This window comes from Electrona antarctica (assembly GCF_951216825.1).
Source record: "Electrona antarctica genome assembly, chromosome: 12".
NCBI lineage: Eukaryota > Metazoa > Chordata > Actinopteri > Myctophiformes > Myctophidae > Electrona > Electrona antarctica.
In genome coordinates, this window is record NC_136793.1 from 8,827,771 (window position 1) to 8,899,859 (window position 72,089).

The window sequence follows — 72,089 nt, forward strand, 5'->3', positions numbered from 1 at the left end:
CGCACGCACGCACGTACGTATGCACGCACGCACGCACGCACGCACGCACGTACGCACGCACGCACGCACGCACGCACGCACGCGCACACGCACACGCACACACACACACACACCCACCTCCAGGGCGGTCACCTCTCGTCCTCTGCCACATGGTGGCACTGTGCTTCCCTGAAAGGCTTTCTTCTCTCTGACGCTCAGCATGGACAGAAGCTCCAGACACTGCTGATTCAGAGCTGCACGCACGCACGCACACGCACACACACACACACACACACACACACACACATGCACACGCACAAATTAATCTGTGTCAGGGAGGACTCCCAAAAAGAGAAGATTGTTAACAATGCTCATAATTCTATTTCACAATGTTTGTGATGTAATGAAGAACTTACCCGCATTCTCTGCTCTCAGCTCCTGCACCTCCCTCACTCTCCCCCCGAGACTGTCACTCAAAGCCCTGTTCTCCGTGCAAACCCTGCACGCACGCACACGCACACGCACACGCACACACACACTCATTTTACACTTGGTTGCATGCTTAAAATAGCAGATCTACAAGCTGTGTGTAAAATCAGTCATTACGACGGCATCAATGCCCGCCAAAATACATTTTAGTCGACAAAATCAGCCGTAGATTTAGTCGACAAAAATCTTATGATATTTAGTCGACTAAAACTAGACATTCCTAAAATGTGACTAAAACTAAAGTAAAACTATTCAAAAGACTATGACTAAAACTAAAATAAAAAATTGCTGCCAAAAACATCACTGGGGTGTAAACCATGATAAATAAACTCCCACCTGTCATATTTCTGCTGCCAGGACTGCTCAAAGTTCTTCATCTGCACCTGGTTGAAGGTGACCTCCCACTGCAAGCCGTTCACCTCCTAGAAGGACAAGGAGAAGGCGAGTCAAAGGAACGCCACAGATCAGTGCTTTTCAACTAGAGATGTCCCGATACTGTATCGGTATCGGAAAAGTATCGGATGCCAGGATACGTTGATATACGTCCAACCAGGGAAGTGTCCTTCCCTGGTTGGACGTAGCCCGTGGAAGGAACACGTTATTCCAACCAGTTCCTTTCCCCTCCATCAGGCGCCCGGCTGGCCAGGGGGAGGCAGTTTAGAGACCAGGATTACTGCATGTTTTTTGTGAGGGTACCTACCCTAGAGGATACGGGGAGAACATGTGAGGGTACCTACCCTAGGGGACACGGGGAGAACATGTGAGGGTACATACCCTCTAGGGGACACAGGGAGAACATGTGAGGGTGCCTACCCTAGGGGACACGGGGAGAACATGTGAGGGTACCTACCCTAGGGGACACGGGGAGAACATGTGAGGGTACCTACCCTAGGGGACACGGGGAGAACATGTGAGGGTACCTACCCTAGGGGACACGGGGAGAACATGTGAGGGTACCTACCCTAGGGGACACGGGGAGAACATGTGAGGGTACCTACCCTAGGGGACACGGGGAGAACATGTGAGGGTGCCTACCCTAGGGGACACGGGGAGAACATGTGAGGGTACCTACCTACCCTAGGGGACACGGGGAGAACATGTGAGGGTGCCTACCCTAGGGGACACGGGGAGAGCATGTGAGGGTGCCTACCCTAGGGGACACGGGGAGAACATGTGAGGGTGCCTACCCTAGGGGACACGGGGAGAGCATGTGAGGGTACATACCCTCTAGGGGACACGGGGAGAACATGTGAGGGTACCTACCCTAGGGGACACGGGGAGAACATGCAAACTCCACACAGAAAGGCCCTTTCACCAACCCCTGTGAATCCTACTTCTAATGACTGCACACAGTGTCAGCTGTGTCTGGAGGATGCTGTCACTTCAACAGTTAAACGTTAGCCCCAGGGCTGTTAGCCAGAGACTGACGAAGGCATGCTAATGTAAACAACACGCCCAGACCCTAGAGTTTGAACAGCCCTGGAGGTGCATGAGTCTCACCTGCGGTACACTTTTATTAACCCAGGCCTGACATCGAAATTTAAAAAATGTCTTCTAAACCCTGACAGTTTTCTGAAAAACCTGTGTTTCTATGTCAGTAGTGCTCAATATTTCATGTCAAGGACCCCAGAAACTATATGAAATTGGCCGTCGACCCCCCCCATCTGAAGATATGTTGTTCCAGGGACCCAGAAGCAAAGATTTGACAATTTGAGTTCAAATCGTTCGCTCTGAAAGAATATGTATTCAAAGATTTGCACCACATCTTCACGATTTTTCAAAAATAGCAGATCTACACCGAGTGCCGTGCTATGAGCTTGTAGATCTGCTGTTTTTCAATAGCCAATCCAGGGAACTGCTTCGTCTCTATAGTCATGTCATGTGACATGTGTCACATTCGCGAGCATGGAAGCGGTGCCGGCTTTGTGCAAATGGTGACCCCCCCCCCCCCCCCCCCCCTTCATTGTCAATGGAAAATCTTGAGACGTGTGGGGACAAAAGCTGTATATAGGAGGGGCTAGCGCCCCTTAAAAAAATTAAAAATAAAGTATATGGCGCCTCACTGACCTTCTCCAAAGCCTTGGCTCTCTCTTCACTCTTCTGCAGAAGGTTCTTGGTGTGACCGGTGGCTTTGTCAAGGATGGCCTGCAAACAAAGCAAAAAGCAAAAAGCAAAGTTACTATATTTACCCAGGGTATCTGGGCTAAGCTCAAGAACTTGTTTCCAGCCAGGCCCTGCTCATAGAACATTTCATGGTAGTGGTTCAATGCCTTGCTCAAGGGCACTTCAGCGGTGGTAATTTTAACGTGTCGGACAGCTGATTCGAACTGGCGACCTTCCGGTATCAAGACCGTAAACAGGATAGGACAACAGACATGGGACAACAGACATGGGACAACAGACATGAGACAACAGACATGGGACAACAGACATGGGACAACAGACATGGGACAACAGACATGGGACAACAGACATGGGACAACATACATGGGACAACAGACATGGGACAACAGACATGGGACAACAGACATGGGACAACAGACATGGGACAACAGGCATGGGACAACAGACATGGGACAACAGACATGGGACAACAGACATGGGACAACAGACATGGGACAACAGACATGGGACAGCAGGAATGGGACAACAGACATGGGACAACAGGCATGGGACAACAGACATGGGACAACAGACATGGGACAACAGACAACAGACATGGGACAACAGACATGGGACAACAGGCATGGGACAACAGACATGGGACAACAGACATGGGACAACAGACATGGGACAACAGGCATGGGACAACAGGCATGGGACAACAGGCATGGGACAACAGACATGGGACAACAGACATGGGACAACAGACATGGGACAACAGACATGAGACAGCAGGAATGGGACAACAGACATGGGACAACAGACATGGGACAACAGGCATGTGACAACAGACATGGGACAACAGACAACAGACATGGGACAACAGACATGGGACAACAGGCATGGGACAACAGACATGGGACAACAGACATGGGACACAGACACGGGACAACAGACAGGGGACAACAGACAGGGGACAACAGACATGGGACAACAGACATGGGACAACAGGCATGGGACAACAGACATGGGACAACAGACATGGGACAACAGACATGGGACAACAGGCATGGGACAACAGACATGGGACAACAGACATGGGACAACAGACATGGGACAACAGACATGGGACAACAGGCATGGGACAACAGGCATGGGACAACAGACATGGGACAACAGACATGGGACAACAGACATGAGACAACAGACATGAGACAACAGACATGGGACAACAGACATGGGACAACAGACATGGGACAACAGACATGGGACAACAGACATGGGACAACAGACAGACATGGGACAACAGACATGGGACAACAGACATGGGACAACAGACAGACATGGGACAACAGACATGGGACAACAGGCATGGGACAACAGACATGGGACAACAGACATGGGACAACAGACATGGGACAACAGACAGACATGGGACAACAGACATGGGACAACAGACATGGGACAACAGACATGGGACAACAGACAGACATGGGACAACAGACATGGGACAACAGACATGGGACAACAGACATGGGACAACAGACAGACATGGGACAACAGACATGGGACAACAGACATGGGACAACAGACATGGGACAACAGACAGACATGGGACAACAGACATGGGACAACAGACATGGGACAACAGACATGGGACAACAGACATGGGACAACAGACATGGGACAACAGACATGGGACAACAGACATGGGACAACAGGCATGTGACAACAGACATGGGACAACAGACAACAGACATGGGACAACAGACATGGGACAACAGGCATGGGACAACAGACATGGGACAACAGACATGGGACACAGACACGGGACAACAGACAGGGGACAACAGACAGGGGACAACAGACATGGGACAACAGACATGGGACAACAGGCATGGGACAACAGACATGGGACAACAGACATGGGACAACAGACATGGGACAACAGGCATGGGACAACAGACATGGGACAACAGACATGGGACAACAGACATGGGACAACAGACATGGGACAACAGGCATGGGACAACAGGCATGGGACAACAGACATGGGACAACAGACATGGGACAACAGACATGAGACAACAGACATGAGACAACAGACATGGGACAACAGACATGGGACAACAGACATGGGACAACAGACATGGGACAACAGACAGACATGGGACAACAGACATGGGACAACAGACATGGGACAACAGACAGACATGGGACAACAGACATGGGACAACAGGCATGGGACAACAGACATGGGACAACAGACATGGGACAACAGACAGACATGGGACAACAGACAGACATGGGACAACAGACATGGGACAACAGACATGGGACAACAGACATGGGACAACAGACAGACATGGGACAACAGACATGGGACAACAGACATGGGACAACAGACATGGGACAACAGACAGACATGGGACAACAGACATGGGACAACAGACATGGGACAACAGACATGGGACAACAGACAGACATGGGACAACAGACATGGGACAACAGACATGGGACAACAGACATGGGACAACAGACATGGGACAACAGACATGGGACAACAGACATAGAGCTGGATTTACACTGAAGCTTTAGCTCACCACAACTAGGGATAGAGCTTGTTAATGTTTATTGATATCGATCAGGCTTATCGATCAGGCTTATCGATCAGGCTTATCGATCACCTTATCGATCAGGCTTATCGATCAGGCTTATCGATCAGGCTTATCGATCACCTTATCGATCAGGCTTATCGATCAGGCTTATCGATCAGGCTTATCGATCAGGCTTATCGATCAGGCTTATCGATCCAGGTTCTTATCAAGCCCACTATCGAGCATTTTCTATTGTTTTGTGGAAAGGGAGACAATAAATTCTGAACAGAACCAGTATATATTACTAGGTCCTTTTCTAACAAACGGAAGGCAATTGACCTTTTTACCAATAAAATAATATTAAAGGAACTGTTAACCATGATAGGATTCATCAAAAACACCCGTCCTATTTTCTGGTCATTGATATTGTCCTTCTAATACGTGAGGGGGGCGTGTTTTTTTATTTACTGTTTTATTTTATTTTTAATAATTCTGTTTGGAAATGAACCTCCTCCAGGACACGAAGGACACGAAAAAAATCTAGAAGAATTATTAAAAATAAATGAAAACAGTGAATGAAAAACCACGCCCCCTCACGTACTGTATTAGAAGGACAATATCAATCACCAGAAAAAAGGACTCGTGTCTTCAATGATTAAAATGTTTGAAGTTACCCCCGCCACTCGCGATCTAAATCATCCCGTCTAATTTAAAAAAAATATCCTGTGTTGGACGGCCCTCCGCTGTCCAGTCGCTAGTCGCGATAGATTTATTCTTACCTCCCGTTGTTGTCGATCGCATCGAGAGTGTTTTGGCTACTTTTAGCTGCTACAGCCACATCCGGAACAACATCCGGTCCGTCGGTAAAAGTGCTCCGTTGCTATAAATCGACCGGTGCGCTATAATTTAATGGATTAAATAACCCCGGGCAATTAAAGTGTTAACTCACTCAGTGCCACAGGACGCCTTATGACGCCTCCCCCTTTTAAAATGGAGTTTGAAGTTACAATGGGTTTGTATAGGAAGGGGGCGGGGGCGGGGCAGCTAAACTGGACATCAAATATCTAGTAAATACTGAATCAAGAAACTTAAAACACTGTCTAAGGTGTTGAGTAGACGATGAAATGATCAAATGTTCTTTTTTTTTAAGTGAAATATCCCTTACCGGTATTATGCTTTTGGCTCCACTGTGGGACTCTCGTTTGTTTGGATTAGTACAGGTTTCCTCCTTAGAAGGACTGGTAGTCAATAGTCATGTCAATGATTCATTGCTTAGAAACATTTGCACTTCATGACAAGATAATGGCTTGTAGATTTATCTATAAATGGCACGCCCCCAAAAAGACACTGTACAGAGGCCAGGGTGAAAGTGGACAGCAGTCAATCGGGGAGTCTTGCTCAAGGACACTATCTCTGGGGGAGCTCGGGATCGAACCGGGAACCTCGCCCTTTTCCCGTCCGGCCGTTCTACCGTTCAGCTACAGTTCTACCAGCTACCCCTGAGCCGCTGTGTGTGTGTGTGTGTGTGTGTGTGTGTGTGTGTGTGTGTGTGTGTGTGTGTGTGTGTGTGTGTGTGTGTGGTCACCTGTCCCTGGAGTATTTTCAGAGCCTCGTATTTGCCCTCCAGGTAACGCCGCGTCACTTCCAGCTCACAGCGCAGGAGCTCAGACTCCTGCAGTGACGCGCGCGCACACGCACACACACACACACACACACACACACACACACACACACAGGGAAGGCCACCGAGAACAAGTCAAATATTTGCCTAGACAAACGGACCGTTAAACCACTTGACGGCTTTGCCTCGGAGGTCAAACTAGGCCAGGGTTTCTCAAATTGGGGTCCGGGGACCCCCTAGGGGTCCTTGGTGGAGTTCCAGGGGGTCCCCAGCTAAATGATAGTTAGGAAGTTTAATAGGAACTAAATGGACCCTTATGGGTTGGAAACTCAGAGAGTGTACATGGAACCATTTAGGGTCCATTTGGTTCCATGTGTACACTCTCAGAGTTAAATTGATTTTACAATATAAAATTGGGGGTCCCGGAGATAGTAATGCCATAAAATGGGGGTCCGTAGCCTAATGCATGTCAAACTGGGGGTCCTTGAAATTAAACTGGTTGAGAATCACTGCTAGAGCCGTACAAATCTTCTCTTATGGGGGTCCCTGGCATATCTTTTCAAACGGGGGTCCGCGCGCTAATTAGTGTCAATTTGGGGGTCCTTGACATGAAACAGTTTGTGAACCACTGACTTAGATGACCTGAGTTGCACTGTACTTGTGTTTTTATTTTGTTTTGTTTTTTAGCTATTCTGGGGGCTATTTCTGCCTTTATTTTGATAGTGTACAGCAAGCTGAGAGGGAATGGGGGGGGGGGGGGGGTGGGGGCTTTCCGTACCTCGGTCACTTCCTGGAGTCTTGTCCTCAGCTCGTCCTTTGAGAGGTCAGCCGTGGACTCTACATGACGGAGGACACACGTTAACACAACACTGGACAATATCAACATTATATGGATACAGGGTGATGTGAGACCCTTTGGAAACAAGCTATAATATCATCATTATATGGATATATGGTAAATGGTGCATTTATATAGCGCCTTTATCCAAGGCGCTTTACATTCATGAATTACATTCACCCATTCACACACACATTCACACACCGATGGCGGAAGAAACCATGCAAGGCACCAACCAGCACATCAGGAGCAATTAGGGGTTCAGAGACTTGCTCAAGGACACTTCGACACTAACTCTGGGGGAGCCCGGGTTTGAACTGGGAACCTTGTGGTTACCATCCGGCCACTCTACCCCTGAGCCACCGCCGCTGGTGATGTGAGACCCTTTGGGAAACAAGCTATAATATCAACATTATATGGACACATGGTGATGTGAGACCCTTTGGGAAACAAGCTATAATATCAACATTATATGGACACATGGTGATGTGAGACCCTTTGGAAACAAGCTATAATATCAACATTATATGGACACATGGTGATGTGAGACCCTTTGGAAACAAGCTATAATATCAACATTATATGGACACATGGTGATGTGAGACCCTTTGGAAACAAGCTATAATATTAACATTATATGGACACATGGTGATGTGAGACCCTTTGGAAACAAGCTATAATATTAACATTATATGGACACATGGTGATGTGAGACCCTTTGGAAACAAGCTATAATATCAACATTATATGGACACATGGTGATGTGAGACCCTTTGGAAACAAGCTATAATATTAACATTATATAGACACATGGTGATGTGAGACCCTTTGGAAACAAGCTATTATATCAACATTATATGGACACATGGTGATGTGAGACCCTTTGGAAACAAGCTATAATATTAACATTATATGGACACATGGTGATGTGAGACCCTTTGGAAACAAGCTATAATATCAACATTATATGGACACATGGTGATGTGAGACCCTTTGGAAACAAGCTATAATATCAACATTATATGGACACATGGTGATGTGAGACCCTTTGGAAACAAGCCTTGGGCTTTATGTGTCAGCTGTTCTTTAACTGTTTACAACTGGCCGTACTTAATAATAACTAGAAGGGACATGGAAAGGAAGCGTGCGTGGTGTGCGTGCACGCGTACGTGCGTGCGTGCGTGCGCGTCCGTCCGTGTGTGACAGATGTGTGGCCTTTTGTCTGCTGGCCTCTCCTCTCCCACCAAAGTCAACAGTGTGAGTCAACAGAGCACACGGAACACACTGACCACAGCACTGATGCTGTGTTCTCACAGGCACTAACACCACGTACGTAAGTGGCCTGGGCCAGAGCCTGTTGTTTTCACAGGCACTAACACCACGTACGTAGGTGGCCTGGGCCAGAGCCTGTTGTTTTCGTCGACTAAAACTAAGACAAAAAATGTTCGTCGACTACCTTTTTCCACTGGCGAAAACCAAACGGAAACTATATGAAAACTAAGCTATGGTGACTAAAACTAAGACCAAATATACTGACAATTTCGTCAACAAATAAAAACTAGAAAATGTTAAGAAGGGACTAGTGGAGAAGACATCCAGTATAAGTCATTTTACACTTGGTTGCAAGTGTAATAGCCAATCTACAAGCTCACAACACGTCGCGCTGCGACGCGTTGTGTGTAAAAACAGGGCAACGGCATACAACGGCCAAAATACATTTTAGTCGACTAAATCAACTGTAGATTTAGTTTTAGTCACATTTTAGTCACCTGGAATGTTTTAGTGTTTTAGTCGACTAAATATAAGATTTTAGTAGACTAAATCTAAAGTTGATTCAGTCGACTAAAATGTATTTTGTCGGGCCTTGATGCCGTCGTAATGACTGATTTTACACTTGGTGAAAATAGCCGAGCTTGTAGATCGGCTATTTTCATCATACAACCATGAAGTGTAAAAATGACTTATACTGGATCTCTTGTGCACTAGCCCCTTCCTAACATTTTAGTCTAGTTTGTATTTGTTGACAAATTTGTCAACATATTTAGTCTTAGTTTTAGTCATCACCTAGGTTCGTTTTCACGTAGTTTCCGTTTAGTTTTCGTTAGTGGAAAAAAGGTAGTCGACTTTTTTGTCATAGTATTAGTCGACGAAACCAACACTAGTTTGAGGTGTATGTATACTCGTGGTGGGCCGGGTGTGATCTTACGTGTGCGCGTCAGTCTCCTCCAGGGGGCGCCCCCCATCCTCTCCCCCTCCGGCGGGAGTCGACTGTACAGTCCGTTAGAGGAGGAGGAGGAGGAGGGGGCCCTCGAGGGGGGGCTCCCCCCCTGCAGGCTCCCCCGCTTCAGGGGCCCCCCCGCTGGGGGCGGGGCCAGATCCTCTGCCCCACTGGGGGCGTGGCTCCTGCTCTGCGTGACGGCGGCGCTCACTGGCAGCGCTGGAAAGTAACAAGAGTACATATACCTTTATTACTACTCACATCACCCAAGTAGTCTACTACTCTACTGCAATGACCTCTATGCCGGCATCACCCAAGTAGTCTACTACTCTACTGCAATGACCTCTACACCGACATCACCCAAGTAGTCTAGTACTCTACTGCAATGACCTCTACACCGGCATCACCCAAGTAGTCTAGTACTCTACTGCAATGACCTCTACACCGACATCACCCAAGTAGTCTACTACTCTACTGCAATGACCTCTACACCGACATCACCCAAGTAGTCTAGTACTCTACTGCAATGACCTCTACACCGGCATCACCCAAGTAGTCTACTACTCTACTGCAATGACCTCTACACCGACATCACCCAAGTAGTCTACTACTCTACTGCAATGACCTCTACACCGGCATCACCCAAGTAGTCTACTACTCTACTGCAATGACCTCTATGCTGGCATCACCCAAGTAGTCTACTACTCTACTGCAATGACCTCTACACCGGCATCACCCAAGTAGTCTACTGCTCTACTGCAATGACCTCTACGCCGGCATCACCCAAGTAGTCTACTACTCTACTGCAATGACCTCTATGCTGGCATCACCCAAGTAGTCTACTACTCTACTGCAATGACCTCTACACCGGCATCACCCAAGTAGTCTACTACTCTACTGCAATGACCTCTACACCGGCATCACCCAAGTAGTCTACTGCTCTACTGCAATGACCTCTATGCTGGCATCACCCAAGTAGTCTACTGCTCTACTGCAATGACCTCTACGCCGGCATCACCCAAGTAGTCTACTACTCTACTGCAATGACCTCTATGCCGGCATCACCCAAGTAGTCTACTACTCTACTGCAATGACCTCTACACCGGCATCACCCAAGTAGTCTAGTACTCTACTGCAATGACCTCTACGCCGGCATCGCCCAAGTAGTCTACTACTCTACTGCAATGACCTCTACACCGGCATCACCCAAGTAGTCTACTACTCTACTGCAATGACCTCTATGCCAGCATCGCCCAAGTAGTCTACTACTCTACTGCAATGACCTCTACACCGGCATCACCCAAGTAGTCTACTACTCTACTGCAATGACCTCTATGCTGGCATCACCCAAGTAGTCTACTGCAGTGGTTCCCAAACTTTTTCATGTCAAGGACCCCCAAATTGACACTAAATAGCCCGCGGACCCCCCATTTGAGAAGATATGCCAGGGAACCCAATAAAAGAAGATTTTTATGTCTCTAGCAGTGATTTTCAACCCATTTAATTTCAAGGACCCCCAGTTTGACATGCATTAGTCTACGGACCCCCATTTAATGAAATTTCTATCTCTGGGACACCCCCCCCCATTGTAAAATCAATGTTAATTTAACTCTGGGAGTGTACAAATGGAACCAAATGGACCTGTTAGGGTCCATTTGGTTTAATTTGTACACTCTCAGAGTTACATACCGAAAAGGGTCCATTTGGTTCCAAACTGTCTGGGTAGCTGGGTACCCCCTGGAACTCCCTCAGGTACCCCTGGGGGTCCCCGGACCCCACTTTGGGAACCACTGGTCTACTGGAATGTTCATGAACCCAGAAATGTTGGTTAGTATAAACTTGTATGATTCAAATGTCATTTATAGGTTTAGAAGATGAGATTAAGCTTGGTTGCTAAAAGTTGCACGTTGAGCAATTTGAGTTATTAGCATAATATGTAACACAGCGTGAAAAGAGGAGTTAACGGGCAATTATGGGCACTGTATTTTGCCCGTAAACCTCAAGTTTAGCAGCAAATACAGTTAAAGGTATATTCAGTGATTTGACTTAATTCAAATATCACGTTTTTTCTTTTTTTCTGGATAATCCTCCCTACTATAGAGTGTGCTGACCATATAAGGAGTTCCTCCCTGTCCCCAGTGAGCCCCTGGGGTCAAAAAACCCTAGTTTCAGTTTTGGTGGCGGGTGGCAAAGCCTTCATCCAATCAGGATGAGAGGGGCCTTCCTCCAATCATGATCGAGTGTGGGCGGGCCTTGGTGCACATGCTGTTGGCCTGTTGCATTTCCCCCCACTGTAGAGCGTGCATGTGCACATTTTGTTACCGGGGCGGACTGGGTGGTTTTCCAAATCACCCAAATCACTGAATGCTCCTTTAATATACGGTAATATACAGGTGTGATGGTACAATTCGGGAGTTTACCGGAGTTTGTTGGAAAGTTTAACGGGAGTTTCCTGTAATATACACATCCGTATTCCATGCTTTTTGCTCAGTGTAACATCCTAATTATTTCCATAAGGCAAAAACATCAACATTTCATCATGCTTTAAGTAGCATGTGGGGGGTTTTCATGATGCTGAATCCATTCCAAGCATTATTTTTGCAAAAAAAAAAAAAACACTCCTTGGCCTAAAAATGGCCATCGCCGTCTTGACAAATGTGATGAGGTCAGCATATTTGGGCAAGCGGTTATGGCCGTTTTTAGCCCAAGGAGTGTTGGGCTAAAGATTTGCACCATTCAGCAACTTTAGTTACTAGTTACTTTGTAGATTTAGTTTATTATTATAAACCAGGGATGGGCAACTTTGACGATGGCGAGGGCCACTATATTTCCACACTCACTCCAGGAGGGCCACAGTGCATATTACTGTCGTAGCAAAAATAACCGATCTACAAGCTTGAGCTTGTAGATCAGCTATTTTCGCTATATTTTAATTGAAAACCTGATTTTTTTTTGTGCTATTTTTGAATTGGAATCCTGAAAAGTAACCTTTTTATTGAATTTCAAATGCATTTAGTTATAGTGCATTTATGTTAACTTTATGAACTGTTAACATAACTACATTACACAAAAAGACAATAACATTTGAATACTAGTCATGAAGTAATTAAAGCGGGTTTGGAATTGTAACAGCTGAAATCAATACTATATCAGTATTCTGATATTAACATGCGGGCCGCATTAAGTGAAGGTGGGGGCCGCATGTGGCCCCCGGGCCGCCAGTTGCCCACTCCTGTTATAAACTATACATTGTCATTATCGACCACTTCAGCCCAATATACAATTCAGCCATTTCAAAATAGCAGATCTACAAACTCACAATGCGTCACACGATGCATTGTGAGCTTGTATAGATCGGCTATTTTCAAAAAAAGATTTTTGAATTCCAGACTCTTACTTCTAACAGTATTATTTGTAGTATTTCTACACTGCAGTATTATTGACACTTTTACTTAAAGGAGAATTCCGTGCTAGAAGGCTTTCTTACCTTTCTTTGTAGTCGTTACGTCCCCACCAAAGAGGTCCAGGTGTTTTTTTGTGCAAAAACTCTATTTCCCTTACCATAAGCCCTCAATTAATTGCATTGAATTGAATGGGAATTGAATGGGGCTATGGGGTGTTGTGCTAATTCAATTATTCCCATCAAAATAAGTAGTAAAGTGTGCCGCTTGGGATATTATTTACATTATGAAGAGAGGATATATGTGACTAGATTTGATCGAAGGACTGCCATTGGATTTTTTTGAATTTTCGTTTTGTCATGTCATATGAAAGCAGGGAATCATAGCTTCAAATTGACATATTGGTTGTTCAGTTTGACCCACCAGTTTTGGAGATATGGCTTATAGAAAAATGTCTTGCAGGAGTAGTGGAAAAAAGACCAAGCAGAGAAAATGGACTTCTAAGCTTTAGTTCAGTGATCTGTGACTTTAGGGGGCGCTGTTTTCCCTTCATTCCTCCATTAGTCAACCAGCAGTGTTGCCATGTCTGCTAATGCATAGGCCTACTGTACCAATTTTATAATAATTTATAACCTGTTAATAAAAATGTATTTGACAAAAATAAAGTGTAGTTGATTATTTGGGCTTGTTTTTAAAGTGTAGTTGATTATGGACACATAATTAAAAAAACAGTAACCAACAGACAACAGGACAGTTTGCTCTCAAACCCTCCCAGCACAAATTGTGCCCTCTTGGCTCTTCTCTTAATCTGTTTCATTAGCCTGTTATTATTATTATTTGTCTGCAGACCCCCATCTGTAAATAATTTATGCCAGACACAAGATTTGTGTTGTTTGTATGCATGTAGATCGGCTATTTTGGCTTATTTTGGGCTTGTTTTCATATACCGGGTTGCTTATTTCTCTCGCAGAAACTGGCAACCCCGCAATGATAGCTACATTTAGCTAATATATTGATATCAATCGTGTAGCTAAAACAAGTACATTATCGCGCTATATTACATATCGATGCGATCTGCGTTATTATGACCTTAATTTTCATGGCAGGTACATTCCAAAGCAACTAATAATAACCACGTTATGGTGACATAATGTTACAATGTTTACAATACATTCATTCGAGTCTTCTTCTTCTACTATTGGAAATAGGAAGCCATTTCCGCATTTTCCATTGTTGTGGTCAGCAGTGCCCCCAGCTGGAACATTAGCATGAATTAGCTTTAGGCGGACCAAAATAAACACACTTTTTACAAAATATCGTTGTTAATACTTCTTTCTGTGCTATTTCTGTTAGCCAGTTAGTAAAAGACTAGTATTATCTTCCAAAACGATTGTGTACAAAAAGGCGGATTTTAGCGGAATTTGCATACTTTAGCAGGGAAGCCGTATGTCTAGTTAGCATTGGTTAACCCAATGGTTATAACATTAGACATAGTGACATGTTTAAGCATTTATTTCACATTTATATGTCGATATCAGCTCTGACATTTATTTCAGACCTGCTCTAACATGACATGAATAATAATATAGCTTCAGATTATTTTAGACAGAAAAATAAAAAAGGACGAAAAAAAATAGTTTTTCAGCTGTCCTCGACAGTTGCCACCCCCGCGATGGCAGTCTCTATATCGCGTGTGGTCACATATACAAAAAAATAATAATTTTGAGCGATGGAAATAAGCGAATTAGCACAACACCCCATAGCCCCGTTCAATTCAATGCAATTCATTTAGGGCTTATGGTAGGGGAAATAGCCAATAAGGAGCTTTTGCACAAAATAACACCTGGACCTCTTTGGTGGGGACGTAACGACTACAAATAACACCTGGACCTCTTTGGTGGGGACGTAACAACTACAAATAACACCTGGACCTCTTTGGTGGGGACGTAACAACTACAAATAACACCTGGACATCTTTGGTGGGGACGTAACAACTACAAATAACACCTGGACCTCTTTGGTGGGGACGTAACAACTACAAATAACACCTGGACCTCTTTGGTGGGGACGTAACAACTACAAATAACACCTGGACCTCTTTGGTGGGGACGTAACAACTACAAATAACACCTGGACCTCTTTGGTGGGGACGTAACAACTACAAATAACACCTGGACCTCTTTGGTGGGGATGTAACAACTACAAATAACACCTGGACCTCTTTGGTGGGGACGTAACAACTACAAATAACACCTGGACCTCTTTGGTGGGGACGTAACAACTACAAATAACACCTGGACCTCTTTGGTGGGGACGTAACAACTACAAATAACACCTGGACCTCTTTGGTGAGGACGTAACAACTACAAATAACACCTGGACCTCTTTGGTGAGGACGTAACAACTACAAATAACACCTGGACCTCTTTGGTGGGGACGTAACAACTACAAATAACACCTGGACCTCTTTGGTGGGGACGTAACAACTACAAATAACACCTGGACCTCTTTGGTGAGGACGTAACAACTACAAATAACACCTGGACCTCTTTGGTGAGGACGTAACAACTACAAATAACACCTGGACCTCTTTGGTGAGGACATAACAACTACAAATAACACCTGGACCTCTTTGGTGAGGACGTAACAACTACAAATAACACCTGGACCTCTTTGGTGGGGACGTAACAACTACAAATAACACCTGGACCTCTTTGGTGGGGACGTAACAACTACAAATAACACCTGGACCTCTTTGGTGGGGACGTAACAACTACAAATAACACCTGGACCTCTTTGGTGGGGACGTAACAACTACAAATAAAGGTAAGAAAGCCTTTTAGTACGGAATTCTCCTTTAACCCATTTAGGCCCGACGGTCAACATTTTTAAAGAAATCTTCTAAATCATGACAGTTTTCTGAAAAACCTGTGTTTCTATATCAGTGGTGCTCAATATTTCATAGTAACGACCCCATGATGCCTGAAGAAGGTCAGTAGACCGAAAGCTTGCTAAATAAATACATTGATTGTGCAGCAGATCTGAGTGTGCGGAGCTCCCCTTTATTTTTCTCATGTTCCCTTTGTGGCTCCAGCACCTCACTCATTTTGACGTGAGATCAGATTCTAAAAATGTCTTCTACATCCTGACAGTTTTCTGAAAAAGCTATGTTTCTATGTCAGTCGATTTTTCAAAAATAGCAGACCTACAAGCTCGTAGCGCGCCACCGAGCTTGTAGATCTGCTATTTTTCAATAGCTAAAGCATAACATAATGCTAACACCAAAAGGGGTTCCCGCCCAAAGTCTTTTCAGCGGATGAGCGGTGGTTCTTTTTACATTTATATCAACGGCCCCAAAAATATATGTAATTGGCCGCCGACCACCATCTGAAAATATGTTGTTCCAGGGACCCCCCAGAAGCAAAGATTTGAGTTAAGTTATGTTCAGTGTGTTCATTCAGAATACAAAACTCTGATGCTGGCATTCAAAGCAACCAAAGGCATGGCCCCCCCATATCTTGCAGTATATGGGGGGCCCTCCCGCGCACTCAGATCAGACAACGTAGGGAAACTGGAAGTACCTTCACTAAAAACGCCGGGACAACGCTCCACACGTCCCAAACTCTTCTCCCTTCTTGCTCCAAAACTATGGAATGCACTTAATTCCCATTACAATCAGAACTGCAGCCTCACTCCCAATCTTCCGCCGTAGTCTGAAAACCCACCCAGACTCCATCATGGCCCGTAGCACTTGTCCAGCACTTTATGTAGACTTACTGTAGATAGCATTTTATACAGACTTATAGCATATGTTACATAGACAGCACTAGAATAGTATATAGTATAGTATAGTATAGTATAGTATAGTATAGTATAGTATAGTATAGTATAGTATAGTATAGTATAGTTTCATTATATAGATACTCCACTGTTATGTTCTTAGCTTACGCATGTTTCATGATAACTACTTTTCATGTATGTGATGTATTGCCATGCTTTTTGTTCTTGCTTAATTTAAGTCGCTCTGGATTAAGAGCGCCTGCTAAATGCCTAAATTGTAAATTGTAATTGTAATATATGTTAAAAAATGTGCACGTTTTCACAATTTTCCAAAAAAGGCAGATCGAGTGCCGCACTACGAGCTTGTAGATCTGCTATATTTCAACAGCTAAAGTATTATATAACATTATGCTTAAAACACCAAAAGGGGTTCCCGTCCAGAATGGGTTAAGTAAGAAATGTGCGTACTTACCGCTGCAGACTGGCGTCAGCGCCGCCGGCGGCCTGACGGTCCCGTCGCCCAGGTCTCCTCCTCCCGCCATGTCGTCCTCCACCAGGGGGCGCTGCCCGCCTTCCTCCTCCTGGTCCCTGCACCCCTGCATGATCTCTGGAAGAAAAACAATGCGCTCCACGTTAACACATTTGATGCTGAGGTATGATCCCCTCCCTTCAGAAACTGGGCCGCAGGGCAGTATTCCAACATGATAATGACCCGAACACTCCTCCAGTGTTGGAAAGTAATGGTGGTCACACAAAAATATTGACACTAGGGCCCAATTTGGACAAGGGTCTTCTTCTGTCGTATGTCCTTAGAGCTTCAGCTCCGTTGCAGCAAGCCAGTCCAGTGTGTCATTGTCTAGGTCAATTAACCCACGATCACCATTCGGTGGCCGGTATGTGGGGCAGCTGGTCAGCACGTGTTCCACAGTCTGTATTGGGTCCCCACATTCGCAGTGGGCACTGTCTGTGAGACTCCATTTTAAGGGTGTGCTCACATTTGTTGCCAGCAGTTTGGAATTAATGGCTGTGTTTTTTTGTTATTTTGAGGGGGAAATACAAATCTACACTGATATCCAAGCTGTACACTTGTCCATGCAATCTGCTATAGGAACTCAGTCAGTAAAGAGAAGAGACAATAAGTTGAGACAAACAGAGTTTCGAGGAATGAGTGATTATTATTGAGGTACCGCAATGGAGAACACAGACTTACAGTTCAATGTATCAACAGTTGAATTGCATATGGAAACGTCCAACAGCCATGTGTCACACACAGGAGAACACAACTCTCTCTAGTTATAGAGACCTAAGTCCAGCCCCTTGCAGGGGGAAAAAGGACAAGACAATAACGATTTACAACAGGGGGTAATTATCTCAAAATAGCATCACCCTCCCCAGGCTTGTAAACACCTCCCCAGGCTAGCTGGCTTACTATCATCACAGCTGCCGTAGAGATAAGAAACACAGCTGCCCTGGGGCTTCTTAAAGGTTCAATAAGGTTCAACCCAAAAGTCCTTGACACACTGACTACTACTGTATCAAAGTGTCATTTCTTCAGTGTTGTCTCATGAAGAGATATAATGAAATATTTGCAGAAATGCGAGGAGTGTACTCACTTTTGTGAGATACGGTATTATTATTACATGCATTTTGAGAACCCACAAATGTTCTGCGTGTGCGTAAAGTTGAATACCCCTGCCTAAAAACCCTATCGTTTGTGTTTACACATATACTTTTGTCTTCAATGTTTGTGTTTACACAGACCCTCAAAGCTGGACATATGAGTGAGGGGCTAGCGCCCCTCAAAAATAGCCCCTCACTTCACAAAGGTGTGATTTTTATTTTACGTTTAATTTTATTTTTGAGGGGCGCTAGCCCATCCTATACACAGGTTTGTCTTTAGTTCAATGTTTGTTTTAAAAACGCCATTGACAATGAAGAGAAATTAATGTTTGTTTTGTAAAGCATTACACTTGTTTACAATATAGGGCCCACCATTTTCAATTCATAAAAACAATTAGAGACTATGAATATACACAACTATATAGTCAAAACAGGAAATCATCATAGAGGAGGTAAAAAGGGAAAAGAAACATATACAGTGAGGGGGAAAAGGGGTGGGTGGGGGGTTCAGATTTTACGGGGGCCAGTTTCGAATTGCAGCCGTCCGTAGGTGCCCTTTGAGAGCGGTTTTGAAGGAGTCAAGGGATTCGCATGTCTTAATGACTGTTGGTAGGGCGTTCCACATTTTGGTGGCATAGTATAGCTTACTCATGATCCTATAATGACTATGTCTATGTATTACCATGTTTTGTTTCTATGATGGATTCCTGTTCTGTTCTTTGGCTATATAGAAGTGTCTATTTGTACGTCTCTAAATGTTTTGATGATTTGAACATGGGTGGACCCTCTTGTAAACAACTAAGTGTAATGCTTTATTGGGTCGTCCACTCACAGTTAACTAGTCTTTGTATTGAGTTGTGCTTGAAATGTACTGTAATTCTGCAAACTGTTCAATCAATCAATCAATCAATGTTGTTGCTTACTGTAAAAAAGAAAATCGCTCTGGATTAAGAGCGTCTGATAAATGCCTAACATTGTACATTGTAATTCTGACTGTACGTCTGTCTACACACAATATTTTACCTACTAATAAGGAACATTAATTGTAATTATCTATCCTGGCCTACTTATATGCTATTTAAATATTTCTATCTTTTCTTCTTCCCTTTGCAGAAAACTACATAATAATAATTCCACACACCTGTTTATTACTGTTCAACCTGCGCTGAATACATTAAGTTGTGCTGTCCTGTCCTTCTGAATATTCGGCTACTAAATATAGCCTAACTACAACTACAACTACAATAAACAAAAAAAAATACACAAATAAAATTAAACTGTACTAAATTGTTATTAGTTTTACATCACTCGGTTTTGCCTCCATTGCAGTTTGAGGTTCTACTCCAGGGTGTAACATCTGTTCATGTCTCATGACAACATGAAGCGACAGACAAACAAACAGCCGCATCGGCGAGCGAGTTTAAAAGCAGTTTATAATAATAATAATACTAATAATAATATTAGCCCGAATCCTCAAATAAAGTTCTAAATGTGTCTCAGTGTATTCCTAATTTCCTATCCTGTATGTTTAACTTTAAAACAAACTCGAGGCATTTATGATTTGACTGAAACTTTATATGCAGTTCTTACCTTGGTGTGGTTCCAAGTTAACCTGCTGTCACACCCACGGTGGAGACCTATCGAATTCTGTTACTCCCAACAATTCGCAACAATTCGTCCTGGCGATTTTTTAGGTACGAAGTCACTTTATGATTTTATGATACTTTAGCTATTGAAAAATAGCAGATCTACAAGCTCACTCGGTGGCTTGTAGGTCTGCTATTTTTGAAAAATCGTGAAAATGTGGCGGAAATTTGGAATATATATTCTTTCAGAGCGAACGTTTTTAACTCAAATCTTTGCTTCTGGGGGAGGGAGGGAGGGGGGGTCAATTACATCATTCTGGGGGTGGGGGTCCTTGACATGAAACTGTCAGGATTTAGAAGCCATTTGTAGAATCGTCTCTCAGGTCTAAATGGGTTCTCAAACAGCCCAAAAGGCACCACTGAGTCACCGTATTAGTTAGCTCACTAATTCCGTTGTGACGCAGCTGCTGCGTTGCTTTACCTGAGACTTTCACTTTAGAGAGAGAGAGGAAACAAACCGCAATAAATTAATAAATCCCCTTCTGAATCTGAAGAAGACATTAGATTAACTTCCGTGACAAATTGGAGATTTATTGTACTGTACTGTATCATATTCGGTTAATGTATTTATTATTAATTCTAATTTAATTGTACGAATCAACTGTTATCAAAGTCAAAGTGCAGCAGAGCCATTATTAGAAGAGTAACAAACAAGTCCTGGACCGGAAGTTGTCAGAATGCACTGGACTGGACTCTAGGCAACAGCCCAGCTTAAAAGGATCACTTCACTTTTCAACCTATCTTCATATAATTGGTCCTCATAATCATGATAAAATGGCACAATTTTTGTCTCATAATAGGAGGGCTGTGGGCAGCTCAGAAACCCGTCCTAGGCAGAATTGTTTTTTAAACAAGATTTTTGTACAAAAACGTTTAGATTTGTATTATCGTGAGAACGATGGCTTCCATTTTCGCATTGCAACTTTTCAGGACTGGAAAGCCTGCAGTTTCTATTAGCTTGGATTCCCCCTCGATGGACAGGCTTCTAAACTGTCCACAGCCCTCACAGACTGGTTTCTGAACTGCCCACAGCCCTCCTATGAGACACAGACTGGTTTTCTGAACTGCCCACAGCCCTCCTATGAGACACGGACTGGTTTCTGAACTGCCCACAGCCCTCCTATGAGACACAGACTGGTTTCTGAACTGCCCACAGCCCTTTTCTGAACTGCCCACAGGCCTCCTATGAGACAGACTTAGTAGAAACAAATTGTGCCATTTTATCATGATTATTAGTGAGGACCTATTATATGAAGATAGGTTGAAAAGTGGTGAAGTGGTCCTTTAAGAGTGTGTTTTGCACTCCGTCCGTGTCACGTGTGTGTGTGTGTGTGTGTGTGTGTGTGTGTGTGTGTGTGTGTGTGTGTGTGTGCGCGCGCGCGCGCGCGCGTGCGTACAAACAGCACTATACTTACACTCTTGTTAAAAACAATCAAAATAACTAATTCTATGTTTTAATGGTATGACCATGACGTGAGCAGTATTGCATTATAGGGAGCAGGTTATTCATCAATATTACAAACAGTGTGTACTTACGGTGTTGGCTACTGTAATCTTAAACAAATATTAGATTGAAACTGGTGGAAACCACCGCTATTAAACTACCGAGGACAAAACAAACTGGTGGAAACCACCACTATTAAACTACAGAGGACAAAACAAAGCTCAACTTTTAATGAAGCAAAATCCTTTTTTTTAATTCACACACACAAATAAAAACATCCTTCAAGTGAGTATTTAAATGACAAAATAATAATAATAATAATAATAATCACCCACTCAAGTGAAACAGTTAAAGAAGGAATAACAAAATCAAACAAAACACATCAGAAAAGTTGTGTGTGTGTGTGTGTGTGTGTTCTAATGTTCCTTGGTTTAGGAGAGTGACAAACATTCAATGAGGATTTGTTTCGGGGCGGGGGGTGTGTGTTTTAAATATGCACATCAAATAAATACGAACACTATTTAGGATGTTAAGAGCTGATCTGTAAGTGAGTTTGGATAAGTGCCAGAAACAGGCAATCAGAGAGACCATCTCCGCCCACCAATAGGGTTAGGGCTAATAGAGAGACCATCTCTGCCCACCAATAGGGTTAATAGGGGGACCATCTCCACCCACCAATGCTACTGTAAGTCAGGGTTGTGCAGAGTGTTACACCGGGGCTCCACCGGGCGCGTCAGCGTCGCGTCTCCGTCACCGTCAGGGAATGTTCCCTTTTTAATCAATGAAGGGTGGCTCCACTGCCCGCGTTGCGTGACATTAACGCGTGCATTAAAATTTAACCGGTGCGTTTTTTGACGCACGCGACGGAGACGCAACGTGTCCGGTGGAGCCCTGGTGTTAGAGGGGCTTTCAAAAACCGCCAGTGTTTTTTTTTGTTTTTTTTCAGTGAAACCCTTATTTCGAAGGTCCACTGAAACCTGAGACGTGAACCGAATGCGTGTTGTGACAGACGGTCAACTGTTCTTTTCACCAAGAGATTTTGTGTCCGTCGGTTGTGGGGCCAAAAACAAGCTTTATTCGACATAATTAAAGCTCGCTTTGACCTGGGAATGGAATCCGAGATAAATGCACGTTTCTTTTTCCGATAACGTGGAGGCGAACGGCAAAAAAAGCAACATCTGTTGCTTAGCAACCGGTAAATTGAATTCACCAGATGAGCACAATAGACATGCAGGAAAGGGGAGATCTCCCATTAAAGGTCTGGTGACATTTTTACTTTTAAGGTTTTCTGAGCTCAACTGCCCCCTAAAAACATGAACTTTGAACATTCAGTAGATGTTCATGTGGTCTTGGGCTTTCTGAATAATTAGGCTCAAACAAGTGCTCTGATTTGACTGTGGACTGTGATGCAAGAGTCCACAAATCCCATATATGACCTAACAATTTGTCACAACAAATAATGTCACAGTTGAGGGATTTTGGCTGTTTTCATTGCAGCTCAAAAGGCTTCCGAACACACAGAGAAAACCCCAGGCCACAGAAAATTCACAGAATGTTCAATGTTCAGGTTGTTGAGGTGGTCATAAAATCTAAAAGAGAAAACCTTTTTCCGACGACGGTAACTAATATAAACAAAAAGGGTCACAGTGTGTTCCAAATAAAGGGCCTTTCAAATGGGAAGCGAGGAACGCACACGTTGTTGCCTGGACCAGCTACAGGTCTGCTACAGGTCTCCTCCAGGTCTGCTACAGGTCTGCTACAGGTCTGCTCAAGAGGGGCGCGACAACGCAAGTGTAAAAAAAAAGCTAAACCGAACCCAGGTCTGGTGAGTCGCGGGCGTGTGCATGAAACGAGCACACGCGCAACAAATTCACGGGGCCGTGCTCACGTAAAAAAGCAGGTCTCACTGAAAATGAACTATAGGCGCGTTTTATCGCTCCCCGTTTGCAAGGACCTTAAGGCAGTCGAAAGCATCACGGGTGTCTCTTTCTCTCTCCGCTAATCGCTGTCGTACTCCTCTATGAGCAGATCCTCGTCCTCCAGGAGATCCTCCGTGATGGTGGGCTGGGGTTGACTGGCGGGCATGTCAGCCCCTCCCCCCGGACCCTGGCTGTCGCCTCCAGGCACAGCAGGGGTCCCCGGGGCAGGGGTCCCCCCCAGGCTGTGCTCCTCTTCACCGTCGCTGTCCCCTTCCAGCGTGCCGGGGTCTTTGTCCGTCAGGGCCTCGGCTTTGAACCTGGACGCAGTGCACAGACAACACCTAAAGGTTAATGTAGTCAATGTGATAGTTTTACTCTTCATGTGCTCTGACTTTAGGTGCGTTACCCGTTCAAAACATATCCAATAAATAACGGTAATCGGGTCGCAAACACCAAGACTGTAGTTCAAAACATTTATGGACAAACATTTCAGCTTCATCAGTATGAATGTTTTGAACTTCAGTCTTGGTGTGTGCGACCCAAGCAAGTGGATTCATGAATGTATGTATATAGACAATATTTTAGGGCAATAAAAAAAGTCTATATACCAAATTTCCCACTTTAAACAAAAGAAGCCTGTCGGCTGCCGGACTACTACAATATATTATATATTATAAATATTATAGCAGAAATCGGCCAGGATCTGGAGGCCCATTTCAAGGCTGGCTGCCCCATCGCTGCGGACAGGGAAGGCCAGCCGAGGACTCAAGTTGGTTTACATCCATAACGGTGTGTGTTTTGGGGCTTCCACTAATATGCATTAGACCGCGAGCCCTTTATCACGGAAAGCTTAAAACCGGAGACGGGCCCCAAAGTCCTAAAAGCTTTCTACAGAGAGCATCAGACGACCAATGACAAAGCTTCTAGGAACATCTTTGAAAGCAGATTGCGGCCCCTAGATGTGTCACAGAGACGTAATTATTTTTGGGAGCGTTCTACCCATTGCTGGCTGTCTGAATACCAAAAAAAGAAAAGAAAAGGTCATTAGAATCTTGACATATTATTGCTTATAGCAGCTTTACAAGGATTTAATAAAATGTATTTGTGTTGTTCTACGTAGAGTGGAAGAGAGAATGGGGCAGTGAGAAAACAACAGGCTGAAATTAGTGATTATATAATATAAAAAAAATAAAATAAAATATATAATATACAAATAAATAAAATAAAATATTTATTACCTGCCAGGGAAAAGTCGTCTTGGGAGACGTCCCACGTCCTGAATGAAGGTGATCTGAGCTGAGAGACACACGCACACGCACGCGCACGCGCACACACACACACACACACACACACACACACACACGCACACACGCACACACAGTAATAATGTCAACTTATACTTCAGACGGGACGGGAACCCCTTTTGGTGTTTCAAGCATTACGTTATGCTTTAGCTGTTGAAAAATAGCAGATCTACAAGCTCATAGTGCGGCACCGAGTGCCGCGCTACGAGCTTGTAGATCTGTTATTTTTGAAAAATCGTGAAAATGTGGCGCAAATCTTTGAATATACAGTATATATTCTTTCAGAGCGAACGTTTTTTAACTCAAATATTTGCCTCTTGTGGGGTTGGGGGTACTCTTACAGTATGTAGGCCTATCTGTACACAAGATGTATCAATAAAGCACAACCTTGAACCTTGGAACTTACAAATCGTTTGTCACCACCTGCACCACCAGATCTAAACAATAGATGTGAGCTTGTAGAAGTGAGCTCTATTATATCCTTCATGAATGATCATTTCTCGGAAGTGGATCCTCTTTTTAATTAAAGTCTTCAACAATAGATAACGATGGTATAAGTGATCGGAAATGCATAAAGTCCTTGTGAGTGACGCTCACTGAAAAATGTCACTTTTTTGCACATTGTTTTAAAATGTCCTTGTGATGTTTTACTATTATTGTTTCTTTTGTGAAGCACTTTGTAACGCCGTTTTAAAAGGTGCTATATAAATAAAGCTTTTTTATTATTGATACAATAGACGATACATGTTAATGTTGTTCCTAAACATCAGTGTTAAATATGTATTCACTGTTCAGCATTCCAAAGAGCATGTGTGTTCAGCCGCAAAGCTACTTGTGGTCAGGTAGGACACCTACTGGTTAACGAGGGGTACTGTATGACACTCACTCAAACAAGCAGCTCTCTTTCCGAGCATGCGGTCTGTTATTATGGCAAGTAAGCAGTTAAAATGACGAATTAAACATATGAATAGTGCAGGTAGAAGGCACAATCCACTGTTAATTAGGGTGGCCATAAGAGGGTTAAATAAAGCACTACATAACACGTTAATGGCGTCGTTGGTGGTGCGGGATTTAATTAAAAAGGCGTTATCCCTTTATTTTAGATTGTTTTGTAGTATAAACATTACAGAGACTTTAGTCGTTACTGTACAATACTTTAAAACAGTTGTCATGTTGCACACGTGCCTAAAATTGCTCTTATTTGCGCCGCCCTCGTTGAAAACAATGTATTTCCAACTCCAGCTTGTCTCAGTTCAGGCTGCATGAACAGCTCGAGCGCTCGGTTTCTTCCCCCTCTATATCGTAACTCTTCTATTAGATGGCTGTGGTTTACCTGTGTTCCTCAGAGGAGTCTCCAGCTGGGCCAGGTAGGTAGTTAGTAGTAGTTACCTGTGTTTCTCAGAGGGGTGTTGAGCTGGGCCAGGTAGTTATAGTTACCTGTGTTCCTCAGAGGAGTCTCCAGCTGGGCCAGGTAGGTAGTTAGTAGTAGTTACCCGTGTTCCTCAGAGGGGTGTTGAGCTGGGCCAGGTAGGTAGTTAGTAGTAGTTACCTGTGTTCCTCAGAGGGGTGTTGAGCTGGGCCAGGTAGGTAGTTAGTAGTAGTTACCTGTGTTTCTCAGAGGGGTGGTGAGCTGGTAGTTACCTGTGTTTCTCAGAGGGGTGGTGAGCTGGTAGGTACCTGTGTTTCTCAGAGGGGTGGTGAGCTGGTAGGTACCTGTGTTTCTCAGAGGGGTGGTGAGCTGGTAGTTACCTGTGTTTCTCAGAGGGGTGGTGAGCTGGTAGGTACCTGTGTTTCTCAGAGGGGTGGTGAGCTGGTAGGTACCTGTGTTTCTCAGAGGGGTGGTGAGCTGGTAGGTACCTGTGTTTCTCAGAGGGGTGGTGAGCTGGTAGGTACCTGTGTTTCTCAGAGGGGTGGTGAGCTGGTAGGTACCTGTGTTCCTCAGAGGGGTGGTGAGCTGGTAGGTACCTGTGTTCCTCAGAGGGGTGGTGAGCTGGTAGGTACCTGTGTTTCTCAGAGGGGTGGTGAGCTGGTAGGTACCTGTGTTTCTCAGAGGGGTGGTGAGCTGGTAGTTACCTGTGTTTCTCAGAGGGGTGGTGAGCTGGTAGGTACCTGTGTTTCTCAGAGGGGTGGTGAGCTGGTAGGTACCCGTGTTCCTCAGAGGGGTGGTGAGCTGGTAGGTACCTGTGTTTCTCAGAGGGGTGGTGAGCTGGTAGGTACCTGTGTTTCTCGGAGGGGTGGTGAGCTGGTAGTTACCTGTGTTTCTCAGAGGGGTGGTGAGCTGGTAGGTACCTGTGTTTCTCAGAGGGGTGGTGAGCTGGTAGGTACCTGTGTTTCTCAGAGGGGTGGTGAGCTGGTAGGTACCTGTGTTTCTCAGAGGGGTGGTGAGCTGGTAGGTACCTGTGTTTCTCAGAGGGGTGGTGAGCTGGTAGGTACCTGTGTTCCTCAGAGGGGTGGTGAGCTGGTAGGTACCTGTGTTTCTCAGAGGGGTGGTGAGCTGGTAGGTACCTGTGTTCCTCAGAGGGGTGGTGAGCTGGTAGGTACCTGTGTTTCTCAGAGGGGTGGTGAGCTGGTAGGTACCTGTGTTTCTCAGAGGGGTGGTGAGCTGGTAGTTACCCGTGTTCCTCAGAGGGGTGGTGAGCTGGTAGGTACCTGTGTTTCTCAGAGGGGTGGTGAGCTGGTAGTTACCTGTGTTCCTCAGAGGGGTGGTGAGCTGGTAGGTACCTGTGTTTCTCAGAGGGGTGGTGAGCTGGTAGGTACCTGTGTTTCTCAGAGGGGTGGTGAGCTGGTAGGTACCTGTGTTTCTCAGAGGGGTGGTGAGCTGGTAGGTACCTGTGTTTCTCAGAGGGGTGGTGAGCTGGTAGGTACCTGTGTTTCTCAGAGGGGTGGTGAGCTGGTAGTTACCTGTGTTTCTCAGAGGGGTGGTGAGCTGGTAGGTACCTGTGTTTCTCAGAGGGGTGGTGAGCTGGTAGGTACCTGTGTTCCTCAGAGGAGTGGTGAGCTGGTAGTTACCTGTGTTCCTCAGAGGGGTGGTGAGCTGGTAGGTACCTGTGTTTCTCAGAGGGGTGGTGAGCTGGTAGTTACCTGTGTTCCTCAGAGGAGTCTCCAGCTGGGCCAGGTAGGGCAGCAGCTCGGTCTGCAGGCTGACCGGAGTCAGACAGAAGTTTGCGAAGAGAGACTGAGCGGCCAGACAGTTCTCACGGTGCTGAAGACACACACAGAGACACACACAGACATTTATCAACGTTCCGTTACAATTTCAACTTATGCATTTAGCAGTCCCACAACTGTCTGTGGACATGTCCCACAACTGTCTGTGGGACATGTCCCACAGCGTGGGTGTGTGTGTGTGTGTGGGTGTGGGTGTGTGTGTGGGTGTGTGTGTGTGTTCTGGAACGTACCTTCATGTCCGTGTGTGTGTGTGTGTGTGTGTGTGTTCTGGAACGTACCTTCCTGTTGGGTTGTGTGTGCGCACGCGTGTGTGTGTGTGCGCTCTGTAACGTACCTTCCTGCTGACCATCAGCCAGCTGGGTTTGTGCAGCGGTCTGAATCCCACCGAGACGTGTGCGCGGTTGGAGTGCAGGAGCCCCCTGGTGGCCACCGATGAGCCGTACTCCCCCATGGTGCCGCGAGACTGTGTAAAAACACAATGAAACCCTTTAGTACGCTACCGTTTAGCATCGCTATCGAGAGCCGAAAATTGGCCGATCTACAATCGGCAATTGTTCAATAGTTTGATGAAATCAATTAATTACCATCTGCACGGGTTCCGCTATTCGGTATTTTAGTCAGACGTCATTTTGTAGTCCTATGTTACGTCCGGGTCATTTTGTAGTCCTACGTTACGTCCGGGTCAAAGTGACCCACCAGTTTTGGAGATATGGCTTATAGAGTAATGTCTTGCAGAGAAACAGCGAGTTGAGAAAACAGGCTTGAAAGGTTCACTTCTGTGGACTCTAACATTACACCTAGCTACATGTTTGGGCCTTTATTTCAAATTTACATGTCAATTTCAGCTCTGACACTTATTTCAGAAATGCTCAGTATGTGAAGAGTCTGCCTGTGCTATTACAGTAACTCATTTTGGAAGAAAAAAAAAGTTTTTCTCCTCTGTGGAAAAGGTGGAATTTGCGTGATGGCAGGCTCTCAGTCAAATCTGGTCACATATGATGTGGAGACAATAAAGACTATTATTATCATTGGTAATGAAGGTGGTAACAGTCCATTTGCTCAGTACAATATTTCGGGGGCATATTTAGAATGTGTGCAGGGTTGAGTACGTTGAATATATATTGCATTAATATGATCTCTAATGAAATAAAATGGCGATAGTATTCAGTGTGGGGCAGACGGCATGTACATCACAGCCAGATTCAGGAGAGCAGTGGCTTTGTTGTTGCAAGTACAAGTCATTTTATACTTGGTTGCATGCTTGGTTGCATGCTGAAAATAGCCAATCTACAAGCTCACAACGTGTCCCGCTGTCATTACGATGGCATCGAGGCCTGCCAAAATACATTTTAGTCGACTAAATCAACTACAGATTTAGTCGACTAAAACTAGACTAATGTGAAGCGAGGAACGCAGGCGTTGTTGCCTGGATCAACGACAGGTCTCCTCCAGGTCTGTTGAAGAGGGGGCGCAACAACGCAAGCGTAACAAAAAAAGCTAAACAGAATCCAGGTCTGGTGAGTCGCGGGCGTGTGCACGTAACGAGCACGCGCGCAACAAATTCACGGGACCGTGCTCACGTAAATACGCTTGCGTTGTCGCACCGCGACTTCTCAGAGCAGGTCTCATTGAAAATGAACTATAGGCGCGTTTTATCGCTCCCCGTTTGCAAGGCCCTTTAGACAGCCCTAGTTACTCACACTGACAGCCCTAGTTACTCACACTCCATTCTCCAGTGAGGAAGTTTTGACAGCCCTAGTTACTCACGCTGACAGCCCTAGTACAGCCCTAGTTACTCACGCTGACAGCCCTAGTACAGCCCTAGTTACTCACGCTGACAGCCCTAGTTACTCACGCTGACAGCCCTAGTACAGCCCTAGTTACTCACGCTGACAGCCCTAGTTACTCACGCTGACAGCCCTAGTACAGCCCTAGTTACTCACGCTCCATTCCCCGGTGAGGAAGTCTGCGTCGGAGAGGTACTCGCTGGCCCTCGCCACGTCCTCCACCTCCGAGAAGAAGTCCAGGTAGTTCTGGTGCAGGTACAGGTTGAAGAAGTCGGCGGACATGTGGGACCGCTCCACCACCAGCTGACAGCCACAACCACAACCACAACCACAACCACAACCACAACCACACACACACACACACACACACACACACACACACACACACACACACACACACACACACACACACAATAATATCAGAATATTGATATATTATTTCGTGCAGCTGTTACAATTCCAAACATGCAAACATGACCCGCTTTAATTACTTCAGTCTAAATTAGTAGCTTAATGACTAGTATTAAAACGTTATCGCCTTTTTTATGTCCAATGTATTTAGTTCATAAAGTTAACATAACTATGATTAACGGAATTTGAAAGGCATTTGAAATGACATAAGAATGTTAATTTTCAGGATTCCAATTAAAAAATAGCAAAAAAAATAATGCAAGATTGAATTTCAAATATAGCAAAAAATAGCAGATCTACAAGCTCAAGCTGCGACGCGGTATGAGCTTGTAGACGGTATTATGCACTGTGGCCCTCTGGAGTGAGTGTGGAAATATAGTGGCCCTCTGGAGTGAGTGTGGAAATATAGTGGCCCTCTGGAGTGAGTGTGGAACTATAGTGGCCCTCTGGAGTGAGTGTGGAAATATAGTGGCCCTCTGGAGTGAGTGTGGAACTATAGTGGCCCTCTGGAGTGAGTGTGGAAATATAGTGGCCCTCTGGAGTGAGTGTGGAACTATAGTGGCCCTCTGGAGTGAGTGTGGAAATATAGTGGCCCTCTGGAGTGAGTGTGGAAATATAGTGGCCCTCTGGAGTGAGTGTGGAAATATAGTGGCCCTCTGGAGTGAGTGTGGAAATATAGTGGCCCTCTGGAGTGAGTGTGGAACTATAGTGGCCCTCTGGAGTGAGTGTGGAAATATAGTGGCCCTCTGGAGTGAGTGTGGAAATATAGTGGCCCTCTGGAGTGAGTGTGGAAATATAGTGGCCCTCTGGAGTGAGTGTGGAAATATAGTGGCCCTCTGGAGTGAGTGTGGAAATATAGTGGCCCTCTGGAGTGAGTGTGGAAATATAGTGGCCCTCTGGAGTGAGTGTGGAACTACAGTGCCATTTAGACCTGAGGACGATTCTAAACATGTCTAAAAATGTCTTCTAAAGTTTTCTGAGAAACCCTATGTTTCTATGTCAGTCGTTCTCAAACATTTTCATGTCAAGGACCCCCAAAATTATATGTAATTGGACGACGACCCCCCCATCTGAAAATATGTTGTTCCAGGGACCCCCACCCAGAAGCAAAGATTTGACTTAAAAACGTTCGCTCTGAAGAGAAGAGAACAGACACACTAGTTCTGTCCTCTGTATTTCTTTTTAAATTATTTACAGCCACTCTACAAGCTCACAGCGGAATGAAAAGCATTGAGAGGTCATAGGTCAGCTACGGTCTCTGTGTGTGTGCTTACCTCAGGATCTTCCAGCAGTCTGGCTCTGTGCTGTTCTGACAGGTGAGCTGGCAGACCGGGCCCTGTGGGCAGACCGGGGTCTACAGGGGACTCCCCTGTGCACGCACACGCACACGCACACACACACACACACACACACACACACACACACACACACACACACACACACACACACACACACACACACACACACACAGGGGGTCAGATCAACATGGAATTAATTCTGTACTGGCCATTGAGTGTACAGGGTTTGATGAGGTCAGATCAACATAGTATGGAATGCCAGAACAGGTCAGCTCTTGGAAGTAGAGGATATGTGGGAGGGGCTAAGCCCTGTGGGAGGAGCTTACTCTTGCAGTAGAGGATCTGTGGGAGGGGCTAAGCCCTGTGGGAGGAGCTTACTATTGCAGTAGAGGATCTGTGGGAGGGGCTAAGCCCTGTGGGAGAAGCTTACTCTTGCAGTAGAGGATATGTGGGAGGGGCTAAAGCATGTGGGAGGGGCTAAGCCCTGTGGGAGGAGCTTACTCTTGCAGTAGAGGATCTGTCGGAGGGGCTAAGCCCTGTGGGAGGGGCTTACTCTTGCAGTAGATGAAATGTGGGATGGGCCAAGCCCTGTGGGAGGGGCTTACTCTTGCAGTAGATGATCTGTGAGAGGGGCTAAGCCCTGTGGGAGGGGCTTACTCTTGCAGTAGAGGATATGTGGGAGGGGCTAAGCCCTGTGGGAGGAGCTTACTCTTGCAGTAGAGGATCTGTGGGAGGGGCTAAGCCCTGTGGGAGGAGCTTACTCTTGCAGTAGATGATCTGTGGGAGGGGCTAAGCCCTGTGGGAGGAGCTTACTCTTGCAGTAGAGGATCTGTGGGAGGGGCTAAGCCCTGTGGGAGGAGCTTACTCTTGCAGTATAGGATCTGTGGGAGGGGCTAAGCCCTGTGGGAGGGGCTTACTCTTGCAGTAGAGGATCTTGCCCAGGGCTCTGAACAGGAAGAGCGAGGCGTCTTTTCCTCCGATGGCCTGCTCCACTTCCTGCTCCTGGTCTTTGGACTTCCTCTTCCCCCGTGGCGCTCTGCCCGACGACGATGACGACTTCCCCTTCTTGGACGACGCCCGCGGCCCCGCCCCCCGCTCCGCCGAACAGTCTGGAGGATTCACAATGGAGGGTTGTTATCGTCGACTAAAACTATGAGGTCGACTACCGTTTTTTCACTGACGAAAACTAAATGGAAACTAAGCTATGATGACTAAAACTAAGACTAAATATATTTTACAATATTTAAATACAATTTTGTCAACAAATAAAAACTAGACTAGACAAGTCTAGACAAGTCATAAAATGTTAGGAATGGACTACTGGACAAGAGATCCAGTATAAGTAAAAGACAAGACATTTTACACTTGGTTGCATGCTGAAAATAGCAGATCTACATGCACACAGCGCGTCACAGGCTCGTTGTGAGCTTGTAGATCGGCTATTTTCACTTTTTCAGCAAACATAAAATCAGCCATTACGACGGCATCAAGGCCCGCCAAAATACATTTTAGTCGACTAAATCAACTGTAGATTTAGTCGACTAAATCAACTGTAGATTTAGTCGACTAAAACTAGACAGGTGAAACATTCCAGGTGACTAAAATGTGACTAAAGGGCCTTGCAAATGTGAAGCGAGGAACGCAGGCGTTGTTGCCTGGATCAACACAGCTCTCCTCCAGGTCTGTTGAAGAGCGGCGCAACAACGCAAGCGTAAAACAAAAAAGAAAGCGAAACCGAATTCAGGTTGGTGAGTCGCGGCCGGGCGTGTGCACGTAACCAGCACACGCGCAACAAATTCACGGGACCGCGCTCACGTAAATACGCTTGCGTTGTCGCACCGCGACTTCTCAGAGCAAAAACAAGGCCCTTAAAACTAACTTAACCCATTCTGGACGGGAACCCCTTTTGGTGTTTTAACTAAGCATGTTATTCTTTAGCTATTGAAAAATAGCAGATCTACAAGCTCATAGCGCGCCACCGAGTGGCGCGCTACGAGCTTGTAGGTCTGCTATTTTTGAAAAATCGTGAAAATGTGGCACAGATCTTTGAATATAATATATTCTTTCAGAAGACTTTTTATTTATTTCGACGTCAGGCCTACATGGGTTAAAACTATGACTAAAATCTAAATTAGCTGTCAAAATCAACATCCAGAGTGACGTACATACAACTAGGTCTGCTAAGGTTGAAATACCCATAAACGCACTACGGCTTGTTTACAGCAACTAGACTCTAGGCTGTACTCTGTCGTCTACCCTAAGCCATCTGTGTTACTGAACACACTCTATAGCAATAATTACCGTCACAATATAGAGCTATTTAACACTGTTACTGAACACACTCTATAGTAATGATTACCGTCACAATATAGAGCTATTTAACACAGTTACTGAACACACTCTATAGCAATGATTACCGTCACAATATAGAGCTATTTAACACAGTTACTGAACACACTCTATAGCAATGATTACCGTCACAATATAGAGCTATTTAACACAGTTACTGAACACACTCTATAGCAATGATTACTGTCACAATATAGAGCTATTTAACACTGTTACTGAACACACACTCTATAGTAATGATTACCGTCACAATATAGAGCTATTTAACACCGTTACTGAACACACACTATAGCAATGATTACCCTCACAATATAGAGCTATTTAACACTGTTACTGAACACACACTCAATAGCAACGATTACTGTCACAATATCAGGGTTTTGTTTAAACCAAAGAATATGACTTAAGTTAAATCACCCTTCACTTTTGGTTGTCACACTAGTGTAATATCAAGGTGTGCTGTATTGCAGTAGCTTATGTCCTGGCGCCCTCACCTGTAAACGAGGAGAACTGCAGGCTGTTGATGGCAGAGCGGATGTCTCCTGAACTCCCGGAACACAGGAGCTCCAACGCGGCCCTGTCAGGAGCACTCCTATTGGTCCCACTCTGACACACAAAACACACACACACCTTAAAGTCAGGGATCGCCACCCTCCTATTGGTCCCACTCTGAGCCACAAAACACACACACACCTTAAAGTCAGGGATCGCCACCCTCCTATTGGTCCCACTCTGAGCCACAACACACACACACACACACACACACACACACACACACACACACACACACACACACACACACACACACACACACACACACACACACACACACACACACACACACACACACACACACACACACACACACACACACACACACACACACACACACACACACACACACACACACACACACACACACACACACACACACACACACACGTCTTGCCAGTTTAGAGATATAATACTTAAGTTTCTTAATTCTCCTCACCTTGGCAGCCTCCTGGGTGGCGATGCGTGTCAGAACCTTCATCAAGCTGGTAGGCGCCACGGGGTTGAAGCTGGAAGCACACCAGAACAATTACACCAACGAGTCAGAACATTATGTCAACGAGTCAGAACATTATGTCAACGAGTCAGAACATTACGTCAACGAGTCAGAACATTATGTCAACGAGTCAGAACATTATGTCAACGAGTCAGAACATTACGTCAACGAGTCAGAACATTATGTCAACGAGTCAGAACATTATGTCAACGAGTCAGAACATTATGTCAACGAGTCAGAACATTATGTCAACGAGTCAGAACATTATGTCAACGAGTCAGAACATTACGTCAACGAGTCAGAACATTATGTGAACGAGTCAGAACATTATGTCAACGAGTCAGAACATTACGTCAACGAGTCAGAACATTACGTCATCTAGTCAGAACATTACGTCAATGTGTCAGAATGTATATAAGGCAGTCCGCATTTTTGTGGGCCTTGATGGCATCGTAATGGCAGATTTTACCCTTGGTTGCATGCTGAAAATAGGGCTGCAGGCATTATGTTCCGACATGCCAAGAGTCCGACAGTCATTAGTCCGACACCCTACCCCAAACCCTAACCATCGCATGTCGGACCAACGCCAACTTTTGGTGTGTCGGATAAGCGTGTGCACCCTGAAAATAGCCGATCTACAAGTTGTTTGCTTGCTATTTTTAGAGCGCAAAACCTGAGTGCAACCAAGCATAAAATGACCTCTTCTCCACTAACAGTTTAGTCTACTTTTTATATGTTGACTGCCAATATATTTAGTCTTAGATTTAGTCATCATAGCTTAGTTTTTATATGGTTTTCATTTAGTTTCTAGTTAGTTTTCGTCAGTGGAAAAAAGGTAGTCGACGGACATTTTTCGTCATAGTTTTAGTCGACGAATTCAACACTGGTCAGAACACTATATCAATGTCCCGGTCGCGTAGAAACCTTGCATCTCGTCTCCATCCATATTTCACCTTTGTGTTTTTTTGTTCATAAATAACTGTCATCTTTTACACATCGTCCCGTTATCATAGTATTGTGTCAAAAGTGGCCAAAATAGCCAGACTACAATCTGGCGTTGTGAGTGTATAAATCGCCTGCGGTACTTAGTTTAGACAGTTTTTGGTTTAGACTAGTCATTGGTTAGACCAGTCATTAGTCCTACAACTACAACCTATCTCAAACCCTCACCCTAAACCTAACCTCCCACGGGGCAGCACACCTAAACCTAACCTTAGCCCATGTCTAACCAATGATGACTAGTCTAAACTAAGTACTGTGAGAAGCACACCGCATACCTCAAAAGAAAGCTTAATTTGTCCACTCCAATTTAAAAAAATAATGATTTTACCATGTTCCATTCTGGATATATTTACCTTTATGTAACACCTGCTTTTGTAGTAACGTGCTCTTCTTGAACAGAAAGCCTAGTTAGGGACCGTTTTATGTCAGACGTTGACAGGCAGTTATCTAATATCTTCCTGTAGATCTTTGGGGAACAGTGTGTGTGTGTGTGTGTGTGTGTGTGTGCGAATACCTGATGTTACAGATGTTCAGCTCTTCCTGCAGGTCTTTGGGGAACAGCAGTCTAGAGCTGCTGTTTCCACTCAGACTGTCTGACACCACAAACACCAGAGGACACCTGCCTGTCTGGACAAAACGCCTGCGCGCACGCACACACACGCGCACACACACACACACACACGCACGCACGCACGCACGCACGGAGTAGAGAAAAATAATTATGAAGTTACTATTTAGTCATTTAGTCATAGAGCGTCGCAGTCCTGCCCCCTACCAGGGCCCAGGAAATATTTTTTTTGTTGTTTTTCTTCTTTATAATTATTTGTTTGGTCCAAAATATTGTGTTTGTTGTCATGATTTGTCACAACTCGAGTTGGCTTTGTACGACGCTTAAAAGGTCTTAATAATTACTTTTTGAAATGTCCATGGGAAAAATGCATTGGGAATTATTTCCTGGGCCTGGCGTCGTCATGAAAGGGGGCAGGACTACGGCACTCTATATCCATGTCATTCTAGGGACAGTGACAGTTTGGGGTTATTTCGTTTTTTTGCGACCAAAGTTTGCAGTTAGCTATGAAACCTTGCGATTTTGTCACGTCATGTCACACTCAATTTGTCACGTCACGTCATATATTGTGCCTAGGTATCGTGACATCACTACGACATCATAAAATAATAGAAAATGCTCGATAGTGGGCTCGATAAGAACCCGGATCGATAAGCCTGATCGATAAGGTGATCGTTATCAATAATAATTAACGAGCTCCATCCCTACTGGTAATATCCATGTCATTCTAGGGACAGGGACAGTGTCTATCCATGTCCTTCTAGGGACAGGGACAGTGTCTATCCATGTCCTTCTAGGGACAGGGACAGTGTCAATTTATGTCCTTCTAGGGACAAGGACAGTGTCTATCCATGTCCTTCTAGGGACAAGGACAGTGTCTATCCATGTCATTCTAGGGACAGGGACAGTGTCTATCCATGTCATTCTAGGGACAGTGGGGCGGGAACCCCTTTTGGTGTTTTAATATCCATGTCCTTCTAGGGACAAGGACAGTGTCTATCCATGTCCTTCTAGGGACAGGGACAGTGTCTATCCATGTCATTCTAGGGACAGGGACAGTGTCTATCCATGTCATTCTAGGGACAGGGACAGTGTCTATCCATGTCATTCTAGGGACAGTGGGGCGGGAACCCCTTTTGGTGTTTTAATATCCATGTCCTTCTAGGGACAAGGACAGTGTCTATCCATGTCCTTCTAGGGACAGGGACAGTGTCTATCCATGTCATTCTAGGGACAGGGACAGTGTCTATCCATGTCATTCTAGGGACAGGGACAGTGTCTATCCATGTCCTTCTAGGGACAGGGACAGTGTCTATCCATGTCATTCTAGGGACAAGGACAGTGTCTATCCATGTCCTTCTAGGGACAGGGACAGTGTCTATCCATGTCCTTCTAGGGACAAGGACAGTGTCTATCCATGTCATTCTAGGGACAGGGACAGTGTCTATCCATGTCATTCTAGGGACAAGGACAGTGTCTATCCATGTCCTTCTAGGGACAGGGACAGTGTCTATCCATGTCATTCTAGGGACAGGGACAGTGTCTATCCATGTCATTCTAGGGACAAGGACAGTGTCTATCCATGTCCTTCTACTGACAAGGACAGTGTCTATCCATGTCCTTCTAGGGACAGGGACAGTGTCTATCCATGTCATTCTAGGGACAGGGACAGTGTCTATCCATGTCCTTCTAGGGACAGGGACAGTGTCTATCCATGTCCTTCTAGGGACAAGGACAGTGTCTAGCCATGTCATTCTAGGGACAAGGACAGTGTCTATCCATGTCCTTCTAGGGACAAGGACAGTGTCTATCCATGTCCTTCTAGGGACAGGGACAGTGTATATCCATGTCCTTCTAGGGACAAGGACAGTGTCTATCCATGTCCTTCTAGGGACAGGGACAGTGTCTATCCATGTCCTTCTAGGGACAAGGACAGTGTCTATCCATGTCATTCTAGGGACAGGGACAGTGTCTATCCATGTCCTTCTAGGGACAAGGACAGTGTCTATCCATGTCATTCTAGGGACAAGGACAGTGTCTATCCATGTCCTTCTAGGGACAAGGACAGTGTCTATCCATGTCATTCTAGGGACAGGGACAGTGTCTATCCATGTCATTCTAGGGACAAGGACAGTGTCTATCCATGTCATTCTAGGGACAAGGACAGTGTCTATCCATGTCCTTCTAGGGACAGGGACAGTGTCTATCCATGTCCTTCTAGGGACAAGGACAGTGTCTATCCATGTCATTCTAGGGACAAGGACAGTGTCTATCCATGTCATTCTAGGGACAGGGACAGTGTCTATCCATGTCATTCTAGGGACAGTGGGGCGGGAACCCCTTTTGGTGTTTTAATATCCATGTCCTTCTAGGGACAAGGACAGTGTCTATCCATGTCCTTCTAGGGACAGGGACAGTGTCTATCCATGTCATTCTAGGGACAGGGACAGTGTCTATCCATGTCATTCTAGGGACAGGGACAGTGTCTATCCATGTCATTCTAGGGACAGGGACAGTGTCTATCCATGTCCTTCTAGGGACAGTGGGGCGGGAACCCCTTTTGGTGTTTTAACCCATTCTGGGCGGGAACCCCTTTTGGTGTTTTAACCCATTCTGGGCGGGAACCCCTTTTGGTGTTTTACCCCCTCAGGCCGGGAACCCATTTTTGGGTTCTGTACAGTATTCAAAAAAATTGAAATTGTTTTGATGCTGCTATATAAATATTTAAAGTTTTTCAGAAACCTTAGGTCAGGATTTAGAGGCGTTTTTAGAATCGGCCTCAGGCCTAAATTGGTTAAGCATTATGTTATTGAAAAATAGCAGATCTACAAGCTCTTAGCGCGCGCCAAGCTTGTAGGTCTGCTATTTTTTTTAAATTGTGAAAATGTGGCACAAATCTTTGAATATATTCTTTCAGAGTGAACGTTTTTAACTCAAATCTTTGCTTCTGGAGGGGGGGGGGGGTCCCTGGAACAACATATTTTCAGATGGGGGTCAGTGGCCAATTTCATATCATTTTTGGGGTACTTGATATGAAATAGTTTGAGCACCACTGATATACTGTAGAAACATAGGTTCTTCAGAAAACTGTCATGATTTAGAAGACATCTTAATTTCGACGTCAGGCCTAAATGGGGTAATATTCATGTAATTCTAGGGACAGTGTGGTGTTTTAATATCCATGTCCTTCTAGGGACAGGGACAGTGATTATCCATGTCCTTCTAGGGACAGGGACAGTGATTATCCATGTCCTTCTAGGGACAGTGCGGTGTTTTAATATCCATGTCCTTCTAGGGACAGGGACAGTGATTATCCATGTCCTTCTAGGGACAGGGACAGTGATTATCCATGTCCTTCTAGGGACAGGGACAGTGATTATCCATGTCCTTCTAGGGACAGGGACAGTGTCACTCACCTCAGGATGTGGTGGAGGCTGTCCGGCTGTCTGTAGAACTGGTTAGGAAAGTCCTGCAGGAAGGAGAAGGCAGAGGGTCATCAATGTGTCCATTGTCGAGGAAATGTGGAATACCTAAGTTATACATTTAAGGAGATCAAATCACTTCTGTCCCATTATTATCTTTACTGACATTTGACCTGTGACTTGTGAACTAAGGGGATGTTCTTTTCTTTGTCTCAGCTGTTAAGACCCACCTACTCCCTGGGGGGGGGGTAGGACATGTATTTAAACTGAAGTCTATCTGAGCCGAGTGGAGTCAGTATGGCGTTCCATTGCAATGCTTGAACCTGACTCCGTATTCGAATACAAGATTCTAATACTCTGAATTGCGTCTGTCTCATTATTTTGTTTAACTGTTATAAGTGCTCTCTAAAAGATTCCAGAACACCATCCATACGAGAGAAGGCAGAGGGTCATCAATATGTCCACCCATATGAGAGGAGAAGGCAGAGGGTCATCAATATGTTGCAAATTCTACACTTTGTTTTGAACCCATTCTGGGCGGGAACCCCTTTTGGCGTTTTAAGAATTATGTTATTCTTTAGCTATTGAAAAATAGCAGATCATGAAAACGTGTGGAAAATCTTTGAATATAATATATTCAAAGATTTTCAACACGTTTTCATGATTCTTCAAAAATAGCAGACCTACAAGCTCGTAGCGCTATGAGCTTGTAGATCTGCTATTTTTCAATAGCTAAAGAATAACATAATATGTACTGTATGTGTAGGGCGACCCCCATCTGAAAACATGTTGTTCCAGGGACTATGAGTTTAAACGTTTGCTGTGAAAGAATATATTATATTCATTCACAGCAAACGTTTAAACTCATAGTCCCTGGAACAACATGTTTTCAGATGGGGGTCGCCCATGGGCGTAGCTTGAACTTGACCCCAGGGGGTGCGAAACATTGGGAAGGAATCCCGCCTGCACGCGTTTTTTACAATGCCCTAACCCCTAAAAATGAGTTATTTAGGTAGTACAGCAGCACACACACACACACACACACACACACACACACACACACACACACACACACACACACACACACACACACACACACACACACACACACACACACACACACACACACACACACACACACACACACACACACACACACACACACACACACACACACACACACACACACACACACACAACAGCGAGTCATCATTAACAAACTACAGTCAGAAGCCAGAAGTTACAACAACAACCGGCATTGACAGGACACTGCAACCCTGTAAGTTTGTTTATTTACCTGATTGCTGTCAGTGTTTCCTTATAGTGCACTTTAGAAAACTGCGGAAATAAGTAGGCTAGTTCATTGCAGAGCGGCGGGCTGGCGGGGGCATCTTTGTAATATGTCTTGAATGTCGACAAAATTATTATAATCAAAATAGTAAAGTTTACTGAAAAGCTTTGGCAGGATAACAACACAGCAGCATGTACATAAGAGTCACAACAACTCACGTTAGTCACCCAGAGACGACCTGCTTTACAGCAGATTTGTAACCATAGTGATGCCGGTCTCTTAAAGCAGGGGTTCTCATTCTCAACCCGTGGGTCGCGACCCCCCGGGGAGGTCACAAAAAAAAGTTATCTTTTTCTTTTTTTTGCCAGGGGGTGCGGTGCCCCCCCCCTGCACCCCCATTAACTCCGCCCATGGGGTCGCCCTACATAACCTGACTCCGCCAGATGGGGCAGCAGAGAGTACACTGGGTTCCTCCCTCCTGCTCCCATCTGGGAACTCTCAGGCAGACTTGATGTTCCGGCCACAAAACGGCCTGGCCAATCAGCGGCAGCTAGAGGCGGGATCAAGGCATACACAGTGCTGCCTTGATCCCGCCTCTAGCTGCCGCTGATTGGCCTCAACCGCAAAGCGTTGCAGAGGGTGGAGCTGGCAAAGTCTCGCGATAGACGAGACCGCGGCGTTAAGGCTGGAACACGGCAACAGCGTCACTATGGAGTAAAGTGTGCTGCTACATATACTGTTGATGTATCATGAAGAGAGGACTTATACCAAAAAAAATAATAAGTGAATTAGCACTAAAACCCAGCGCCCCATTGAGGGCTTATGGTGTGTAGGGAAAATAGCCAATAATGCGTTTTTGCACAAAATAACACCTGGACCACATTGGTGCGGACCCAACAACGCCAACTAAAGGTAAGAAAGTCTTCTAGCATGAAATTCTCCTTTAGCAACGGTTGCTAAACTATATCGATTTGGCATTGGACAATGGCTTTTGGGGGCGGGGTTTAGCGAAGGGGCTAATTGGCATTGGACAATGGCTTTTGGAGGCGGGGTTTAGCGAAGGGGCTAATAAGGGCCTTTCTCTGCCCCACCCATCTCCCATTGTTTATATTGTGTTTAGGATCCAAGATGGCCGCAGCACCAGGAGGGGGTGGGGTGGAGGCGAGCAGGCGGGGTCGATATATGCCCTTACTGGGCTGCATTCAAGACACTTGCCTTGTGTCTGACACCTGACTTGTGTCTGAACACAGCTTTGATGGATGTGTTCTGCCCCCCTCTCCCCCCCATCAAACAAAATGTTTGGTCAAACCATATGGGCTCCCATTGGAAATGCATTGAGCGCCAATTATACACAGACACAAGACAAACACAAGACAGGTGTCTTGAATGTGTGAATGCAGCCCAGTAAGGGCATATGTCGACCCCGTCCGCTCACCTCCGCCCCACCCCCTCCTGGTGCTGCGGCCATCTTGGATCCTAAACACAATATAAACAAATGGGAGAGGGGTGGGGCCGAGAAAAGCCCTTATTGGAATTGGACAATGGCTTTTGAGGGCGGGGTTTAGCGAAAGGGCTAATTGCACCAGGCTCACCTCCACCAGTATGAGCGTCCTCTTGGCAGCGCTGCTCTCTCCCGCCATCTGCAGGCGGTTGTATTTGTTGGCTCTGAGGAGGAAGTCCTGGAACTGCGCCGTCTGGGACGTCCCACTAAAGCCTCCGAACCGCGAGCCTGACACCAGAACGTGGGAGGATAACGATGATGATGCACATTGTTGATTTCGTCGACTAAAACTAATGTTTGTCGACTACCTTTTTCCACTGACGAAAACTAAATGGAAACTAAATGAAAACTAAGCTATGATGACTAAATCTAAGACTAAATATACCGACAATTTCGTCAACAAATAAAAACTAGACTAAAATGTTAGGAAGGGACTTAGTGGACAAGAGATCCAGTATAAGTCATTTTACAATTAGTTGCATGCTGAAAATAGACGATCTACAAGCTCACAACGCGTCGCAGCACGACGCGTTGTGAGCTTGTAGCTCGTCTAAAAAAAGCAGTTGTTACGACGGCATCAAGGCCCGCCATAATACATTTTAGTCTAAAACTAGACTAACACTAAATCATTCCAGGTGACTAAAATGTAACTAAATGAAAACTATTCAAGGGACTACGATTAAAACTAAAATCAAAATGTGCTGCCAAAATCAACACTTTGATGATGATGCCCATTGTCAGCTTGTTGTTGAATATTCCGTACTTTTATTTGTAGCAGAGTATATTTCTACTTTGCAGCACCACTTTCCAACTTATCTTATGTGACCAGATTTGACTGAGAGCCTGTCATCGCACAGATTTCAGCTTTTCACCAGAGGAGAAAAACTTATTTCTTCCCAAAATGAGTTAACAGCACAGGCAGACTCTTCACATAATAGAGCATGTCTGAAATAAGAGTCAGAGCTAAAATCGACATGTAAATATGAAATAAATGCTTAAACATGTAACTAGGTGTAGTGTTAGACTCCACAGAAGTTAACCTTTCAAGCCTGTTTTCCCAACTCGCTGTTTCTCTATAAGACATATCTCCAAAACTGGTGGGTCAAACTGAACAACCAATATGTCAATTTGAAGCTATGATTCCCTACTTTTATATGACATGAAAAAAACGAAAATTTAAAAAATAAATCCAATGGCAGTCCCTCAGTCAAATTTGGTTCACTAATGTTCATGATAAAATACCACCATTTCAGTCGGTGTCTTATAGGAGGGCTGTGGGCACCCTGGAACAACACATTTTCAGATGGGGGTCGGCGGCTAAAAACGTATAATATCTGGGCTCGTTGACATGATTGAGAACCACTGACATAGAAACATAGGGTTTTTTTCTGAAAACTCGTAGCATTTAGAAGACATTTTGTAGACTCTGGTCTCAGGTCTAAATAATCCATCCATTGTGTGAGGAGCGTAGCGAGCATGGATCCGAGTCATGGTGGTGGATCTCACCGGGGTCAAAGGTGTGCTTGTAGGCGTCGTCAGGCTCCAGGCGGTCGGACCAGGCGGTCGGGCCTGATGAAGGGTTGCTCCACTCCTGCTGCCTGAAGCCCAGCTCTGTGCACAGCACCTGCACCGTGGCACTCTTCCCACAGCCGGACGGGCCGGACATCAGCAGCACCGAGCCACACCCAGAGCTCTGTGGAACGACCAGACCAGACACATGTTAAATCACAGCACCTGCACCGTGGCACTCTTCCCACAGCCGGACGGGCCGGACATCAGCAGCACCGAGCCACACCCAGAGCTCTGTGGAACGACCAGACCAGACACATTTATTGTAGAATGCATCACAGCACCTGCACCGTGGCACTCTTCCCACAGCCGGAGGGGCCTGACAGCAGCAGCACTGAGCCAGACCCTGCAGCACTCTGTGGAAGACCAGACCAGACACATTTATTGTAGAATGCATCACAGCACCGAGCCAGAACCAGTGTTGCTTTTGGCAGCAAATTTAGATTTTAGTTTTAGTCATAGACAGTCTCTTGAATAGTTTTCATTTAGTTTCAGTCACATTTTAGTCACCTGGAATGTTTTAGTGTTTAGTGTTTTAGTCGACTAAAATGTATTTTGGCGGGCCTTGATGACTGATTCTACACTTGCTGAAAATAGCAGATCTACAAGCTCACAACACGACGCGTTGTGTCTATCGTAAAGTCAGTCATTATGACGGCATCAAGGCCTGCCAAAATACATTTTAGTCGACTAAAATCGTATGATATTTAGTCGACCAAAACTAGACCAACACACTTTCCAACAAACATTCCAGGTGACGACAAAAAAATGTATGAAAGCTATTCAAGAGACTATGACTAAAACTAAAATCTAAATTTGCTGTCAAAATCAACACTGCCGAGAACCTCTGTGGATGACCAGAGACAGCTCTACATTTACAATTCATCACGACGTTCTAGTATTCCGCGGATGGTCAAGAATTCCGCGTTAATTTCCACGATCGCGGAATCGCGGATTCCTGTGGGGACTAACTCGGCACACCCGGGGCTCAGCACACTGAATAAACCAACGACAAGCAGGGCACACACACACCGGTGCGCTCGGTGCAAATGTCCGAGCGCACCCATAAGGACCGTGAAGACAAAGAGCTAACCTTGGATGTTTTAACGTCGACATGAGCTCTCATCCAGGTCTCCACCTCCTCTATCTTCTTCTTATGGACGGCCAGGTCAGCCTGCCAACACACACACGCACGAGCACACACGCAAACACACACACACACACACACACACACACACACACACACACACACACACACACACACACACACACACACACACACACACACACACACACACACACACACACACACACACACACACACACACACACACACACACACACACACACACACACACACACACACACACACACACACACACACAGAACTAAATACTCAAACAGACGGTGAAATACACACCTTATGTCAGGGACCCCCAAAAGAGAAGATTTTTATGGCTCTAGCAGAAATTCTCAACCCGTTTAATTTAAAGGGCCCCCAGATTGACATGCATTAGGCTACGGACCCCCATTTAACACCCCGATCGCCCAGGACGAAGTTCACCGTCCTTTCTATTAGTAACACCCAGCGCCCAGGACGAAGATTGATCAAAAAGACGGAGGTTATTGATATCAAAACCGATCGTATCGCTCCACAGCCTAGGAGCGCCTGTTGTGCAACATTCGATGTTGCGCAACAGTGAGACGTCATCGAAAACGTTCCCCCCCTGTTTTGCCGACGAGACCGAAAATCTTAAATACCGGTAACTCTTGATCTAAATCCTAACGTCTAATTCTAAGCAAAGATCATATATTAGACGCCGCCTTTTGGTGTTTTAACCATTATTTTAAACTTTATCTATTGATAAATAGCAGATCTACAAGCTCATATAGCGTGCCACCGAGTGCCGCGCTACGAGCTTGTAGATCTGCTATTTTTGAAAAACCCGTGAAAATGTGGCGCAAATCTTTGAATATATATTCTTTCAGAGCGAACGTTTTAACTCAAATCTTTGCTTCTGGGGGTCCCTGGAACTACATATTTTCAGATGGGGGTCGGCAGCCAAATACATATGTTTTTGGGGCGTCCTTGACATGAAAATGTTTGAGAACCACTGACACAGAAACATGGGGTTTTCAGATAACCCCATGTTTAAATTTAACAGGCCTACCTGTGAGTGGGGAGCGTAAGTGTCCACCCAGGGGACATCGTGTTCTCCCTGAGACGACGCCTGTCCTCCTGCGAGGACGGAAGACTCTGAGCGGCCAGCGTCTCCTCCTCCCCCTCCTCCCCCCCTCGCCGCCGCCTTCCTCTTCCTGGGGCCGCCGCCCACAGTGCCGCCACCACAGGGGCGGGGCTTCCTCCCCTTACTGCCTCCAGAGGAGGAGGAGTCAAACACATCCCCAAACGATGGCTCCACCCAGCGGCTCAGCTACAGCGGACACATGGATTATAAGGGGGAAAATATAATAGCACAATGTTTTGTTTTTTTCAAGCAGTATCACGATAATATTAATAATACAATATTAGAACGATTATTTTACATGTTGGTTTCTAGGGTTGTTTTTCAAGTTCCTTAACCCATATCTGGGCGGGAACCCCTTTTGGTGTTTCAAGCATTATGTTATGCTTTAGCTGTTCAAAAATAGCAGATCTACAAGCTCGTAGAGCGGCACTCGGTGCCAATTCAATCAATTCATCATAACATTTAGAGACATACAAATATACACTACTATATAGCCAAAAACAGGAAATCATCATAGAGGTAAAAATGGGGGGGGGGGGGGGGGGGGGACATATACAGTGAGGGAAAAAGGGGGTGGGTGGGGGATTCAAAATTTACGGGGGCCAGTTTCGAATTGCAGCCGTCCGTAGGTGCCCACATCTTGGTGGCATAGGACCGATACCGGTAAGCTGGGCATAGGAGAGGATAATCGAGTACTTTGTCCACTGCACACAACTCACTTTGCTTGAAGGTTCTTTTCCTCTGAGAGAAAGCTTTGACATTCTCAGCTCGCTGCTTCTATCACGGCCGATCACGTTGATCCATCTGGAGGCGGCTGATCACATGGATCAATGACGGATGTGCAACACTGCAAAAGATAGTTATAAAAATCACACCCGTGTGAACTGAGTGGTGTAAGGTTTTATATAGCATGATCAACTGTGGTCTGACGTAATGTATTATATAAGGTAAGGTATTATATAGCCTGATCAGCTCTGATCTGACGTAATGAAATCACACCCGGATGTGATTTCACAACTGGCTCTTTTTGTGCAGAAAAAATGACCATGGTTGCTACGGTCATCCAGTTCACCCGGGTGTGATTTAATTACGTCAGAAATTATTTTGAACATAGCAACCATGCTCATTTTTTTCTGCACACAAAAGCCAGTTGTAGGAGTGGTTTACACCACTCAAAAATACAAATAAGATAAGACAAGACGGATACAGGGAAAGAAAACTATGAACTACTGCTACTCACTATGTATATAAGCCAGCTGAATTAAAACTGTTGTGTTTAGAAAAGCCGATTTGCTCGTCCACATATGACGTAAATTCTCCTTTCATTGTCAATGGTAAATGTGACACGAGTTAAGGACAAAAAGCTGTATATATAGAGGGTATGCGTGTGACATCATCATCTTCATACCAGGAAGTTATGCGGGAATGCCTACTTAGTGGCAAAAAACGACTTTCTGGCCTTGACAGCCCATACATCCAAACAGAAAAGTCCTATTTGATTGCATTAAATTACTTTAAACATTAAATTCACGTTGTCACTCACTTTGCCACTCGTTCTGCCATTCACTTTATGCATGCGCATTCCCTCTATAGGAGGGGCAAAGAAATCACACCTGTGTGAAGTGAGCGGCGCTCTTATCATCGTACATCAGTATGACGTAAACGTAACAACTAAGACACTAAGGCAATTTGCGCCTCAGACACTACGACGTAAAATTCTCCATTCATCGTCAATGGGAATTTTAAATGTAATGTTTGCGTAGGACGAAAATAGACGATTTGTCACATTCCGTGCTCAGCCAATCAGCTCAGCACATTCTGTGCTCAGACAGACAGACAGACACACACAGCTGTGCATAGCCCTCAATAACATTCAAACATTCCACGAGACATTGACAATACAGAACAAAAACACAGTTATGAGACATTTTTGAGGGGCACTACACTAGCCCCTCCTATGTCCAGCTTTGAGGGTTTGTGCAAACACAAACATTGTCCTAACACAAACATTGAATGCCATTGACAATGAATGGCCAGCTTTGAGTGTTAAAGACAACGGTTGATTTTACACTCTCAAGAGTATAGATTATTGTTAAGCATCTGCATTACTTCATTTACAAGAAGTCTACACAATTGAATACCAGACGACTCGCCCTTTTACCAACTCGCCCCCGCGAAAAAGTGTTAATGTGGTTAACAGTTAATTTAGGATTTCCCTCCCTCTCTGAAATCTGAAATGATCTTGTATACAGATTTATTTGATTGTATAGTAGTCGATCTCTATACTCTGTGAAATCAAGGAAGAATAACATGACACAGAGACGGTGACTGCTTAATTAAATTAATTTAGGACCTTCTAGCAGTTAATTTAGTTTTATTAATTAATTCTTCCATGTAGCCCATGTTTTGTAATAGCATCATGATGCCATTATGCCCCTGGATATACAGAGTGAACTTAACAATTATAAATGAATATGATAATACATTTTATATAATCACCAACATAAATTTATGTTTGTTATTTACAGCTAGGTAGAGTAGTGGGGCGAGATGGAAAAGGGGCGACCGTACCCGTTAGCACACAAAGAATAGAATGTAGAATAATAGAGAGTATGCACATGCATGATTTTCCCATCAGGACACGCCCCCCTCATCTAGACTGAGTGGCAAAACATTGAGCAGCATGGAGTGTTGGAGTTTGGAAGCGCTCGTTGGAAATCACTCAACCGTCCTGCGTAGTGCGTACCACCCGTTTCTAAATGTCACATAATGCAGGAGGCAGCAAAGTTATTGAAAACAAGCACTTCCAAACTTTGACACAGAAAAATAATCAAATGCAGGGCATTTCTTGACAGAAAGTAGCTCATACAGTTTCTATGGTGGATTTTCATGAAACAAAAACTGCAGATATACAGCTGCAATGTTGGTGAGTTTAACATTGTTTAATGCAATCAGACAGGACTTTTCTGTTTGGATGAATGGGCTGTCAAGGCCAGAAAGTAGTTTTTGCCACTCAGTAGGCGTTCCCGCATAACTTCCAGGTACGATGATGTCACGTGCATACCCTGTCCCTCTATAGTTATTTTGATCAACTTATTATCCCTCCTAATGGTACCAACCAACATCAATACAGCATGGAATTGTGGACAACATCAACATAATATTATTTAGTTTAGCAGAATTACAGTACGTTTCAAGCACAACTCAAATACAAAGACTGTTAACTGTGAGTGGACGACCCAATAAAGCATTACACTTGTTTACAAGAGGATCCATGTTCAATTCATCAAAACATTTAGAGACGTACACAACTACAGGAAAGAGTATCAATTATTCTTAAGCATCTGCATTAATTACTTCATTTACAAGAAGACACAATTACAGAATGTAGAATAATTGTTATTTTTGATCCACTTATTAATCTCTCCTAATGGTACCAACATCAATACAGCATGGAATTATGGACACAAATCAACAAAGTATTATTTAGTTGTGGGTCTGAGAGGCTAATCAAATGGTAGTCGATTTGTTTTAATGAATTGAACAAGTGGACCCTCTTGTAAACAAGTGTAATGCTTTATTGGGTCGTCCACTCACAAGTTAACAGTCTTTGTATTGAGTCGTGCTTGAAATGTACTGTAATTCTGCAAAATGTTAATAAATATTTCAATCAAAATCAGTCATATAATATAATGGACATATAATGGACCTTGCTGTGAAAAAGGATTGAGAACCACAGGTCTAGATATTGATCGGCTAGCTGCTAAAGTTAGCACAGAGAAAACATCAACGTCAAAAGGCTTTTTGTTTATTTACCTTTTTGTTGGTTTGACCATCCAAGGCTCACACACACAGTTTCCAATATTTCCCCCAAAAATATATTTATATGTAATGCAGAAAGATTTGATATTAAAAAAACACTAACTAGCTGTTTAATAACACTGTGTTCTGGGCAAGAAGAAGTTTTTTTAAAACTCGGTTCCCTTTAAGATATTATACTTCGTCGCACGACGGCGTCGCGCTGCGGAGGAAAACATCAGATCTAGAAGCTCACAGCGCGTCGAGACGCTACGCGCGGTGAGCTTGTAGATCTGAGGTTTTCCCCATGTTTTCCCCCGCAGCGCGACGGAGAGGTCCTTCTTCGTCTGGGGCGCCTGAAAGTGACGTCACCACGAAAGACCCTGTCAAAGTAAAACCTGTGGATGTGGGATTGTTTGGCCAAAATAAAAGCTTTGACGTTTGTTAAAAGGCTATTTTAAAAGGCTGTAGTGTTTTATAAGTGCACTGCAGTATTCATTACGTCTTTTGATCTTAGTAATAATATTAAAAGGCCCGGCCCCAACAAATAATCATATTAGAATCACACCCCAACCCTGACAAGCACTTGACATTGAATGAGTTTGAGGCAAAACGTGTATACGATGACTCTTTTTTATATATTATTTTACAAATGTTGACCAAAATGTTGTCTTACAATCCATTAAATTGCCCCCTTCACTCTGTCATCTGTAACCCCGGCCCCTGTAGTCCCAACCAGGTCCCGACTATGGTCCCGACCCACAGCTTGAGAACCACTCCGTGGCCGGAACTGCTGTAGTTGTTGCTGGTGTATAACTTTATGTGCATGTGATCCACACAGTTCCACGCACCTTTCCTCCCTGCCAGAAGAAAACACACCGTCCTACACACTTCAACTAACAACTATAACCCGTCGCTATAACGAGCAGAAATGAAGATCATGAAGCGACCCAACATTCTGCTTACAGGTACAAAGTTAACGTTGAATAACAACCGTTGCAATAATCTTCATCTCCTGTAGCTCTGGGTCCATATAGCTCCTCTAATGCGTTGCTAATATGGATCAGAGCTACATCTCCTGTAGCCCCATATGTGCCCTCTCCCTACGCTCATTCTGCAGCTCCGAGATGAGTGAGCGTAGGGAGAGGGCACATAATATGGTGCTACATCTCCTGGTGTTATCAATGCAATCATTGCCATGGTACGTAATTATGCCTGTCGAAATGTGCTCCCATGCAGTGACATCCTCCTACTGCTGTGAGAGTTTGAACCAATTACATGTTCTACCGTATATTCAATAAATATCTGTTCGTACACCCATGGCTCAGAATCACACATGGGTCCATTTAGATGTTTACTGTTTGTTCGGGTCTGCCTGACTCTGCCAAATGTTGTTTCCCCTGACATAATGTACATTATGTGTGACACCGGCATAGACCCAACAACCAACAACTGCTATTTGCCATTGTTTAATTAATCTACGACACTGTAGTAACGGGACTGTTTTTTGGATTCATGAGCAAACTGTAAAACAAGATCTTGTGACTTTTGAGGGCCCTCCTTATATGTTTAATGTTTGTTTTTAGTTCACTGCTCAACCTTTTTCATGTCAAGGACCCCCCTAGAATTATCTGTATTTTGCTGCGGACTCCCATCTGAAAATATGTAGTTCCAGGGACCCCCCCCCCCCCCCCCAGAAGCAAATATTATTTTCAAAAATAGCAGACCTACAAGCTTGTAGGCCTTCTATTTTTCAATAGCTAAAGTATAACATAATGCTTAAAACACCAAAAGGGGTTCCCGCCCCAAAATGGGTTAATGAGTTTTGAGGCCCTGCATCAATCGTAGTGGCCGTGTGTGCGTGCGTGTGTGTTGTCCTCAACTATTTGAGAGGCCCTCTAGTCTTTACTGTCCGTTTGATGATGACGACGATGATGATTTTCCTTTTCTCTTGCAGGTACTCCTGGTGTAGGAAAGACAACTTTGGGCAAAGAACTTGCACAGAGGACCGGGCTGACTTACATCAATGTAGGGGACCTCGCGCAGGAGGGTAAGCTATTACACATACACATAGATTTTCCTTTCAAAACACAAAACAAAGCTAAGGCTATATTTGTGACAGTAACCACTGGTATATATGTTTGTTCAGTAACAAACAGTAAAGTGTTATTTATAGTCTGATTTATCGGTGGTGAGGTGACCACCGCAACTACTATACAACATGACGTCACGGAGCTGCGGTGAAGAGCAAACCACCGTTCTCCCCAGCCCTTCTTCTCTGTTTTTAATCACCACCGCTCCACGTTATTACAGCTCCGGTGGTCACCTCACCACCGGAGTGGTGGTCACCTCTCCACCGAAAATCCAGACTATGAATAGGCCTTAACAGGGGTCTTCCCTTCTCTCCAGCTCTTTAGTAAAGAGAGAAGAATATACACTTTCAGCGTATCCGTTGTTGAGTGACATTGCTGACGAACGTTGACCATGTTGATTTCCTCCCCAGGGAAACTTTTTGACGGCTTCGATGAAGAGTACCAGTGTCCCGTTCTGGACGAGGACAGGGTGAGTCACACGACGTCCCATCAGATATCTAGAGTAGCGCTGTGTCCCGACTCCCAACCTGACCATCACACAACGTCCTGTCAGATATCTAGAGTAGCGCTGTGTCCCGACTCCCAACCTGACCATCACACGACGTCCTGTCAGATATCTAGAGTAGCGCTGTGTCCCGACTCCCAACCTGACCATCACACAACGTCCTGTCAGATATCTAGAGTAGCGCTGTGTCCCGACTCCCAACCTGACCATCACACGACGTCCCGTCAGATATCTAGAGTAGCGCTGTGTCCCGACTCCCAACCTGACCATCACACAACGTCCCGTCAGATATCTAGAGTAGCGCTGTGTCCCGACTCCCAACCTGACCATCACACGACGTCCCGTCAGATATCTAGAGTAGCGCTGTGTCCCGACTCCCAACCTGACCATCACACGACGTCCCGTCAGATATCTAGAGTAGCGCTGTGTCCCGACTCCCAACCTGACCATCACACGACGTCCCGTCAGATATCTAGAGTAGCGCTGTGTCCCGACTCCCAACCTGACCATCACACGACGTCCCATCAGAAATCCAGAGAGCGTTGTGTCCCGACTCCCAACCTGACCATCACATGACGTCCCATCAGATATCTATAGTAGTGCTGTGTCCCGACTCCCAACCTGACCATCACACGACGTCCCGTCATATCTATAGTAGTGCTGTGTCCCGACTCCCAACCTGACCATCACACGACGTCCCGTCATATCTATAGTAGTGCTATGTCCCGACTCCCAACCTGACCATCACACAACGTCCCGTCATATCTATAGTAGTGCTGTGTCCCGACTCCCAACCTGACCATCACACGACGTCCCGTCATATCTATAGTAGTGCTGTGTCCCGACTCCCAACCTGACCATCACACGACGTCCCGTCATATCTAGAGTAGCGCTGTGTCCCGACTCCCAACCTGACCATCACACGACGTCCCGTCAGATATCTAGAGTAGCGCTGTGTCCCAACCTGGGCTCTGCCCTCAACAGTGAGGTCTAGTGCTGTGTCCCAACCTGGGCTCTGCCCTCAACAGTGAGGTCTAGTGCTGTGTCCCAACCTGGGCTCTGCCCTCAACAGTGAGGTCTAGTGCTGTGTCCCAAGTTCCCAACCTGGGCTCTGCCCTCAACAGTGAGGTCTAGTGCTGTGTCCCAACCTGGGCTCTGCCCTCAACAGTGAGGTCTAGTGCTGTGTCCCAACCTGGGCTCTGCCCTCAACAGTGAGGTCTAGTGCTGTGTCCCAACCTGGACTCTGCCCTCAACAGTGAGGTCTAGTGCTGTGTCCCAAGTTCCCAACCTGGGCTCTGCCCTCAACAGTGAGGTCTAGTGCTGTGTCCCAAGTTCCCAACCTGGGCTCTGCCCTCAACAGTGAGGTCTAGTGCTGTGTCCCAACCTGGGCTCTGCCCTCAACAGTGAGGTCTAGTGCTGTGTCCCAAGTTCCCAACCTGGGCTCTGCCCTCAACAGTGAGGTCTAGTGCTGTGTCCCAACCTGGGCTCTGCCCTCAACAGTGAGGTCTAGTGCTGTGTCCCAACCTGGGCTCTGCCCTCAACAGTGAGGTCTTGTCTGATTTGGAAGCAAAGTTTTAAGCAGTAGAATTTCAGGCTGCTACGCCTAGTCCTATGGGAGTGTAGTATGACTGCCTGCCTCCTAAGCTATGGGAGTGTAGTATGACTGCCTGCCTCCTAAGCTATGCCACACACACTGCAAAAGGGCTGATTTCCGCACCGCAAAAGCCGAAAGGGCTGATTTCCGCACCGCAGCGAGCACGCTTTACCACCGCAGCCTCGAAGCGACAACAGCTGCACAACAAAGCACAGTCATTGAACCACGCACAGAACGTTGGAAACGAACGCAAACAACGGCCGCGAGGCGCAAGCTTGTACACACAAACATACATGTTACTAAAATAATAATCATAGTAATATGGGGGGGAACACAACGGAGACTGCGCTTCTTTCACCTATGCACACAACGCTTGGGGCCAGATGGGTCTGCAGAAGACACATGATGGGTTTACCAGGCTAACTTATCATCCACTGTCTGGATGAAAGTTAAACATGCTGTATAATATATATTGAACCTATATGCCTATACAGCCATAGATTCTATATGGCTGTATATATTCTCAATATAAAAACATGCCAAAAATAGTGCACCTACAAGCTCTGATCTTGTAGATCGGCTTTTTTTGCTATACATTAACCCATTCTGGGTGGGAACCCCTTTTGGTGTTTTAAGCATTATGTTATACTTTAGCTATTCTACAAGCTCAAGCGCTAGAGATCTGCTATTTTTGAAAAATCTTGAAAATGTGGCTCAAATCTTTGAATATATTATTTCAGAGCGAACATTTTTAACTGGAACAAAACATATTTTCAGATGGGGGTTTGGTCCAGGTGGTTGATGAGCTGGAGGACAAGATGTTTTGTTGTGTTTTTGGTCCAGGTGGTTGATGAGCTGGAGGACAAGATGTTTTGTTGTGTTTTTGGTCCAGGTGGTTGATGAGCTGGAGGACAAGATGTTTTGTTGTGTTTTTGGTCCAGGTGGTTGATGAGCTGGAGGACAAGATGTTTTGTTGTGTTTTTGGTCCAGGTGGTTGATGAGCTGGAGGACAAGATGTTTTGTTGTGTTTTTTGTCCAGGTGGTTGATGAGCTGGAGGACAAGATGACGGACGGCGGTGTGATCGTGGACTACCACGGCTGTGACTTCTTCCCAGAGCGATGGTTCCACATCGTGTTCGTCCTGCGCACGGACAACACACACCTGTACACCCGGCTGGAGACCAGGTACTAACACTGGGTGACCACTAGGGGGCGGCAGTGGCTCAGGGGTAGAGTGACCACTAGCTTTGAACCCAGTTCAAAGCCGGGCTCCCCCATGCAGAGTTGGTGTTGAAGTGTCCTTGAGCAAGACTCTGAACACCACATTTCTCTTGAGAGTGGTAAAATGAAACCTAATGGACCCGCGCTCGCCGGTGAAAATATCCCAAACACTGTTTTTGGCTATAAACAGCGCAGCGGGGCACTGTACAACAGTTGTGACTGTACCTGACGCGATTTGGGACTCGAGACTGGGAAAGCCCACTGCACACTCGACACAGACACTACTAACTTCCTTCACGTTATTAGCCTACAGCCTGGGACCGAGGTAAAGAACCCTGGCTGATTCTGCTCTCCTCCTTTACCAGGGGCTACTCAGGGAAGAAGCTCCAGGACAACGTCCAGTGTGAGATCTTCCAGACCATCCTGGAGGAGGCCATGGAGTCCTACAAGGAGGAGATGGTCCACCAGCTGCCCAGCAACGAGCCCGAGGACCTGGAGCGCAACCTGGAGCAGATCATCCAGTGGACGGAGCAGTGGACCAAGGACAACAACTAGACTCACTGGACTGAACTGGACTCGCTGACTGACCCCCTTTTCCACCAGTGACCATATTCAGACCGCGGCCATCTTGCCAGCAAGGTGATACCTAGGTGATACTTCCTTAAGACAGCCCATTCATCCAAACAGATAAGTCCTCTCTAATTATATTAAACAACGTCAACATCACCAACATTGCAGCTGTAGGGAAAGCTTGATTTATCCTCTTTCAATCTGTAAAGTTTTTGTTTAATAAAAATCCACCGTAGACATTTTATGAGCTACTTCCTGTCAAGAAATTCCTTGCAGATGATTATTTCAGTATCAGAGCATGGAAGCGCTCGTTATCAGTAAAGCAACCACCTGCTGCCTGCTGCACTATGTGCACATTCAGAACAGGTGGTATGCATGGGCCGTTGAGTGATAGTCAACGAGCACTTCCAAACTCCAACACTTAGAAAAAAGTGTTGGAGTAGCTCATAAAATAAATAATCACACCCGTGTGAACTGAGTGGTGTAAGGTCTTATATAGACTGATCAGCTGTGGTCTGACGTAATGAAATTACACCCGTGTGAACTGGGTGACCATAGCAACCATGCTCATTTTTTTGGGTACGGACAGACACGTAAACTAACAAAGCCAGTTGTAGGAGTGGTTTACACCACTCAAAAATATCATATCAATCATAAAGTAGCTCATAAAATGTCTACGGTGGATTTTTATGAAACAAACACTTGAAAGAGGATAATTCAAGCTTTCCCTACAGCTGCAATGTTGGTGATTTTGACGTTGTTTAATACAATTCATCTGTTTGGATGAATGGGCTGTCAATGGGAAGTATCACCTAGGTAGCACCTTGCTGGCAAGATGGTGTCTGATGTCTGAAATTCTGAATATGGCCAATTGTACTCAGTGCATCAATAATGCATACATGTCATACAGTAGGTGGGCTATGGGACAGTAGAGAAACCTGCCAGTGCCTATCATCGATGGCGATTCCAAACTTTGTGAGGGGGAGGGGGGGGGGGGGGGGGGGGGAAACAACAGCCTGGAAAGTTAGCATGCTGATAGAAGCCATTGTTCTTGCATCAGTAAAAAAATAAATAAATAAATGTGTGAAATGAGGGGCACTTTTTTCTTTTGTTTTGTTTTTGTTTTTAAGGTTTGGCGCCTTTCTATTTTCTATGGCAGTGGATCCCAAAGTGGGGTCCGGGGGAGTTCCAGGGGGTCCCCAGCTAGATGATAATTAGGAACCAAATGACCTTTTATGGGTCTGTAACTTTGAGAGTGTACAAATGGACCCTAACGGGTCCATTTGGTTCCATTTGTACACTCTCCGAGTTACATTAACATAGATTTTACAATATAAATTGGGGGTCTCAGGGGGGGGTCCTTGAAATGAAAATGGTTGAAAGTCACTGTTAAAGCCGTAAAAAAAATCTTCTCTTATGGGGGTCCCTGGCATATCTCTTCAAATGGGGGTCCGCGCGGGCTAATTGGTGCCAATTTGGGGGTCCTTGACATGAAAAAGTTTGGGAACCACAGTAACCACTGGTCTATGGATTCTCCGGTTCCGTGTCTGGCTCCATCCATCCTGGCTGGTTTCTTGTCTGGTTCCATCCATCCTGGCTGGTTTCTTGTATGAATTTAGTTACAAGATTAGGTACACCAGTGGTTCCCAAACGTTTTCATGTCAAGGACCCCCAAATTGACACTTAATTAGCCCTGCGGACCCCCATTTGAAGAGATATGCCAGGGACATAAGAGAAGATTTTTACGGCTCTAGCAGTGATTCTCAACCTGTTTAATTTCAAGGACCCCCAGTTTGAGATGGATTAGTCTACAGACCCCCATTTAATGGCATTTCTATCTCTGGGACCCCAATTTATATTGTAAATTCAATGTTAATTTAACTCGGTGTACAAATGGAACCAAATGGACCCGCTTGGTTCCATTTGTACACTCGGGAGTTACAGACTAACAAGGGTCCATTATCATCTAGCTGGGGACCCCCTGGAAGTTGGAACTCCCTCAAGGACCCCACTTTGGGAACCACTTTGGGACACTACTGGGATGAGTTTCCACTGGTTCCAATGTGAAAGCCTGCGTGTGAAACCTTATATTTGGAGAAAAGAAACCTGTTTTAGTTCGAGGTCAACGGATTGTATAAATCAACAATGTCTTGACTGAGTGTTCCAATACTTCAGAAAAGAAAAAAGATTTGTATCTACATGTAACTCCAACATTAAAGGTTATATCAAATGTCAAAATTGCTGAACATATATTCACATCACTTGCTTTTTTTTTGGATTGACTGATACCACTCTAGGGGAATTGAATGATGACCTTGAATGTTTTTTGGGCTAGCGGTGACCTAAGGGTTAGAGGAGCGCCCTTGTTGCCGGTTCGATTCCCCGGACGGGCAGGAAAATCTGGGTGGGGAAGTGATTGTCATCACTCACCCAACACCGCTGAAGTGCCCTTGAGCAAGGCACTGAACCCCAAACTGCTCCAGTGGAGCTGCTTAGTGGCCAACAGTATAAGACTGGTTTCTATATGTGCAGGGCGTTGCTGAAAATGAGCACTTGTGCTCAGCTACTACCCTGGGTAAATAAAGGATAAAAAAAAAGATGTCTTTTCAGGATTAGGGTTAGCTAAATGGGGTGGGAGGTGGACTATATATATATATATATATATGAGGCACAGACTAGTTACATCCATAGTGCATAAAATATCTGAGTCTGTTATGTCCTTAATTGATAAAATGTAACTTATTCAGAAAATTGGTGGTGTCTCAAATAAGAGGGCAGTTTAAATACCAGGCTCTTAATATGAAAATCAACAGAGGTTCAGTTAGAGAACCATTACCCGCCACTATGGGGCGCTCTGGAACAGGTGTACAACTCTTGTGAATTTTAGGTAGAGTATAAACTAAAGTATAGGACGGAGTGGACAGGGTGTTCACATAACATGAATTTGTACTTTTCTTTCTTTCTCTTTCTAAATGTATATATCTGTCTTCTAACATTTATCTTTCCATTCCAACAATATACAGAAAAAAACATGGCATATTTTGGACATTTGGAATGGTGATTATAATCATGATTAATGATTTGTTTCTTTGGACACGATGAAATGTACATTGACTTCATTCTAATTAACAAGTGGGTCAAAGTTGAACTTTATTGTTGAATTTTATTACTGCCGTGTTGACAGTAAACGGTAAATAAGCAGCAGCCAGCAGCGCCCTCTACAGTCACACAGTTCTATGGGTGAACCGTTTTGGCTGTAACATCATGCCTGTTGGCGTCTTCAGTTGCTTGGCAACGTAACAACCACCACCACCTTTTTTACGTTAAAACAGAAAGTGTTTGTTTGGACACAACCTTTAGTTCTCCTTATTATACAGGTAAGACGCACAGTTCAATTCAAAGGAGCTTTATTTGTTATTGGAAAACATTTACATTGCCAAAGAAAGTGTCAAAAATGCAATAAAACAGTTGAAAATGGGCAATGTATGTACAGTAGGCTACAGCTGGAGGGAGTATAGCGGTGTGTAAACAGAGCTAGGTCACGTTGCGTCGTTATACACGTTATACAGCATAAAGCTTTTTGAAACGAATAAGGCAGCAATCTTTTGCAGTCATTTTGGGACAAAAATATAGCAGCGTTTTTCCTCAAAACTATTTAAATAGTATACAAAATAAATGTAAAATGTGTATAAAAGTAGCAGCTAGGTTTCAACCTTTTTAATATAGGTCCATTATGTATTCTGCATCTGAGCCACGGACCACCAGTTGATGACATTTAGCCTCTCAGACCCCAAAACTAAAGAATATTGTAGATTGTGTCCACAATTCAGTTTTATTTTTTGATGAATTAACTAAATCTACTAAGTAACTAAAGTTTTCAAATATTTGAAAAGAGTGGAGGATAAAGTACAATATCTTTGCCTTTGTAGTGGAGTAGAAGTAAAAATATTGAATATTGGAAGTACTCCAGTAAAAACAGTTAAGTAGGCCTAGTACAGTACAGACTATTAATTAAATAAAGGCTATTCCATTTTTTACTCTTAAATTCCCGGATTGTCTGTTCTTTTCTGTTAAAGGACAACTTTTTCAACCAGGTTGTTTAAGATGAGTGTTAAATTAGTTAGCACTCTCAACATTGAGAGCTTGTAGATCCGCTATTTCATAAGTGGTAACTTATTTTTTGCCACTTTACCCCTTTTTTGTCTTTCAGGACTTACTCCTCTGGTGTGTGTGTGCGTGCCTGCGTGCGTGCGTGCAGGTGAAGATGTCTCGCTCTGCGGTGAAGTCGCGGGGTGGAGACAGACAGGGCCGAGCGTCACGCAGCCCCCAGGGCCCCCCCGCCTCCACCACACGGCCCCCCCTCCTCCTCCCGGAGCCAGTGGACGTGGTGGAGGATCAAGCTGTGGTCCGCGGCCCCCTCACCGAGGCCCAGTGGAGCCTCCTGCTGGTCCGCGAGGAGGCGGAGGACGCAGTGGGCGCGCTGGTGGAGACACTGCTGGGGAACGTGCTGCAGAGATGCGTCCAGAGCTACACTCAGACACAGGTATCCGGCTCGAAGGACCACTTGTTTTTAAGTGACAAACTAGCGTTAATGGTGTTCAGGTGGGGTGGTCGTCACCACAGGGTGTCTGAGCTACACCCAGACACAGGTATACGTTATGGAGAGATGTTCCCATAGCTGGAGAGATGTTCCTATAGCTGGAGAGATGTTCCTATAGCTGGAGAGATGTTCCCATAGCAACACCCAGCTGGGCATAGGACGGGCTATAGCGCCCGTCAAAAATCCAAGTACTTTTCCCCAACACTGCCATCTCTCCTATACAGCTGCGTCCTTTCTGCGTCCGCTGGACCAGGGATCGTGTTCTGGGTCTGCTGGAGTGGCGCTTCCTCCACCACGAGGCCCAGGGCGGAGGAGAGGCCCAGGGCGGAGGGGAGGCCCAGGGCAGAGGAGAGGCCCAGGGCAGAGGAGAGGCTCTGGGAGACCATGAAGATCCCGAGCCTCCGCCAGGGACCATCGACTCCTGGGCCCAAGGATGTGTCCCTGTGGTGCACCCCAACCGCCCCACTCTAAAACAGGTACAACCCCCCCCCCCCCCCCCCCCCCTAATTAATTAGTCTCATGTCGTGCAGCTGCGTCTAGATTCTCAAGGCGGATTCTGCCGGGAGCTGCCTATGCCATAGAAAGGGTAGAAAGGGTTCCAGTCTACTGTCTGTCATCCCTGTGTGTGAGCTTGTGTTTGAAAGGTTCGGGTGAACTAAAGCAATGGCGACACATGGAACTCTCAGCTGATTTGTCTCATTATTATGATGTTTTTACTTTTGATTTCCACAGGATCGTCCAGCCGTCCCGGTCGCTTCGCAGTCAGACCAGCATCGACAGCCTGTTGTTAGCATGTCTGTGGAGCCGCAGCGAGATACAGAGCAGCATCAACAGCACGTTAGCATCTCTGTGGAGCCGCGAGGACATACAGACCAGCGCGTTAGCATGTCTGTGGCGCCGCGGGGACATACAGACCAGCGCGTTAGCATGTCTGTGGCGCCGCGGGGACAGACAGACCACAGCACCCACACACTGCTGCTGACACCCACCCCCCCACCCAAACGGGACGGGCGGCCACGGATGAGACGACAGATTCCCTCGACCCGCGGAACCGTGACGAGACCCTCCCTCAGTGGCGGAAAAAGTGCTCAAATTCTCTACTTGAGTAAAAGTGTCAATACTGCAATATAGAAATACTCTACGTTAGTAGAACTGCGGAATTCAAACTGTGCTCGAGTAAAAAGTACAAATGTATTGGCATCCATAATCGTTTTTTTTCCTGAAGGGTTTACTTAAAAAGCAGTGGTTACCAAAGTGGGGTCCGGGGACCCCCAGGGGTCCTTGAGGGAGTTCCAGGGGGTCCCCAGCTAAATTATAGTTTGGAACCAAATGGACCCTTGTGTGTCTGTAACTCTGAGTGTACAAACGGAACCAAATGGACCCTAACGGGTCAATTTGGTTCCGTTTGTACACTCAGAGTTAATCGCCAAAGTCCTAATTGAAAAGAATCATGCCCGTTACCTTTTAGTAAAATGGCCTATTATGTCAAGAGTGTTACTTAGGCAAAAATAGGTATTATTTTGGCCTAAGTCAATGGTTTTGTGACGTCATCATGGAGTAAGTCAGTAAGTAAATTGGCCTAAGTCTAATGTTTAATCATATTAAATTCTATTTAATTCTCGTATGTTCCATACTGACTGTTATTTTATAATATTATAGTCATAATCTTTTATGAACGTTTTTGGTGATGATTAAGAAATATAGTTTTGAGAAGAAAAAAAGTATACGTAGGCCATTTAGTTTAAGAAGACGATGATAAAATCAGATAAATCAGTCGCCGTGGCTAGGACTGTCACAATTATTACATAATCGCAATTATTTGAAATAATCACAATGCTTTTGTGAGTATAATCGTCAATCGTTTCCATATTGGAAAAAATAGCAGATCTACAAGCTTACAGCACCTCACTGTGACGTGCTGTAAGATTCAACTATTTCCATAATATGTACATGTTTTAGAACATGGTTTTTTTATTATCATTATTAAATGTGTCAGGGATTTCTTTGTATATTGTATTTTATGTGTCATAGGCCTATCTGCACTGTGCAATTTGTGATCTAAAAGGCAGAAATAGAAATGATCAAATTGTATCACTCCATTATAGATAAGTAAATAAATAAATACTGTGAGCATGAAGGCATAAAATAAACCGTTTTTTGGTGGCCAATTGTTTTTGTTTGTTTTACTTTTTTACACCTCAAGTCAAAATTAACGAATGAGTTAGTTTCATATGACACAGAGTTTGAAGGACCAAATGAGATATGACTAGTTCATCAAGTAAGACGAGTTAGCTATGTGGAAATGTATATGGAAAGTAAGAGGAGTTAGCTATGTGGAAATGTATATGGAAAGTAAGATGAGTTATGTGGAAATGTCACTGTCAAGTGACTACTGGCCAATCACAGCGCGTCTCTTCCGGGACTTCCGTGCCAAAGCGAGTGCCATTGGCAGAGCCTTGGATATAGAGTTACGCAAACTGCATTCACTTCATGGGGCTTCAGTCCAATGGCGGCTCTCAGAGACGAAATGTTTTTTATAATCGTCATGGTTGCCAGCCAGTGTGTTCTTGCTGGTGGTGGTTTCATTGTGAACAAGTAGCCTAAGCAGAGTACAGTACTGTATGTACATTGCGTGCATACCCTTACCTACCTGGCAGGTGAAAACAAGCACCCATCTTAGCATTTCAATGCCTGATCTGCATGTGTACAAGAGGACAGGCAGCGCGGTCCACCCCCCACGCCCCGGACAGTGAGGAACTCTCGAACGTGCTGTCTTTAAACAACTGTCCTCCTATCTCCACCAGAACAACCTCCTGGACTCCAACCAGTCTGGGTTCAAAGTGGGTCACTCGACAGAGACTGCCCTGCTGGCAGTGACGGAGTCGCTCCATGCCGCTAGAGCGAACTCTCTCTCCTCCGTCCTGATACTCCTGGACCTGTCTGCAGCGTTCGACACGGTGAACCATCAGATCCTCCTCTCCACCCTCGAGGGGATGGGTGTCTCAGGCTCTGCACTCTCCCTGTTTGCATCCTACCTGACGGGTCGCTCCTACCAGGTGATGCTGAGAGGGTCTGTGTCAGAACCACACAGGCTCACAACTGGGGTTCCCCAAGGCTCGGTTCTGGGTCCTCTTCTTTTCTCTCTCTACACTACATCTCTGGGTGCTGTCATCCACTCCCATGGCTTTTCCTACCACTGCTATGCCGATGACACCCAGCTGATCCTCTCATTCCCCCCCTCTGATACCCAAGTGGAGGCACGCATTGCTGCTTGTCTGGCTGACATCTCGGCGTGGATGTCGACAAACCACCTGAAGCTCAACCTGGACAAGACCGAGCTGATGTTCCTCCCGGGGAAGGGCTGTCCGCACCGAGACATGGCCATCACCATTGATAATGCTGTGGTGACCTCAACTCGGACTGCGAAAAATCTGGGTGTGACCCTGGACGATCAACTGACGTTCTCGGCAAACATCGCATCAGTGACAAGGTCCTGCAGATTCCTCCTCTACAACATCAGGAGGATTCGCCCCTTCCTCACGGAGAAGGCAGCCCAGGTGCTCATCCAGGCTCTCGTCATCTCCCGCCTGGACTATTGCAACTCCCTCCTTGCTGGTGCTCCGGCATCTGCCATCAGACCTCTGGAGCTTGTTCAGAAAGCTGCGGCTCGTCTGGTGTTCAACCGCCCCAAGTTCTCCCACACAACCATCCTTCTCCGTTCTCTACACTGGCTCCCCGTAGCGGCCCGCATCCAGTTCAAAACCCTGGTGTTAGCCTATAGGGCAGTGAAAGGAACAGCTCCTTCCTACCTCCGGGCTATGGTCGATGCCTACACCCCTGCCCGACCACTTCGGTCTGCCACCTCGGGGCGACTGATTGCCTCGTCACTCAAGGGTCCTTCTGGCCGATCCACACGGTCACGACTCTTTTCTGTTCTGGCCCCACAGTGGTGGAATGAACTCCCCACTGATGTTAGGACAGCAGAGTCACTGCCCATATTTCGCCGCAGGTTGAAAACCCACCTCTTCAGGAAACACTACCCTTCCTCTCTGCCTGACCTACTTGTTGTTAACTAGTTGTACGAACGCTTGTTTTCTATTGTTGTATTGTTTATTGGATCTTGTTTAGTCGATACACTTAATTGTTTTAGCTCATGCTCATTTGATTTAGCTATTTTGTCTCATCTGTTTAAGGAAATAGGTAGCTGATATATTGCACTTTTACCGTAGCGCTAGGTATACTCTTGGTTGCTTGTTTTTGCAGAAAATGCACTAAAGACTTCTGGTGATTAGTAGTTTTTGTTCCCTACCTATGTTGAATACACTTATTGTAAGTCGCTTTGGATAAAAGCGTCTGCTAAATGACTGTAATGTAATGAGGAACAAAAGAGGTGTTAAGGTGCCATACTTGGATGGTTAGAGCCGCGGGATTACATACAAAGTCAATGCAAGACGAGAATTGCGCGAACGGGCGCAGCGCGACCTGGTGCGGTACAAACGGGACGAACCGAGGCGAATATCAGGTCCAATTCCTCATGGGGGCCCCCACAGACTCTACGTCACTGGCGGCTCTCCTACATAGACTTCTATTGAGAATGGGGACAACCAACTAGGACAAGTCCTTGCCCGGAAGTAGGCAGAAATGCATTGGACTCAGGCAACAGCCCAGCTTTAATGATCTTACATCCCTTTATTTTAGATTGTTTTGTAGTGATAGTACAACATAAACATTAAAGAGAGTCTTTAGTTGTTACTGTACAATACTTTAAAACAGTTGTCATGTTGCACACATGCTTAAAATAGCTCAGATTTGCACCACCCTCGTTGAAAACAATGTATTTCCAACTCCAGCCTGTCTCAGTTCAGGCTGCATGAACAGTGCTCGAGCGCTCGGTTTCTGACGCCTCAATGTCGTAACTCTTCTATTAGATGGCTCTGGCCACTGGGAAAGAGGGAGTCGTGCCTCTGATTGGTCTACAGAACGTCAACTTCCGTTATGTACCCTGCGACGCCGAAGGAGGCGTCTACCTTTCTGTGTCTGTGGAGATACAGACGCCCCAGAGCCGAAGGAGGCGTCTACCTTTCTGTGTCTGTGGAGATACAGACGCCCCAGAGCCGAAGGAGGCGTCTACCTTTCTGTGTCTACATGCGTGCATGTGCACCCCTCCCCCATAAAAAATAAATAAAAACACAAGATCCACAAGGTGATAATAATATAATTAATAATAATAACAATACATTGATTTCTGTCAACTTCCAGACGTCAAAGAAAGAAAAAAACAACAACCAAGAAAGTACAAAAAAGGGAAAGACTTGAAGCGAAACGATGGAACAATATAAGCCACAAAGCAAAACCCAGAGCATTTATATATATGTATATATTTATAAAATCACATGTTCAGAATGAGAAGAGATACTTTGGAATGGCTACGGCCTCACTCGCACACGCCACATTCAATTTATATATTATCTTAACTTCATTTAAACTTATAATCATTGATAACGACCCCCCCCCCCAACCAATCAACCAACCAACACCCCCCCCCCCCCCCTCAACACGCACGTGAGCACGCACCTTAGAGTATATATGAATAGAGACGGCACCCGAGTTCTCCTCCCATCCACTTGCATTAAGTTGCTCAAAAGCGCATGAGGCGATTTCACTCCTCCTTCCGGGTAGGAACAGAGTGCATTCTGGGATTGATTGGGCCAAACACATGAACGCGCTGCCATTGCACTGAAACCGCGTTCACGTGTCATCGTGAACGTGCGCAATGATAGTCAACGGACCAGCGTGTTCATGTGTTTGGCCCAGGCTGCAATACCAAATCCGACCACTATGTCCATTGCGCCTCAGGGCTTCCTCCTGGTGCCGTCTCTATTCATATATACTCTAAGGCGCGCGCACGCGCACGCACACGCACACGCACACGCACACGCACGCACACACACACACACACACACACACACACACACACACACACACACACACACACACACACACACACACACACACACACACACACACACACACACACACACACACACACACAGTCCCTAAAAACAAAATAAATAGGAAAACATGGGATTTGATTGGTCCATGAGGTACAATGTAAAATTGTAAAGAAAGAAAGAACGCGCGCAGGTATGGAACAAGTCCTGGTTCAACACGTTGCCGCTAGAAGGTATGGAACAGGTATGGAACAAGTCCCGGTTCAACACGTTGCCGCTAGAAGGTATGGAACAGGTATGGAACAAGTCCCGGTTCAACACGTTGCCGCTAGAAGGTGGAAGAGTGATTATCTGGTCCTGTATACGCCCTCCCGCCAGTGTTGTTTTTGAAAGCAACTTTTGATTTTAGTTTTAGTCATAGTCTCTTAGATAGTTTTCATTTAGTTTCAGTCACATTTTTGTCACCTGGAATGGTTTAGTGTTAGTCTGGTTTTAGTCGACTAAATATCGTAAGATTTTAGTCGACTAAATCTACAGTTGATTTAGTCGACTAAAATGTATTTTGTCAGGCCTTGATACCGTCGTAATGAAGTGCGACGCGTTGTGAGCTTGTAGATCGGCTATTTTCATGCAACCAAGTGTAAAATGACTTCTACTGGATCTCTTGTCCACTAGTCCCTTCCTAACATTATACTGGATCTCTTGTCCACTAGTCCCTTCCTAACATTTTAGTGTAGTTTTTATTTGCTGACGAAATTGTCAGTATATTTAGTCATAGTTTTAGTCATCATGGCTTAGTTTTGATGTAGTTTTTGTCAGTGAAAATAAGGTAGTTGCCGAACATTTTTCGTCATAGTATTAGTCGACGAAAACAACACTGCCTCCCGCCCCTCCCGCCCTGTAACACTCCGGTTCTGGTGCGATGAAAAAAAAAACCCGGAAGTGAAATGTCCGCTGGCGTATTCCGTCTATGGGAACATCCTGTTTTTAGAATCCTAGGCCCTTATTTATCAACGCGGTGTACACGTCACCGGGTGTACACTGGGTGTACACTGGGTGTACACGTCACCGGGTGTACACTGGGTGTACACGTCACCGGGTGTACACGTCACCGGGTGTACACTGGGTGTACACGTCACCGGGTGTACACGTCACCGGGTGTACACTGGGTGTACACGTCACCGGGTGTACACTGGGTGTACACGTCACCGGGTGTACACTGGGTGTACACGTCACCGGGTGTACACTGGGTGTACACCAAGGGGGCAGGCAGACTTTCCAACGTTGAAGCTCTCCTCCCTAGTGATAGGAGGAGGGACTACAGGCGGACCCGTGGATTCCTGACCGGGAAACCCCGTGCAGCTGGGCTTTAACATTGAGCGCTCGGTTGCACTTCCGCATTTGACCACCAAAATTTGGTGGTCAAATGCGGAAGTAGACGTTCTGAGACGGTACTTCCGGCAGTCTTCCGGGTGCTTCAAAACGCCACTGAGCAACTTCCACTGACATGAATAGCTGGGGGGGCGGAGCTTCGCGCCAGTTCAGTCTCTATTATATATATACTCTATGGTGTACACGTCACCGGGTGTACACTGGGTGTACACGTCACCGGGTGTACACGTCACCGGGTGTACACTGGGTGTACACTGGGTGTACACCGGGTGTACACGTCACCGGGTGTACACCCAAAATTGGGTGTACAACGTGTTGATAAATAAGGGCCCGAAACTCTCGTATTCTTCTTCCAGGCTAGCCTGGATCCAGCCCAAAGACCCCGCCCACTCTCTGAGTGGACTGCCTCTTCAAGAAAGCTTCAGTCTGATAATCAGGCTACGTTTTGGAGCAAAATATGCTTGATTTGTTTCTATAAACGGTGAATTAAATAACATTCGCGGGACAACGTTACATAGCGATTATTCACCTCAGTGTTTCTCCGATTCCGAGTAAAGCGGCTTTTCAAAATAAGACGTTTAACATTGCAGCGAGCGGTGGCGGTTCTGGAGTATTAAATTCAGCCACCAGATGGCAGTGTTGGCGGTGAATGAGCTAATAATAATAATAAAAATAATAGCTCAAATCTACATAGCGATTTTCTACGTCCCCAAAGTGCTTCACACATTCCCTGCCTTTGACGGAGATGTCCGTCATGTGGTCTTCATCTCAGTGGTTCAGACAGATAGCGCTCTTCCATCCAGAAATAAATAAATGCGTTTATCTCGGAGTCTTTTCCCAAATTGTGTTATATTATATTGTATATCCAACGGGAGGAAAAAAAATAAAAAATCAAGAAAGAAAATAAAAACTTTATTTTACGAGGAAATCCCTTTACATGGAGTCCTCTCGTAGGTCGCCACATTAACCCATTCAGGACGGGAACCCCTTTTGGTGTTTTAAGCATTCAAATTATACTTTTAGCTATTAAATAATAGCAGATCTACAAGCTTGCAGATCAGCTATTTTTGAAAAGTCGTTGAATATATATTCGTGCCGAGCGAACATTTTTAACTCAAATCTTTGCTTCTGGGGAGTCCCTGGAACAACATATTTTCAGATGGGGGTCGGCGGCCAATTACATATAATTTCGGGGGTCCTTGACATGAACATGTTTGAGAACGACTGACACAGAAACATGGGTTTTTCAGAAAACTGTCAGGATTTAGAAAAAAACACCAGTCTTCTCTCTCAGTGAACTCAAAGTCCCATGAGCCTCGGGGGCAACGAACGCACCCACATGTGGTGTGGGAGCACTAAACCAATCAGTGGCAGAGGGGCGTCGCTCCAATAAACCAATACAACAAAAAACAATCCAATGGGGAGCCGGCGTCCGTTTTGACCCCGCCCCTCTATGCCCGGGAACGGGGAGGCGCGCTCTTTCAGTTTGTCTGTGTGATTGTCTCTGACACACCACCCTCTGGTGATGTTTGGAACTGCAGGCAAGCCAGAGAGAGATACAGAGAGAGAGAGAGATAGTTACAGTGCTAGAGAGAGAGAGAGTACAAGTCTTTTCCCTTCACTGTAGAAGGAATTGTAGGAAGGAGGGACAAGATCAAATGTAGGAAAGGTGTTTGTGTGTGTGTGTGTGCCTGTGCGTGTGTGTGTGTGTGTGCCTGTGTGTGTGTGTGTGTGTGTATGTGTGGCGTGAGCATGTGTTTGTGTGCGTGCGTGTGCATGTGGGCGTGTGTGTGCGTGCAGAGGTGCCGATCTAGGGGTTGCTCTGGTTGGTCAGGGCAGCCTTGACGAGACTAGTTCATTCAAAACCCTTAACGCTCAGGTCAGACTGACCATAGATCAGCACCTCTGTGTGTGCATTTGTGCGTGCGTGCGTGTGTGTTCCTGTGTGTGTGTGTGTGTGTGTAGAGAGACACCTCTCAGAGGGTCACAGCTCTCTCTTTAAGGCTCAATGTGAGCTCAGTCCTGTCCTGTTGGTCTGGCCAAAAACAAACTGTGGCCCGGCCTCTAGTCTGCCCCGCTCCACTCCGCTCCACTCCACTCCGCCCCGCTCCACTCCGGTGGACCTGCCGTCCAGGTTTCAGTTAGAACAGGGCCTTGGAGCCCTGGTTCTCGAACTCGGACCAGGCGTCGCTGAGTTCCATGAAGATCATCTTAGCGTAGTGCTCATAGGGCTGACCTGTGGCCTGGAGCACGCACACACACACACACACACACACACACACACACAAATGGTAAATTTATATAGCGCCTTTATCCAAGGCGCTTTACATAGATTGGGCATTACATTCACCCATTCACACACAATCACACACCAATGGCAGCGGAAACCATGCAAGGCACCAACCAGCACATCAGGAGCAATTAGGGGATCAGAGTCTTGCTCGAGGACACTTCGACACTGACTCTGGGGGAGCCCACAGGGTTCGAACTGGCAACCTTGCGGTTACCATCCAGCCACTCTACCCCTGATCCACCGCCACACACACACACACACACACACACACACACACACACACACACACACACACACACACACACACACACACACACACACACACACACACACACACACACACACACACACACACACACACACACACACACACACACACACACACACACACACACACACACAGCTCATAGGGCCGACCTGTAGCCTATAGCGCGTCGCAGTCCCGCCCCCTACCAGGGCCCAGGAAATGATTTCCCGTTCATTTTCCTCATAGACATTTCAAAAAGTATGTATTTAAAGACCTTTTAAGCCTCGTACAAAGCCAACTCGAGTTGTGACAAATCATGACAACAAACACAATTTTTCGGGCCGAACAAATAATTAGAAGAGAAGAAGAAAACGGCAGGTTACAAAACTTTTTTTCTTGTTTTTCTTCTTTGTAATTATTTGTTTGGTCCAAAATATTGTGTTTATTGTCATGATTTGTCACAACTCCAGTTGGCTTTGTGCGACGCTTAAAAGGTCTTTAAATAAATACTTTATGAAATCTCTATGAGGAAAATGCATTGGGACTTATTTCCTGGGCCTGGCGTCGTCATGAGAGGGGGCGGGACTGCGACGCTCTCTATAGGCTACATTACAGCCCAATGGCTGTCCTGTAGCCTATAACGCACACGCACGCACCCCTACCTTGTCGGGGTGCACCACCAGCGCAGCCTTGCGGTAGAACTTCTTGACCTGGTCGGGGGTGATGAGGTCGGCCATGCCCACGGGCCGCCAGCGCGTCTCCCCCTCCCACAGCACCGTGTGCAGCGTGGAGAGCAGAGCCCGGATGTTACGCTCCTTCCCCTCGATCCAGTCAAAGATCTGAACGCACACACATTACACACACACACACACACACACACACACACACACACACACACACACACACACACACACACACACACACACACACACACACACACACACACACACACACACACACACACACACACACACACACACACACACACACACACACACACACACACACACACACACACACACACACACCCATTTAGGCCGTACGACGTGTGGGAACGTCATAACTAATCCAACCGACGGGTTGCTAGGACGTGTACACACGTTTTTGTAGTTGGCCTCTCCTTCTGCACCATACTCCTTGCTCTTTCGCGCGCTCACTCGTCGTTCACTCCCCTGTTTACCGCTCAGAGAGAGGCTTGACGTGCGT

At 45.5% G+C, this 72,089-nt stretch overlaps 4 protein-coding genes and 1 long non-coding RNA gene across 7 annotated transcripts in view; 2 read left to right on the plus strand and 3 right to left on the minus strand.

Annotated features, from left to right (window-relative positions):
• Window positions 1-19,298, minus strand: part of ccdc125 (coiled-coil domain containing 125) — a gene marked incomplete at its 5' end in the record, with an annotated part of 25,374 nt that extends 6,076 nt beyond the window's left edge. Inside the window, 9 exons of the mRNA XM_079516032.1 lie at window positions 118-233; window positions 396-478; window positions 805-890; window positions 2,536-2,613; window positions 6,754-6,840; window positions 7,568-7,626; window positions 9,834-10,064; window positions 17,499-17,633; window positions 19,295-19,298. Of these exons, the coding sequence (XP_079372158.1) occupies window positions 118-233; window positions 396-478; window positions 805-890; window positions 2,536-2,613; window positions 6,754-6,840; window positions 7,568-7,626; window positions 9,834-10,064; window positions 17,499-17,633; window positions 19,295-19,298 (879 nt within the window). The remainder of the gene's footprint in view (window positions 1-117; window positions 234-395; window positions 479-804; window positions 891-2,535; window positions 2,614-6,753; window positions 6,841-7,567; window positions 7,627-9,833; window positions 10,065-17,498; window positions 17,634-19,294) is intronic.
• Window positions 19,299-21,995: 2,697 nt separating this feature from the next.
• On the minus strand, window positions 21,996-50,569 carry rad17 (RAD17 checkpoint clamp loader component). 2 transcript variants are annotated; one of them, XM_079516697.1, is made up of 17 exons: window positions 50,436-50,569; window positions 47,339-47,466; window positions 46,545-46,805; window positions 45,467-45,547; window positions 44,311-44,497; window positions 42,896-43,032; window positions 40,007-40,059; window positions 36,537-36,662; window positions 34,964-35,033; window positions 34,467-34,578; window positions 32,541-32,732; window positions 31,600-31,694; window positions 30,071-30,217; window positions 28,462-28,590; window positions 28,041-28,161; window positions 24,894-24,951; window positions 21,996-23,972 (listed from the first exon to the last, which is right to left on the minus strand). In XM_079516697.1, exons 2-17 carry the CDS (start codon window positions 47,378-47,380, stop codon window positions 23,735-23,737), a joined length of 2,049 nt encoding a protein of 682 aa, XP_079372823.1. In that variant the 5' UTR covers window positions 47,381-47,466; window positions 50,436-50,569; the 3' UTR covers window positions 21,996-23,734. The 2 variants fall into 2 exon arrangements, with proteins under 2 accessions (XP_079372823.1, XP_079372822.1); XM_079516696.1 differs by having other exon boundaries at window positions 34,467-34,561; window positions 34,941-35,033.
• Window positions 50,570-51,239: 670 nt separating this feature from the next.
• On the plus strand, window positions 51,240-56,815 carry ak6 (adenylate kinase 6). The gene is made up of 5 exons (XM_079516712.1): window positions 51,240-51,385; window positions 52,375-52,467; window positions 52,921-52,979; window positions 55,649-55,794; window positions 56,196-56,815. Exons 1-5 carry the CDS (start codon window positions 51,349-51,351, stop codon window positions 56,383-56,385), a joined length of 525 nt encoding a protein of 174 aa, XP_079372838.1. The 5' UTR covers window positions 51,240-51,348; the 3' UTR covers window positions 56,386-56,815.
• Window positions 56,816-66,576: 9,761 nt separating this feature from the next.
• LOC306934240 lies at window positions 66,577-69,021 on the plus strand. The gene is made up of 2 exons (XR_013791305.1): window positions 66,577-67,184; window positions 67,236-69,021. It is a non-coding gene; the product is annotated as an uncharacterized lncRNA (long non-coding RNA).
• Window positions 67,179-72,089, minus strand: part of gak (cyclin G associated kinase) — a 49,568-nt gene continuing 44,657 nt past the window's right edge. For both annotated transcript variants that reach the window (XM_079516803.1, XM_079516802.1), the window contains exons 28-29: window positions 71,546-71,722; window positions 67,179-70,586 (exon numbers count right to left, since the gene is read on the minus strand). In XM_079516803.1, the coding sequence (XP_079372929.1) occupies window positions 70,485-70,586; window positions 71,546-71,722 (279 nt within the window). In that variant the 3' untranslated portion in view covers window positions 67,179-70,484. The remainder of the gene's footprint in view (window positions 70,587-71,545; window positions 71,723-72,089) is intronic.

Excerpts from the sequence above, each read along its gene's own strand:
- rad17 (XM_079516696.1), bottom strand. The coding sequence starts at position 47,380 with ATGTCAAAGCTTTCTCTCAGAGGAAAAGAACCTTCAAGCAAA. Across the intron at positions 46,806-47,338 it reads GAAAAGAACCTTCAAGCAAA|CTGAGCCGCTGGGTGGAGCC; the intron begins GTGAGTTGTGTG and ends TGTCCGCTGTAG. Across the intron at positions 28,591-30,070 it reads TCCTCACCGGGGAATGGAGC|TCTCGCGGCACCATGGGGGA; the intron begins GTGAGTAACTAG and ends GTTTTTACACAG.
- ak6 (XM_079516712.1), top strand. The coding sequence starts at position 51,349 with ATGAAGATCATGAAGCGACCCAACATTCTGCTTACAG. Across the intron at positions 51,386-52,374 it reads ACCCAACATTCTGCTTACAG|GTACTCCTGGTGTAGGAAAG; the intron begins GTACAAAGTTAA and ends TTTCTCTTGCAG. Across the intron at positions 55,795-56,195 it reads TACACCCGGCTGGAGACCAG|GGGCTACTCAGGGAAGAAGC; the intron begins GTACTAACACTG and ends CTCCTTTACCAG.